This window comes from Chenopodium quinoa, unplaced genomic scaffold, assembly GCF_001683475.1.
Source record: "Chenopodium quinoa cultivar QQ74 unplaced genomic scaffold, ASM168347v1, whole genome shotgun sequence".
Lineage (NCBI taxonomy): Eukaryota > Viridiplantae > Streptophyta > Magnoliopsida > Caryophyllales > Amaranthaceae > Chenopodium > Chenopodium quinoa.
The window spans coordinates 2098059-2150671 of record NW_018745461.1 but is presented as its reverse complement, the minus strand read 5'-3'; the positions used below and the strand labels follow the sequence as shown (position 1 = coordinate 2150671).

At 33.8% G+C, this 52613-nt stretch overlaps 4 protein-coding genes and 1 long non-coding RNA gene across 9 annotated transcripts in view; 3 read left to right on the top strand and 2 right to left on the bottom strand.

Moving 5' to 3' along the window:
* The window catches only part of LOC110714764, a 10919-nt gene extending 3471 nt beyond the window's left edge, over nucleotides 1-7448 (top strand). The window contains exons 1-5 of one of the 5 annotated variants that reach the window (XR_002510152.1): nucleotides 1-447; nucleotides 545-589; nucleotides 775-859; nucleotides 2777-2922; nucleotides 6856-7448. The exon at nucleotides 1-447 is cut by the window's left edge and continues 694 nt beyond it. Coding sequence is in view for 4 of the 5 variants with exons in the window: in XM_021893313.1 (XP_021749005.1) it covers nucleotides 545-577 (33 nt within the window). In the remaining variant the exon portion in view is untranslated. Of the gene's footprint in view, nucleotides 448-544; nucleotides 590-774; nucleotides 860-2536; nucleotides 2680-2776; nucleotides 2923-6855 lie in introns of all 5 variants that reach the window. The other 4 variants (XM_021893313.1, XM_021893312.1, XM_021893311.1 and 1 more) reach the window with 4 other exon arrangements.
* A 16550-nt stretch (nucleotides 7449-23998) lies between these two features.
* LOC110714847 (mediator of RNA polymerase II transcription subunit 6-like) lies at nucleotides 23999-29186 on the top strand. Its single transcript, XM_021893398.1, has 6 exons — nucleotides 23999-24522; nucleotides 24995-25169; nucleotides 25379-25448; nucleotides 26659-26765; nucleotides 28327-28683; nucleotides 28892-29186. Exons 1-5 carry the CDS (start codon nucleotides 24281-24283, stop codon nucleotides 28492-28494), a joined length of 762 nt encoding a protein of 253 aa, XP_021749090.1. The 5' UTR covers nucleotides 23999-24280; the 3' UTR covers nucleotides 28495-28683; nucleotides 28892-29186.
* On the bottom strand, nucleotides 28935-30127 carry LOC110714848. The gene is made up of 3 exons (XR_002510159.1): nucleotides 29701-30127; nucleotides 29343-29616; nucleotides 28935-29020 (listed from the first exon to the last, which is right to left on the bottom strand). It is a non-coding gene; the product is annotated as an uncharacterized LOC110714848 (long non-coding RNA).
* Nucleotides 30128-42763: 12636 nt separating this feature from the next.
* Nucleotides 42764-48108, top strand: LOC110714761 (ubiquitin-conjugating enzyme E2 22-like). Its single transcript, XM_021893307.1, has 7 exons — nucleotides 42764-42910; nucleotides 44898-45012; nucleotides 45848-45992; nucleotides 46084-46161; nucleotides 46665-46777; nucleotides 46909-47012; nucleotides 47453-48108. The coding sequence occupies exons 2-7, from the start codon at nucleotides 45010-45012 to the stop codon at nucleotides 47826-47828; spliced, it is 819 nt and encodes a 272-aa protein (XP_021748999.1). The 5' UTR covers nucleotides 42764-42910; nucleotides 44898-45009; the 3' UTR covers nucleotides 47829-48108.
* A 597-nt stretch (nucleotides 48109-48705) lies between these two features.
* Nucleotides 48706-51327, bottom strand: LOC110715002 (calmodulin). The gene is made up of 2 exons (XM_021893567.1): nucleotides 51074-51327; nucleotides 48706-49365 (listed from the first exon to the last, which is right to left on the bottom strand). Exons 1-2 carry the CDS (start codon nucleotides 51147-51149, stop codon nucleotides 48992-48994), a joined length of 450 nt encoding a protein of 149 aa, XP_021749259.1. The 5' UTR covers nucleotides 51150-51327; the 3' UTR covers nucleotides 48706-48991.
* Nucleotides 51328-52613: the final 1286 nt, after the last annotated feature.

The window sequence follows — 52613 nt, the reverse complement described above, 5'->3', positions numbered from 1 at the left end:
AATTAAAATCACATAAGTTACCTATAAGACAATACTATTGCAAAAGGTTTACGTATAATCTTGTAAAAGTTACCCATAATCTTAACCCATTCAAAAGTGGAAACCTTCAAAAATTGGTCAACATCCTTGAGGAATAGTGATATGAGTCTAAAGTCCATGATTTTTACTGTACAATTGAGCAAAATTGCCGAAATTATGCTGGCTTGAAATTCGTTCATTTCATTCCAATTTGGTTTCATTTAATGAGTCATCATATTACTTTCTCCCCTTTTCCCTCATCTCCACTCATTCTACTTTTACATTTCATTTTTTTTTCTCACTCCTTTCTCTCTTTCAGTCCTTTCTCCTCCATTAAGATGCGTACTCCATTGATTTTTCATTTCATTTCATAATCTGATTTTTCCATTGAAGCATAATCTGAGTTTTCTCTCCTCCATTGAAACTGAGGTATTGTTATTGAATTTGCCCAATTTGGTTTGTTTTTGGGTATATAAAAATTATAATTCTGAATTTTTTGGGGCTAAAATGGTTGCTCCGATTTTAGATTAATGGATTCATGAATGAATGGATGCATTGAAGCGACTTTGAGGTAAGTGCCTGCTATTATTATTATTATTTTTTTTTTTTCTTTTCTTTTTTTTAAATCGTGCATTTTCAATTTCACTATGTTGGGTTTGAGTTTTTTCATTTTTTTTTTGTCCGATTGGGTGAGTTCATGAGTTGCGATATCTTTTGTTTAAAATGTTGGATTAAGGGGTTTTGGTTTTATGGCAGGATACGTCGGGTTTTTGTTTTCAGACCCATGGCTTCATAATCACTATCAGTTCACTGAAGTTGAGTTTTGGCATTGAAATCTCAGGTTTAATTTGAATCATTTTTATTATTATTTTATTATTTTTTTTGCGTGTTTTTACGGATTTAAAGTTTGTGCTATTGTTGGTTTGTTGTGGTTTTTGTTGTTTGAATGTAGTACTATACGTTTAGGAGAGATAGTGGACCTCTTACTCTCTCCGATTTGTCATCGAAATTGTCGAACCTAAGGTTGTTGGAGATAATTTAACTGAATAACAGAGACTCATTTATGAGGAGTAAGAATGATGAAGTTGATTTTGAGCTCTTTCTTAGGTTTAGTGACTGATTTATTTTGAGCTCTTTCTTAGGTTTAGAGAGATTGGGAAAATGTGATGGTGACGGTGCGAGAGAAATATGGGAGCAAGAGATATGGACACTGGAGGAGGTCAATTATAGTATGAGGAAGCAATAAACAAACCATAAAAGACTTGAGTGATAGAAAGAGTAGGGGGGAAGGGAAGTAAAAGGCGATAAGGGAAGCAAGTGATATGGAGTTTATTTTTGATAAATGTGCTTAATGAGAAGTGGTAGTATAGTTTTAGATTTACATAAAAAAAATGGATATTAATCTATTCTCACTTGAGCGAGTATGTTCTTAGATTCACAACAATCGGATAGGGTTCCTCTATGGTAGATTAATTATTCAATTATTGGTTATAATTACTCAAGGTGTGAAAGAGATATGTTTAGGTTAGCTTATGAGAAGTGCAGTAATAAACGAGCAAGAGCTCATGTAATAGTTTTTGAGAAAAAGCTTGTAAGGGCTTGAGACAAGTATTACTTGTAAATAAAATAAATTTGCCACCATTAATATAGGAAAGTGAGAGGGAGAGAATATGGGGTAAAAAAAAAAAGTAGGAGGACCTGAGGGAGAATTGGGGAGTACCTTGAGAGAACATTTTAAAAGTAAACGAGGAAGAGAGACATAACTCTTTTAGGATCCTTTTGATTTTCTCATAACCATGAAAGACGAGTGAGTAAAGGAGAGGCAAGGAGGAAATATTATAATTCCAGGAGCACGTAATTTAAACAAATAACTAAGGAAGGTATGAGTTTAGTGTTTTATGACTAATTTATAGTTGTAATAGGAGAGAGTTAGTGATGCTTGAGTTAGGAGGAGCCGAGGGAGAATTGGGAAGTACCTTAAGAGACCATTTTGAATGTAAACGAGGAAGAGAGACATAACTCTAATAGGATCCTTTTGATTTTCTCATAACCATGAAAGGCGAGTGAGTAAAGGAGGGACAAGGAGGAAATATTATAATTCCAAGAGCGCGTAATTTAATCAAATAACTAAGGCAGATATGAGCTTAGTGTGTTATGACTAATTTATAGTTGTAATAGGAGAGAGTTAGTGATGCTTGAGTTAGTTCAGATCTCTTGCTTATATAGTCAATAGTGTTGACAATTAGTGACCTGTGTTTAAATTTGGGTGAAAATTTGCATTAGTTTTATTATCTCTTGTTTAGCTGAGGTTGGGGGTACTGTTTTACAAAACGGGAATTATATATGTCAATGAATAAATGAAATGTGAAGTTTGAATCAATTTGATTGTTGTATTTGTAGGATTTTGGATAGGTATATGTAAATAACATGTAAATCCTTTAAGCAAAGTTGCTTGAATCTGTCAGCTAGCCCTGATACAACTGAGCTTTAGCAACTCTGATCTTCCCTTCCTTGACAGTAAGCTATGCTTTACGCACCTCCTTTGGCCACTGTACTAGCCATTTGGAAAAGCTCTCGATATTGAACTTTCGAGGTCAAATATGCAAACTATTCTCTACAGACTCAAATGCCTGATAACCAGCCAATTTTTTATCCTGAGAAGTATAGTTACCTTATCACATCATTGAACTCTTTTTTTAGCAAATACTAATTTTTAATTAGCTGGTTATTTATGGTTAATTTTTGATACATTGTGCAGGAAGGGAGATTTTGTTTGCAGTAATCAAGCCCAATCAATGTGTTCCTCTAATTTAAATATCGAGTGCTACAGTTTTATCCGTGTACAAGAGTAGCCGGGTACATCCTTGACACACACGAGTCTAGAAGTTTGGGTTAACATTCGAGGTAATCCTTTGCTTTGCTACTCAAAAAATGATATTTATTTTATAAACTTTAGTGTGCTCCTAAACGGCTAAACTTACTTCATGATCTTTTAAATTAAAAAAATAGGAAAAAATAACAATAAAAAAGGGTGTAAAAAACGTAGGTAATTGCAACTGACAAAATGCTAAAAATCTAACATGATAAGGACCATTGCCATTGAATCAGCACAAATTTGTAATGAGGTATAAATGCTAATTAAAATAAGATATTGGACCAAATTGGCTTGTGATTGAGGAAATGACTTTTGGGATTAAGGCTTTGATTGATTGACATGTGTACAAATGAGTGAGCTTAGTGAGATTGGCTAATATTTAAGTAAAATGCAATTGGAAATTAAATATCTTACCATGATCAACTTGCAAATCTGTTGTTACTTGTTACCAATATGCCAATCATGCTGCTATAATGTGTAGTTCTTACTGGTTTTATTTTTATTTATTTTTTTTTTTTTTATTGATTCTAACCTTTGCTAGGGCGCCTAAGAAACCCTATTCACCAAGTGCTTGGTGAAATTGCAAAACTCCTAAAAAGAAAGGTTGAGTCTAATTAGAGACAAATTTGTCAAGGATGAGGTGGATGGTGATATTTTGGTAGAAAGTAGATGTCCCCTATGTTACTCGGACTCGGGTACCCATGTCTGACACGGGTATGTGTCCAAGTATCCGACTCGGCTATTTTGTGAAAAAATTCTATGATTTTGAACTAAAATGAAGTGTCCAATTGCCATACCCATGTCCGAGTGTCGAGGGTCCGACACTGGTACTTGAGGTAAAACGAAGAGTCCGAGTAACATAGGATGTCCCTGTTCTTGTTTTTTGGAATTCTCTTGAGACATATCTTCTTGTTGTCAACGATTTGGTTAGCTTTTCTGTTTCCCCTTTACTCATGTTTTTTTGAATCGATTTTGCTAATAATTTCGCATAAATTGTGTGGAAATTTGAGTGTCTGAATTTGATCATTGCAATTCTAATAATTTTTCTTTTAAAGCATTGTGATCTTTAGTTTTTGAGCTGGTTGATATTGTTAAGCTCAACTGTGATATAGATGTTGCATACTACTGTAGTATCATTTTGCTCAACCCGTGTAAAATCTACCTTGAAACTTGTCTGTCTTAAGCGTAGAAACACTTCCAATTTTGATATACTTCTTGTGTTGAGTTAAGGTATGGTACTAATAATTAATGTGTGCTGTTGTTTGAGCCCTATCTTGACGCCGATCTTTCTCCAACTATAAATTTGTTTAGTTCAGGTCAGTTGATATGCCTTATCTATGTCGTCCATCCATCCAAGATATTTTTTAAATTCACATATACTTCGTATATATTTGTCCAACCAATTTGGTCAAAGCATATAATTTTAGGAGCTATGAAAATTCCAAGAGAATATTATGTTGGTGTTTAAAATTCTTGCTCTTTCTCAAGGGGAATGGATGTCAATATATGGTCTATGGTGTCATGTATATCATATAAAATACCAAGACTTTCTTGCTCATATACATGATGGTATTTTCTTAATTCAAATTGTGTAATGGATAAAGTTGGAAGTAGTAACACTTAGTTTATCAACGTGATTTGAATCTGTCTACAAGTATACTTTAATGTAAATGTTTCTAACTACTTTTATGAGCTTCTCTGCTTCTTGCGGCCGGCTAATTATACACTATTTGTAAGCCGGGACCTCTGAAATGGTCTTATTTCTAAGTAGCAACATCTCTATCATAGGGTTCATATGTTCTATAAATTAATGGCTTTACTGTGTTAACTGTATGGCAAATGAGCCAAACTCAGGTAATCTATCTGATGTTTGCCTGTTGCCTTTTGGCTCTTTTTTAATGTCTCCGTGCATGCTACTTTTAAGGTAACTTTAAATGAGGCCAGTGCTTTAAAACTGCTCGAATTTTGTAAGGAATACTTTTCTTTTGACAACATAACATCAATGATTTTCATTGTTTGACTTCACTCTTCAGTGTTGGTGACATTTTAGAAGCTTTTTTATAACCTGATTGTTTATCTATTATAGTACTATATCAAGTATGTGATGTGATTCACACTTGAACTATGATGACTTTTTGCTATGCATCTACAGTGTAACTGATCAATGTATTTAAATAAGATTATTGCAGTTATCAATTAGTGATTTTGTTTGGTATTGATAGTATTGGGGCAATGACTGTAGTATGTTATGTTAATATTTGCAAATTAGTTTTTGCACCATTCGATAGTGTTGAGCAATTATGTTGGGATTTATGCATTGTCCACATGACTGTTGAATCTAGCATGAACTTTCATATGCTTTTAGAGGCAAATGTGAAGTGATATCTGTTATGTTTTGCAAAGCCATTTCAAAAGTGCTATCTGCATTATCCAAATGACTTGAATCAAGCATGAACTTTCATATGTTATAAACTTTGCAAGCTTATAAAAGGAGAGGGAAAGAGATAAAAAGATCACTTTTAAGAGACCATATCAAGAGTGTGCTTGGGGTAAGGAGTATAAAACCCTTCAAAAGAGTTACTAAAGAAGGTCAATGGTGGGTTTTGGGAAAATCGTTCAAACCGTAAAAATAGAGTTATAGGGAGGGAGAGAAAGGGGACAATAAGATTGGGAAAAATCATTCAAACCGTGAAATACAGTTTTAGGGAGGAAGAAAGAGGGGACAATAAGGTTGGGGGAAATCATTCAAACCGTAAAAATAGATTTATAGGGAGGGAGGAAGAGGAATCAATAAGGTTGGGGGGATAAGAAAGAGAATATGAGACAAGAAAGAGGGACAAATACGAGATAGAGTAATGAGCCTTTAGATTTGAAGTAATTTTTGATGGGTAATTTGAAAGCAAGGAGCCAAGGAGGCCGAATGAGATTAATGAGGCTACCAAGACGGACGAGGAGAGGAAAGCTTAGATTGAGGTTAAGGTTGCTGCTGCTAGGTTGTTGCAGAAAATGTCTGAGTAGGCATGAGAGAAGGGAAAGGCGGTGGTAGTGGTAAAATGTAGAGTAGTTTGGTTTCTAAGACAGGTGTTCGGAAGGTTGGTTATAGGGGAAACTATGGGAGTTTTACATAGAACTCTGGCTATTTCTGAGAGAAAGTGAGAGTTCTAAAAGGATTTCTAACTTTCTAAGGGTCACACGACATTTTTATTTCTATCAATAAGACTCTAAACTAATCTGCATATTCAATTGTCAGTGTATGTGCAATTGTGCACTAACATGTTTTTCATTTTCAAGCTTAGAAAAATGATATTTCTTTCTTTTAAATTAAGTGTGATTAGAAATATTGTGAGATTTGTGTTTTCCTCACCTGAAATTAGTATTTTATTTATTTATTTATTTATTTTTTGTAAATTTTTATTATATTGGTTAATACAAGTGTATATATATATATATATATATATATATATATATATATATATATATTTGTGATGATAGGTTTGGCTTGGGTATTTCTAATGATGATGGGTACTATAGATAAGTAGAAAGTGATTGATAGATTATAGTTGATATTAGTTCATAGATTATGTCAAAGATGTCATTGTTTGAGTAGCTTCTTGTATACATCAACGAAATTACATTCCTCTTATAGATTCAAGTTTATATTATTGTACATTTGTTTTATTTATTTGTTGTGGTGTCATGGTGCATGCTTATTGCATTATTGGGCAAATCAGGACTCATCTTAGTAGTCAGGCCTTAGTAATTTAAGCTTATTGAAGCAAATTTAGAGCTCTTTGAAGCAGTTTCTCTTATGGGAATTTGTGTAGGTAATGTTGGGTTTGGTTGCACTATTTAGTGTCTGAATCATAGTATTGTGGTGCTTGTACATTATGCACCTAGGTTCATTATATTAGACTTTAGTTTTGGTCCAATTACTAAATTGGTGTTCCTTTACTTTTGTGCAGGTTGATACATGTGGTAAATAAAAAAAAAAATCTCTTAATATTACGTTCAGAATGATCCTCTTTTGTATGAACTTCAGGTATGAACACCCCTACTTTTAGAAGCAAAAACTACTTGTGGGTCTCTTTTGTATGAACTTCAGGTATGATACAAGATAATTGCACTTCAGCTCTTCAAGGTTAGGATGTTATTTTTATCTTGTTATCATTGGTGATTAACTCTGTTCTCTATGCTTACTATTTTATCTAGATGATATGGGATAAAATGGGCAAGCCAAAAACAACTATGATAAAATGTTACTTGAGGTTGAACAAGAATGCATAGAAGTAGACACGAGAAAAGTTGATGCAGCTAACTGCTCTACATCTGGCTATATATTGATGATTCAGAGGCAAAACTTGCAGCCATATATTATGACATATGTAATAGTTTTTGTAATTAATTTGTAAACTAGGTAGGATTAGTAACCTTTACTCCTTTTAAGAATACTTGATTAGGTTTCTAATTTTATAATTCCCTGTGCGATTCCTATGACTTGTATTGTGTCTAAGATACATTTTTTTTCAAAGCAGTTTGCATGCTACTTTTGTCAGTATGATAATTGAGCAAATGTCAATTATAATAACCCTATTAGATTGTGATAAACACAATTCAATTTGTATACTGAAATATTGCTAAAAATAATACAACTTTTGGTCCATTCTTTTCTAATAATACAACATTTTGATTATTTTGTAATAATACAACCTTTAGGGGTGTTTATTTTAATCAAGATAAAATTGAATTTACACTGAGTTTTGAAGTGGGAGAAAGGGAGGGGATATTCCACCCTTCTTCGTCCCCACCATCAAAAACTCATCCCCTCTCTTTTCCTAACCTCGAAGTCTTTTTTTTTCAATACATGTTTATTTACCAAAATCTAAGAATAACCATTGCACGTGATAATCTTTACTAAGTAATTACTAAGAAAAACTCATCCCCTCTCTTTTCCTAACCTCGAAGTATAAGCAATATTAGTTCGTGATTTTAAGACCAAACAATACTAACTCCGCAAAATATTAAATCTCTTCAAAAAAAAATAATAAAACAATATTATAAATGACAACACCATGTGCTAACTAAAGCAGTGTTAGTTTGTAAACTTAGCAATAATTACAACAAGTTTTAAGCATATTAATCAAAAGCCTACAAACAATTGCCGCACACTCTGTTAATCACACCAATCATGTTAATAAAAGAAAATACTAGGAAATATATGTATTAAATAATACTTAATATAAATGAATAAAAATAAAGACCACACTTAATTATATCTAATTAAGCCAATAATTACAGCAACAAAATAAACGCTGAACTATCGCGCGCAACAGGCAACTAGTCTAAGAAAAGTTTACCAATAAAAATGTAGGATATTGACAATGTAATATAAAAATAATTAATTACATCACCTTCAAAAAAAAAATTACATCACAAATTCAGAAAATACAACTTCTATTCTTTCGTTTAAAACTTTGAATAATAGGAGGCTCTACCTGTTTAATGGGTTAGGGGTCCATTTAACGCCCTGGTCAGCCCTTTTATAAAGGGTTTTTACCCATCCAAGATTTAAATGGGGCGGGTTTTGAACTATTAAATAATGAGCTTTTAAAGGGTTGGGTCTAATTTAAAAAGGGCTGAAATTGGGTAACTTTTAGGAAGCTTTTTTTTATCCACGCTTTTTTAGGAATTTCGGAGGTTTCAAGGCCGGTGGAGAAAAGTTTTGAGGCCCTATGGGATATATCTTAGGGTCATATAATGCCATTTGGAACCTTATATGACCATTATAAAATGTCATAAATTCCGTGGTATGCTTGAGCTCACGAAATCGGTGAAAGTTGTGAACGGGTAAATTGACCGTTTTAAGAAAAATTGGATGGTTACGCCCACCCAACTGGACTTCCGGAGAGGGTTAGGGACCATAGTAAACATCTAGGCAATTTTTCTTTCCGGGCGAAAAAAAGGTTAAAAAATTCCAAAATTGAAGGCTATTATCCACGTTTTTTAGGAATTTCGGAGGTTACGAGGCCCGCTGGCGAATAGTTTTGAGGCCCTAGGGGATATATCTATCTTAGGGTCATATAATGACGTTTGGAACCATATATAACCATTATATAATGTCATAAATGTCTGTGGTAGGATTGAGCTCACGAAATTGATGAAAGTTGTGAACGGGTAAATTAACTGTTTTAAGACAAATTGGATGGTTCCACCCACCCAACTAGACTTCCGGAGGGTGTTAGGGACCATGGTAAACGTTTCGGAAATTTTCCTTTCTGGGCGAAAAAGGTCAAAAAATTTCAAAATTGTTAGGCACCACCCTTTTTAGGAATTTCGTCAGAGGTTACGGATCCGTTGGAGAAAAGTCTTGAGGCCCTAGGGGATACGTCTTGGGGTCATATAATGGAGTTTGGAACTATATATGACCATTATATGTTGTAATACATGTCCGTGGTAGGCTTGTGTTTACGAAATTGGTGCAAGTTGCGAACGAGTAAATTGACCATTTAAAGGCATATTGGATAGTTGCACCCACCCAAATAGACTCACGGGGTGTATTAAGGGGTCCATGGTAAGCATCTTGACAATTTTTGTTTCCGGGTCAAAATAAGTGGAAAATTGTCCAAAATTGAAGGCTATAATACATTATTTCGGATCAATTTTTGACATTTTTTTAATAAATGAACTGAATGTGTTGGAGAACTCTTGAGGTTATAAAGAGATTTGAAACCATAAGACACAAATAAAGATGTCCATAAAGTACCAAGAATGAGTTTTGACTTCCTTAGGTGACTCGAGTTTGGGAACGGATAACCCCAGAAATTTTAATTTTTTGGTTAGGGGTTACTTGAGTTTTTCAGTCAGGGGTTACTTGAATTACACGGTCAGGGGTTACTTAAGGGATTCAGACAGGGTTTCACTCGGTTAAGGGTTACTCACTCAGAGGTTACTCGAGTTTCTCGATGAGGCCGCACACAAATAATTGTGGCTCGAGTATTCCCTCATCGAGAAACTCGAGTAACCCCGCCAACTTGAGTAACCCCTGGCCAAAAAACTCGAGTAAACCATGACCGAGAAATTCAAGTAATCCCGATAACTCAAGTAATCCTGACCGAGAAACTCAAGTAACTCCGGAAAACTCAAGTAACCCCTGACCGGGAAACTCGGGTAATAACCTTGACCGAGAAACTCAAGTAATCCCTGCGGCACGGTACAACAGGCTGTATATAAAAATTTGTGTTATTAATTAGCCTTTAAATTTAAGAAATTCATTATGGTATATAAATTCTACTACTTCATAATTTTTTTATAACTTAAATGAGAGTCCTTCAAAAACAAATGAATTATGTACAAATATAAGTAAAACTAATTTGTTGCTTTTCAAAAAAAAAAAAAAGTAAAACTAATTTGTTTCAATAAAAAAATAATTTAAAATTAGAAGCTAAGAGATCTGTTTTATATATAACATGTCTGTTTTCTTTTAACATGGAAAGCGAGCTCAATAAAAAAGTTAGAACCTAAGCAAGTCTCTCTTGTTTCAATATGAAAAGCAACTTTAATTAGAAAAAGTTGGAACCTAAGAGACCTAATTTATATACAACTGTTGGTCAGTTTAACATGGTATTAAAAGCCAATGAAACATTAAGGTTGTTACAAGTTCAAATGTCATCATCCACCCCTCTTTTTAATGTGGAATATTAAGCGTTGTATATGGTCATGGTGGGGCTCATGATGCATCACACTTCTACGGGCTATCTTGGGCTTCCTCGAACCCTTAGTTTAAGCTTTTATTAGAGATGGTCCTCTAACAATTGTACCACCTTTTTATTTAAAAGCTAGTGCAACTAATTGTTGTTTGAGTTATGACAATTGCAATGCAATTAATTAGAAAGAAGTTATTACCGAGCTACTATACCTAGAGAGCTATTGTTCTCTTGGTGAGGACACATGAGAACAAGGCCGAGTTGTGTTAACATTGGGGGGCGTGTATCACCAGGAAACTTGTACTGGTGGTGGCGTGCAATAGATTTTGTTCTGCGTGCTGCGCCACATTTGTATTATTGAGATCTTCAATTAAGTAAGACCCTGTTCTCTTCACCTTAATTTTGTTGAACTGAAATTATTTTTACTGAACTGAAATTATTTTTACTGAACTTTAATTATTTTTACTGAACTTAAATTATTTTTGCTGAACTAAAATTATTTTTACTGATTTTCTATTATAATTCTTCTTTAAGAAAACTGAATTTTACTGAATTAAACTTATTGTTACTGAACTGAAATTATTTTTACTGAACTGAAATTAATTTTACTGAATTGAACTTATTTTTACTGAACTGAAATTAATTTTACTGAACTGAACTTATTTTTACTGAACTGAAATTATTTTTACTTAATATTATTTTTTTAAGGTGAATAGAACAGGGCCTAATTCTCCCTTTCATCTTCAATTCTTTATTAATATATTCGGAATCAACATGCATTTTTTTTCCAACAATTGTTCTCCCTTTAGTATTACCCAATTTAGGGTCATCCTTATATTTTCTTGATAAAGTAAAATTTATTTAATGTATCAGTGCTTCTAATATCCAAGCATGAACCATGTTTTCTTAAGCATGCATGTACTTCATAGAGGAATTTTAAAGGGAGGAATGTTAGGCATTTAGAAATGCATAATAAAGGGTATTCATGTAATTATGCATATGTACAAATGAATAAATATTCTGATATCATTGGATGATTAAATGGTACCATTGAATATACAGTGAGACTATATGTGCACATAATGGGATTATATATGCATTCAGTTGTACTAAATTTATGCGTAAATAGTACTACTAAGGATTCAATAGTACTATATAAATTTTCAGTGGAACAATCAGCATGTGGTCCCCCATCACGTGATACAATCCGACCAAAAAATAGGTGTGGTCCACCCACATGCCTCTCTCTTCCTATCTCTCTCATCTTTTCTCTCTCTACCATGTGTTTTTATAATATTTTAATGAATGTCATGCATTAGTAAATGCATAACTTTCCTCCATTTCTAGTTCCTCTACTTCATATATATTGCGTACACAAAAATCGGCTTTGATGATTTAAAGGACAAATGTACGTACACTAATTTAATATACAATCAGAACATTAAAAAAGATTGCCGTACTACTATTCGATCATTTTCATAAACAAATAAATGCCCTAATTATACACAACAGATTACGTATGACACTAATTAATCGACTACAATTAAGCCAAAATTGTGATGATACTCATTAGGAGAAACGTAATCTGAATTGTAGAGAATGAAGTATTTGACATTTATATGATGCTCAGATCAATAAAATAATGATTGATGTTCGTTCCAAGTATTTCATTGTATGTTATAAACTCTCAAATAATAAACTTTATCACATATTCGCTAGCTCTATTTGGATCTTGGAAGAAATACAACAAAAATAACAAGCTACTACTAATCTACTATAGCAAGTTGAAAGTCTTATTTCCTCCTATTAATCCAATTTGCATTGATTTGATCTAATGAACAAATTTAATCCCAAACAAGAAAAATGTGCCAAGTTAATCTAGATTATTGTTTATGCCAAAAATTGCCTTAATTAATAAGGCGACGCAAGGTTGATACGTCGACGACTAGAATTTATCCCGACCCTTATCTTTCTATATTTTTTCCAAAAATGACCTACATACTCTATATTTTTCGGATCTAGCTTAGTACAGGATTAGCTAAATCTACTGAACTCATAATGGATCTGTCATTGACGTGTCTATGCGGAATGCCGTACAACCCCTATCCACATATACTTGCATTGTCAAGTATTAAAGCATATACACATGTCACATACAATTACCTCGTTTAAGTGGTGTGCCTGTAATTTGTACCCATGCATAGAAAAATTGCAAATAGTTTTTTTTTTTTTTTTTTTTTTTTTTTTTTTTGCTGTTTAATGATCCACAAGGACGGTGGTGAGAATCGAATATCAATCGATTCCTTTATCTCCTGGATCTAACCACTTGGACTATTCCTCACTCTCGCCTTTTGATTTGTTAAATATCAATAGATTGAGCTACATGTTGCGAATATTATTACTAAAAGCCTACCAATTAATTAATCAGAAATAACTAGAGTAGATATATAGTTGTCAATAGCTTAAAAACAAAGACTATATCACTAGCTCACTACTATTACTGCTGCTACATTTTCAATCAAAACTATTGGAACATTTTGTAAGAACAAGTTGAATTGGGAGGTCCACGTAGAGTATAGCGGAATACAACTCAATCAAAGTCAAAAATTGAAGCCACAACTATAATTTTTATTCTATTCGTTTCTAAATAAGTGCATCACTTCCTTATAACTTATATTATAGTGCATTATCATAATTCAAAACGAGTGATGTACGTGGAAGCTAAGGCAACCAAATCTAACAAGTACCAAACTTGCACAAATCAAACACCTAAAAAAAAATTGCACACATTTGCAATTATTACGAGTATCTTTATTATTATTACACTCTTCAACTAACCCTTTCACATTTGCATAATTGACACCCTATAAAAACCTCCCTTCACCCCTCAATTTCTCCACACTTCAACAAAATACAAATTACTTAAACTATATTTCCTAAAATAAATTTTTTTTTTACAAAAAAAAACTCAAAATTTCAAAATTCTTACAATGGCAAACACAAAAACACAAGCCTTTCTTTTCCTTGCATTAGCCCTAGTAATCCTAGGCACAACAACCTTACCAAAAGCCAATGCCACCCTAATCATCAACGGAATACACGTGAAGGCGCTAGCACTAAATGGAACTCTTCATTGTTCGCGCACTTTACTCGATCCCTGCAACAACTGCGCGCCCTTGGCCAATCTCAATATTGACATCACCATCAACGACAAAACAATTGCTACTACCAAAACCGACCGTAACGGCTTTTGTAAGGTCAATATTGCCGTAGGTAGTATCATAAACAGCGTAAATGATATCTCTAAAATTAGGGCCGTTGTTAGCCTTCCCATTCGCGGTTGCTCCGTTTGGGCTAATGTTAATACCGGCAGACTCGTCAGTAACGTTGCCCTTGGTGCTCGCAAGATCGTCAATGATGTACCTTGTCTTGTTTTTAACCCGGGTTTTTTAAGGGGTGGGCTTTAATTAAGCCAAATTGCATCAAAAAATAAACCTATGCCATAGTTTTTTTGGTAGATTAAACTTGGTATTGGTTTATTAAGTATGTACTTGATTACGTTCTTCATGGTTTAAAATAAAGTATCTTCTTCCTTGGTTAGTTGTTACTAGCTAATGATGTATAAGGAAGAGATAGTTCTATTTGCATTGTAATTTTACAACTTTGTAATTTCAGCACTTTTGTTTAAGGGTTGTTTTTAAATTTTAATGATAATGGTCTTCTAGATATATTCTAAAAGACTGCTATTGTATCATCACTGGTCGTTACTTCGTATATATTTATAAATAATAATGGTTTTTATTTTACGTTATATTTTTGTATGTAATTTGTCATGCATTGAAATAAATTACTCCAAATAAAAATGTCATTTACCTTTGCACAATAGGAAGGTAACTAAAGTATACTCCGTATTAAAAAGGTAGTGAAATATAGTTTTTTTTTTTTTTTTTTTTTTTTGACAATAGTGAAATATAGTTGATTATTGGTGTATAGAAAAAGCAAAATAAATCGAGTTTGGATCATATACTCGCCAACCATGAACCATTCATAAGATTCCTTAATTAATATAAGGCCTCATTCATTCTAGATACTTTCACAAATTAAAGCTTTACTATGAAGTTGTAACTTGTAAACAACTAACCAAAATCAATCATCATCGATTATCAATCAATCAATAACTTATATACTAAAAGACACACCAACAATGACACATGTTATCTCCTGGTGTGTCCTTAGTGAGTTTGTTTTTTATAAAATTCTATTAAAAAAACAAAATCTTATACAAAAATAATTCCCTTATCTTATACTCCCTCTATTTTTAAATACTTGCTCCATTTCTCTTGGACACGCATGCCGATGTTAATATTTGATCACTTATATCTTTAATTACCAATAATTATAAATTCTAACAATTGAAAATTAATAATCTATTCATTGAGATGATTCCAACAAGTACCCACAAGACTATATTTTTTCTTATGTATAAATCACAAACATTAGTCAAAGTAGGGCAAATGAATAGTGTAAAAAATAGAAATGGAGCAAGTATTTTAAAACGGAGAGAGTACAATATAATAACTTAAAAAAATAAAAAAAAATTGACATATCTTTAGGACAAATATTTATAGCTATAAATAAATATTCATAACATAATTTGCAATACATTCTAAAAAAAAAGGAAAATACTCGTATTTTTTTACCTAAAAATATTTGTCTCTATAGTCATTGATTAGACACCATAATTTTATTTTATTTTTTATTTCTACTACATTTAAATTTTAATATTCAAATCTATTAAAATACTAATATATTAATATGTTAATATGAAAATAGCTCCAAATTAAACATATGCGAAACTATTTAAGTAACAAACCACTATTTTGTAAAATTTAACTATAGTAAATTGTTATTATTAATATTTTCTTCCTCATTCTCAATCTTTTTCCTTCTTCCAAGGCTTCTTATAGAAAATATAAATTCTCCAAAATAATTTATTTTACAAATCTTCCTATTAACTAATAATAAAAATTATAAATAATTTATTGTGTCAAGAAGGGTTATCCTATATACATGTGTAGTGTTCAAGAAGTGGGAAGGGAGGATGAGAAGAAAAAGAGTATTCCAATAGTTGAGGAATTTCCAGATGTGTTTCCTGATGAGATACCAGGTATGCCGCCAGTAAGGGATGTTGAGTTCACCATAGAATTGCTACCAGGGACTGGACCTATCTCAGCTCGAAGGCCCCATATAGGATGGCTCCAGCTGAGATGAAGGAATTGAAAACTCAGTTAGATGACTTGTTGGATAAGGGATATATTCGACCTAGTTCTTCTCCATGGGGTGCTCCAGTGTTGTTTGTGAAAAAGAAGGATGGAAGTTTGAGGTTGTGCATAGACTATCGGGAGTTGAATAATGTGACAGTCAAGAATAAGTATCCTTTGCCTAGAATTGATGATTTGTTTGATCAGTTGAAAGGGGCTGGAATATTTTTCAAGATAGATTTGAGGTCAGGGTACCATCAATTGAGAATTGCAGAGCAGGACATTCCCAAGAGTGCTTTCAGGACACGTTATGGCCATTATGAGTTCACAGTTATGCCATTTGGGTTAACTAATGCACCTGCAGTTTTCATGGATTTGATGAACCGAATCTTTAGGCCATATTTGGATAAGTTTGTGGTGGTTTTCATTGATGATATTTTGATCTACTCCAAGAATAGGGAGGAGCATGAAGATCATTTGAGGAAAGTATTGTCGATCCTGAGGGAGCACCAATTGTATGCTAAGCTGTCGAAGTGTGAGTTTTGGTTAGAAAAGGTAGCCTTTTTGGGGCATGTGATTTCTAGGGAAGGAATTTCAGTAGATCCCTCGAAGATTAATGCAGTGAGTGAATGGCCAACACCTAAGAATGTGTCAGATGTTCGAAGTTTCTTGGGATTGACAGGCTATTATCGAAGATTTGTGAAGGATTTTTCGAGGATTGCGAGGCCCATGACGAATTTAATGAAGAAGGAATGTAAGTTTGTTTGGACCCAGGAGTGTGAGCAAGCGTTTCAGACCTTGAAAGACAAGTTAACCTCAGCACCAGTATTGGCTTTGCCAGATGAAAGTGGGCAATATGAGGTGTATAGTGATGCATCGAAGTTTGGACTGGGTTGTGTTTTAATGTAGAATCGGAGGGTCATTGCATATGCTTCGAGACAATTGAAACTACATGAGGTGAACTATCCAACCCATGACCTGGAGTTAGCTGCGATTGTGTTTGCTTTGAAAATTTGGAGACATTATCTATATGGTGCAACTTGTAAAATGTTCACAGATCATCAGAGTCTAAAGTACATTTACACTCAGCAGTATTTGAACTTGAGACAGAGACGATGGTTGGAATTTATGAAAGATTATAGTGTGAATATCCAATATCATGAGGGGAAAGCTAATGTGGTAGCTGATGCTTTAAGTAGGAAAACCAGTCATTTGATGAATTTGATGATTTTACCAGACCAGTTGTGTGTAGAATTTCAGAAGATGAATTTGGAAGTGGTGGAGCATGGAGAGGTCAGTAAGATGTTAAATGCCTTGGCGGTGAAACCTTCTATTTATGATGAGATTAGAGAAAGTCAGTTGGGGGAATCGAAGTTGAAGGCAATAAAAGAGAAGATTGAGGGAGGACAGGTTTTGGACTTTACTATTACTGATGATGGAAGTATTCGATTTAAAGGGAGATGGTGTATTCCACAACATCGTGGGGACATCAAGCAAAGACTGATGGAGGAGGCCCATAGCTCTCCTTATTCGATGCATCCTGGAGGGGATAAGTTGTATAAGGATATGAAGAAGGTCTTTTGGTGGCCAAACATGAAGAAAGAAGTAGCAGAGTTTGTGGCAAAATGCTTAACATGCCAGAAAGTGAAGATAGAGCATCGAAGGCCACAAGGAATGGTCCAATCCTTGGAAGTACCAAAGTGGAAGTGGGATTCGATCGCCATGGATTTTGTGGGGGCATTACCAAGGACCAGGGCAGGGAATGACACTATTTGGGTCATTGTGGATCGATTGACTAAGTCCGCAACCTTTATACCTATGAAAAACACTTGGTCTATGGATCAGTTGGGAAGGGCATATGTGAAGTTTGTGGTGAAGTATCATGGAGTGCCTACAGATATCATTTCAGATCGTGATTCGAGATTCTTGTCTAACTTTTGGAAAAGTTTGCAAAAGGCCATGGGAACAAAGCTATTGATGAGTACAGCTTTTCACCCTGCAACTGATGGTCAGATTGAAAGGACCATACAGACCTTGGAGGACATGTTGAGAGCATGTGTATTTGAGTATCAAGGTTCATGGGAAGACCACTTAGACTTGATTGAGTTTTCATATAATAATAGTCATCATGCAAGCATTGGAATGACGCCATTTGAGGCCTTGTATGGAAGGAAATGTAGGAGCCCAGTTTGTTGGAGTGACATAAGTGAAACGGTTGTGCTTGGGCCTGAGATGATTGAGGAAACTGTTAAGCAGGTGAAGTTAATCCAGGAGAAAATCAAAGTAGCCCAAGATAGACAGAAAAGTTATGCTGATGAGAAGCGTAGAGATGTAGAATTCCAAGTAGGAGAGAAGGTGTTGCTAAAGATATCTCCTATGAAGGGGGTAATGAGATTTGGGAAGAGGGGGAAGTTGAGCCCAAAGTACATTGGGCCATATGAGATTCTTCAGAAGGTTGGGAAAGTATCATATAAGTTGGACTTACCCAACGAGTTGGAAAGGGTGCACAATGTTTTTCATGTAAGTCAAATTCGCAAGTACATTCCTGATGTTGCACATGTGCTAGAACCAGAGACAATTGAGCTAGATGAGAGTTTGACCTATGAAGAAAGACCAATGAAAATTTTAGATAGTAAAGTTAGAAGCACCAGAAACAAGGATGTGAAGATTGTCAAGGTTTTATGGTCGAACCATAAGGTTGGGGAAGCAACTTGGAAGGCTGAGGCAGAAATGCGTAAAAAGTACCCTAACCTTTTCATGGTGAGTGGTTAAGTTACGGGGACGTAACTTCCTTTTAAGGGGGGTAGAAAACAATAGAGTTTCGCGCTTTCCTTGATGTCTTTATTAAGTGAATCTTTTGAGTCAAGTCCTTAGGTTGTGCATGAACTTACTAAATTTTAACTAATTTGGAGTATTAATTCGAGTTATTAAATAATTTTAAGTTTCGGGACGAAACTTCTTTTAAGGGGGGTAGACTGTAATACCCCTAATTTTTGAAAATATTTTCTTAATTAGTAATTTCTTTAATTAATTGAAATAATTAAAATTTCTAAATTATGATCTTGGTCGGTCCGTATTTTTATTAATTAACGTTGTACGCCGTTTTAATTTTATTTTCCGGATTTTATCTTAATAATACTTAACAACTTTAGCTTAATTATTATCTCATGAATTACAACAAATCTTAGTTTTGATATTATCTATATATTTTAACTTGATTTAATTATCAAATCTAATTATTTTATTTATTTAAGAATGATTTTCGTTATATATATATATGTAAAAAAAAAAAAAAAGAAGGGCCGTGAGTTATGAAGAAGCCATACTCATCATTATTATTTTTTTTAAAATCTCTTAATTTACCATTTTTTTTTTACTTAAATCTCTTAATTTATCTTTCTTAACCATATTAGCATTTATCTTACTTCCATCCCTAATCCTTTCCATTGTATTTTCCCACATGAATTAACCTAGACTAAGTTTCACTCATATTCATTTGACAAACTTACATTTATCATGTTCCCATGTTAATCTCAAACTTCCTTTAACTCTATCTTACTACCCCTTAAACACTATAAATAGACCCTCAACATTTCACAAATTCCTCACACCAAAAATCAGAAATCCTCTTCTCTACTCTCTATCTCATCACCCCTTCTTCTTACTCTATCTAGCTTAAATAAACTCTGCAACCCATAACCAAGTTGTTGCCACCGAACAACCACCTCATCCGCCACCAACGACCACCCAACTATACTAATAGCACTATTTTGATAAAGGTTAATATTTAGGTAGTTCATGCACAATAGAATGGTGTTTTTGGTTTTGTGTTATTTTGTTAACCTTATATTAATTTAGGTTATTTTATTTGTGTAGGAGGAGTCTCCCGATCGTGGTCAAGTTTAGTAGTCGTACCTTTTTTTTGTTCTCGTGATCAAGGTACGTATAGGTGGCTAGGTCCTTGATACAATTTTGAATGCGTGTTTTGTATAATGTTTGTTTTAATGATTGTTTGAATAAATGTTGCGTATGAATATTTAAGTTAACAATTTTCATGACAAGTTAAAGTATATAATTTTATGATTTGAAGGTTTGATCTCTAAATGTTGATCGTTTTAATGAAAGTTGTTTGATTTATAAATCACTTGGTTTAATTAATTTGTAGCTCATTGTGAGCCTGAGTATTTGATATTTTAATTGTCCCTCTACCCGGGACTGGTTAAGTAAGACCATGAGCTTTGTATGATCTGGTCTTTCCTCAAGTATAGTATAACTTGCTTGGGGGGTGTGCACACTTACGTGGGGAAAATTGGTTTAGAAATATATCAAAAATTGAGAAGTTTATAAATTGGAAATCTATTGGTTTGGAAAGTTTTTATTGATGGATATTACTACCCTTGGAAGGTTTAATTATTTTTGGAAAGTTTTATTTTGAAAAGTGACTCGTGACAGGTTTAAATTTATATGGTTATTTCGAAAGCATGTTTGCCTAATAAAAGTATTTACATGCCTTGCATTTATACGTACTTAGCGTTTTTGCTAATCTGTTTTCCTTTTTGTTTTGGTTCGCCCTGTTTACCATTTTGGTAAGCAGTCTTGATTTCAGGTGTGAAGTTGTTCGTACGCATGCTAGAGTCGGGATTGGGATCACATAGATAGGAATTAATTTTATTTATGTATGGACAAGTTTTTTATTAGATTATTTTGAAACAGTTATTATAATTATTCATATTATTAATAAAAGTTAGTTATTTTTCTGCTGCAGTTTGAGTAATTAAATAAGCCTTACGTTTTCACGTGGCGGTAATACGCCCAAGTCTATCTCTACGGTATTTATATACGTATAAATATAGTATTTACGTAGAGGGAGATTTGGGGGTGTTACAATTAAATCAAGCCTATACCACGAACATTTATGACAACAAATGATGATCATATATGGTTCCAAACGGAATTATATATATGTCCCCAAGATGTATCCCCTAAAATTTAAAGGCTATTCAACCCTGGGCCTCAAAACCTCCCAAATTTCTCAAAATGCGTAGATATTAGCCTTTATTTTTGGAATATTTTAGACTTTTTTCGCTAGGAAATAATAATTGCCGAAATGTTTCCCACGGTCCCTACTACCCTTTGAGAGTCCAATTGGGTGGGTGAAACCATCCAACTTGCCTTTAAACGGCCTATTTACCGGTTTATAACTTGCACTGATTTCATTAATAAATCAAGCATACCACGAACATTTATGACACACATATAATGATCATATATGGTTCCAAACGTCATTATATGACCCCAAGATGTATTCCCTAAAATCTAAAGGTTTTTCGACACCGTGTCCTGAAACCTCCAAAATTTCTCAAAAAGCGTGGATATAATGTCTTCAATTTTGGAATTTTTTGACTTTTTAATAAAAATTGCCGAAATGTTTACCATGGTCCCTAATATCCTCCGGGAGTCCAATTGGGTTGGTGGAACCATCCAATTTTTTTGTCTTTAAACGACCAATTTACATGTTTACAACTTGTACGAATTTCATCAACTCAAGCATACTACGAACATTTATGACAACATATAATGATCATATATGGTTCCAAACGGCATAATATGACCCCGAGATGTATCCCCTAAAATATCAAGACTTTTCTACACTGGGCCCGAAACCTCCAAAATTATTCATAAAACGTGGATATTAGCCTTCAATTTTGGAATTTTTTGACTTTTTTTTTCCTAAAAATAAAAATTACCGAAATGTTTACCATGGTCCCTAATACATTCCGGGAGTCCAATTGGGTGTGTGAAACCATCCAATTTGATGTTAAACGGTCAATTTACTGGTTTACAACTTGCACCGATTTCAATAATTCAAGCCTACCACGAACATATATTTATGACAACAAATAATGATCATATATGGTTCCAAACGGTATTATATGACCCCGAGATGTATCTCCTAAATTATCAAGACTTTTCGACACCGGGCTCCGAAACCTACAAAATTTCTCAAAAAGCGTGGATACTAGCCTTCAATTTTAAAATTTTTTGACTTTCTTTTGCCCGGAAATAAAAATTGCCAAAAAGGTTACCATGGTCCTTAATACCCTACGGGAATCTAATTGGGTGTGTGGAACCATCCAATTTGCTATTAAACGGCTAATTTACTAGTTTACAATGCAACTTGCACCGATTTATCGGTTTACAACGACCAATTTAATTAACTTGCACCGAACTCGACTTGAACCGAAATTGACCTGAACCCGTTTTTACTCGTCAAAACCCGAATTTAACCCGAAATGTTACTAACCTAACCTGAATTCAGCTCGACCCGTTCCTAACCCGACCCAAATTTAACCTAACCTATTACAAACCCGACTTGTCTTTGACCTGACCCAAATTCAACCAGACTTGTTATTGACTCGACCCAAATTTTACCAGACCTATTACTTACCCGACCCAAAAATTCAAGCCGATCTATTACTAACCCAACTCGAAATTAACACGACTTGTTATTGACCCGACCTAAATTCAACCCAAATTGTTCCGACCCGATTTCAAATCACCTTAAATGCAATTTAGACCACCTCATTATTGTTGATCAAAGCATTTTGTCTAGGGTGACCAAGTCGATCCAGACCAGCAAAAGAAAGGAGCATCATCATCAAATTTAAGAGTTAAATATAGTATATATTTGTTGTATGGTCAAAGGAGATAATTATCTTCCTAAATTATAGACTATAGTTTCCTAGTATATTGTCATATATATATAATAGTCAAAGGAAATAATCAGCTTGATAAAAATTAATTATCTATTTATGTGACTTGGAAATGACCCGACCTGATTGTAACCTGCAAATTATTGACTTGAACATAACCCAACTTGAATCCGAGAATGACCCGACTTGAAAATGACCCAACCTGATTATAGCCCGCAAATTATTGACTTGAATCGAACCCGACTTGAACCCGAGAATGACTCGACTTGAAAATAACCCGACCTGATTATAACCCGCAAATTATTGACTTGAACCGAACCTGACTCAAACCCGAGAATTACCCTAATCTGTTTTAACCCATGAAAACCCGAAACCCAACCTATTGTTCACCCGACCCGAATGTAACCCGACCTAAACCCGACGTAACCCGACTCAAGCATGACCCAACCCAAATCCGACCCGCATAGGTTATTGAATTAATCCGAATTGACCCGAGCTAAGTTGACCCGACCCGCTCTTACAATCTAAACCCGACCCGTTTAACCGAATTGACAGCTCTTCATTTAAGACTCTCAACTAAATATCATTAATATTATTTCTGTAGAGCTTAGTCATATTTTAGAAGAGGATGCTAGGGGTGTAGCATTCCCAGGCTTCATTCCTCCATAGTAGTCTTTTGTTTTAGCTTTTTATATTTATTTTCTTTGTACTTGGACTTGCTCCTCATTTGAGAAAAAAAAAAAAAAAAAACCTACCTCCTTTTAAAATTAGGTTTTCACATACATCTTCTAAATCTACTACTAGTAATAACATTTTGGAAAGGTTTACCTTCTAATAAAGAATTTACTCCTACAATTCAAGGTTTTTACTGTTGTTTAAGAAAACTATGCCCAATTCAATCAATTTATTATATTTTACTAATTGTTTTGTTGAATGAAAATATAACCAACTATACTTTTCTAAAGGCAATTAGTAATATAATTTAAGTATAACTAATTATACTTTTTTGTAAGAGTAATTTAATACTCTCTCTGTCCCCGAAAGAACAAACCCTTTGGGTTGATTTCGCAAGTATATTAAGAAAGTTAAATAAAAAGAAGTAAAAGTATATTGGAAAGATAAATTTAAATGGGGTTTGTTAGAAAGTACAGAGAGAAAGTATTAAAAGTGCATGAAATAACAAAATTTTACATGAAGAAACTAATTTTGCACAAACATTGTTGTAAATTAGTGGGTATTCTAATTCAAAAGAGTCGATCATTTTGGTACTAAAATTAGACCAAAGAGTTGTACTTTTAGGAACAAAGGGAGTAATAATTTAATTGAAGTTAAAAAAAAGTATAATTAATTACTTAAATTAAATTACTAACTGCCTTTAAAAAGTATATTCGGTATATTTAAGGAATCGCCTGAACCACAAATTAGTTCGGGTAACACTGGCTACTCAATCGAGAAAGAGTAGTCATTCACTCATTCGGGCTAACCACGTATACCCAAAGGCCAAATTAAACAATCCGACCAGTAACTTCACCCCACTTTCAGCTGCTACTCTAGCAATTTCATCACTCAACTCAAAAAGACCTGAATTTGATAATCCCTATTTATAATCATCCAATTCAAATTCAATCGAATTCAAGTAATTTAACTTCCAAATCCAATTAATTCCGCTAATACAACAATTTCTTACTTCTTTCAAACCCAGAAAACTCAACAATGGCAGCAACACCAATGCCGGGAAACCCTAATTTGGACGGAAATCCGCCGCCATTGCCGCCGCCTCCGGGAACTGACATGACCGGAATTTGCTTTAGAGATCAATTATGGCTTAACACTTATCCTCTCGATCGTAATCTTGTTTTCGATTACTTCGCTTTGTCCCCCTTTTATGATCACACTTGCAATAATGAGCAATTGAGGATGAATTCTGTTCATCCCCTTGATCTCTCTCATCTTTCGTAAGTAAACCCGTAATTTCTTCCCTCTTTTATTTCAAAATTATTCTTTTAGGGTTTTATTTTCTTAATTTTATTTGTTAATTGTCAAATTCATTGATACAAATTTAACAAATGTGGTATAGTTTGATTTGATAAACGTGTTTGATTTAATGGGGGTGTTTGTAATTGCAATATTGTGTAGTAAAGAATGAATTTTTGTGTGTTTACTGTTTATTACATCAAGGTAGTGTTTTTGTGGCAAAATTTATGATTATTGGCTAACTGCTAATATAAAGTCATGTTCTTGCATAATTGATGTACTCTATCTGTCCGGACCGTCTCGCTTTAATAGGACACATATGTTGAGTTTATGTTTGCTGCACTGATTTAATTAGGCTGAAGTGAACAGAGGTTAAGTTGGTAGGTTTTCTATTTCTGTTGCAAGGTAGTTTCTTGTGGGTAACTTTAAACATTGAGTATGATTTTGATACAGGAAGATGACAGGGATTGAGTATATGCTGTATGAAGTTGTAGAACCTAATCTGTTTGTCATTCGTATGCAAAAGAGGGATAGTCCTGAGAAAGTTACGCCGATGTTGACGTACTATGTATTGGATGGTTCTATCTATCAAGCTCCGCAGCTTTGCAGTGTTTTCTCTGCAAGAATTGTAAGATTTCACTTTAGTAGTCCTCTTCAAGTGATAATACGTGTAATACCCAAAATCCCGCTAGCTGTTATAGTTAAATGTGCTTATTGTTCCCTTTACAGTCCTAGTGGTGAAATTAAATAATTTTGCTTAAAGTAAAGCTCATTTCGCGGGAGTTTAAAATTTTTTTGGAGATTCTTTGCTCATTTTAAGTGTACTTGGATGGGCAGGGGCGTGCTTTGTATTACATACAGAAAGGATTCTCAACTGCTGCTTCCAAGTTGGAGAAGATTGGACATGGTAATTTTTAATGCCTTTGGTTTCAGCATTTACAGGAGGCTCATAAATCATAATTTGACTTGCATTATTTTGGTGAACATTGTTATGCTGGTTATGTTCTTTAGTACTCAATTACTCATGACTATAAGTTCTGGGATTCCTGGGAATTCTTCTTCTTTCACGACCTTTGGAAATCAGCGTTGCTATATTCAAAACTGTCGTGATCTTGAGGGGTTTTCATCTCGGTTTGAGAAGATAAGAGAAGGTGATTTCTAGGAATGAACAACTCTTGGAAACTTTGGATAGATCCTTAGTAACTGGTAATTTCCCAGACAAAGTGTGGATCAGCCTATTGAAATCTACATTAAATCTGTTATCCACTTGGAAATAGTCTTAGATGCTGAAATACTTTAGCTTTCTGGACCTCTTTTAGAGTCACTGGATGTCAAATTATTAGTCCTGCAAACCATTCTCATTGCTAGATGTCAAAATACTTATGTGATAGTAGTCTTATACTCTTATAACTTGGAAAATGTTGTAAAGCCTGGTCGTTATTTTCCACCACCTCTGTCTGTCTCTGCCTCTTGTCACTAAGAAAACAATAAAGTTGAGAAGTGTAGCAGAAGATAATAGCTTGAAAGGGTATATAAAACTATAAACTAGGAACTGAGTGTAAATCTCAGTATTTCTGCGCATATGCTGGCAAACTGCTGGCCAAAGATTAGATATAAGGAGAGCAAACAACAAGCAACAGTTTAGTGGAACTGGACTGGGGGAACCTGTACTGACTATGATAAAATGATCCAACTATGCAACATGACCTGAGAAGTTGAACTCGCTCTATGACTATATTGACTACAACAAGAATCTTCTCATCTATATTCACTTCTGGAGAAATCTTGATTTCCCTTTTACACCGTTTTGGAATTGAAAATTCAGGATGCTTCCTTGTTTGGAGCACAAGCTTCATGCATAGAGCTTATAATAAGCCTAGAGAACTTTCTATTATGGCTTTTACCATGCTGGACCTGTGTAGAATTCTTTGAGTCTAGGATGGAAGTTTCCTGTGCATTTTGGCATTTTTGCCTCACCTTATTTCGGGTTTGTTGCTGATTATTGATCTGTACCACTCATAGTAATTAGTCCTGGATTTTATATCTAATTTTGTAAGATACCTGGAAAGCTCTAAAACTTGTTAACATGATTGATTTTCTTATGCTTGTTCCAACAGACAGTGAAAGTGATGACGCAAATGATGATACAACAGCTACTAAAGAGACTATTGATCTCAGAGAACTAAAGAGAGTAGATCATATCCTTGCTTCCTTGCAGCGTAAGGTAAGCTGAACTTTTTGAGCTTTACCGTGTCTAAGCCTTCATACATGAAACATAGCTATTTAGTAAGGATGATACCAATGTCTTTCTATTCTAGGACTCTATTTAGACAAATTCCTATATAAGACTGTCATTACAAGTCTTACTGCCCTTGGACAGCTCTGTACCTCTCAATAATCAATTCCTCTGTTGGCTTGTTGCAATAAACCACCCTATATTTTACTTGTCCTGGATTTTTTTTGCTTTTTTTAGCTTCTCATGGATGGAAAATATTATCTCAGATAAAGGACAGTTAATATGCTGAGTGTCTTTGACAGAATGAGGAGTATGTCGTGACTTGTGATTAGTGAAGGCTTCATCTGTGCATATCATTCCTTCCCTAGACCCCTCCAGCGGCAGGATTCATTCTGCTTGTTTTGTTTTTGGGTTGTTCATAAGCTGTCATATGTGGATCAGATCAATGATTATTTAACTGAGGTTGTTTGTTATGAAAATGTTGAGTAGCCCAATTTGGGACAGCTGGTTTTGTTTTGGGACTGAGTGGAACTTTGGGAAAACAATGGCCAACATAATCTACTTTCCCCTGCCTGCCCCTGCCCCTCCCCTCCCCTCCTCCTTTGCTTCCTGCCCTCCCCTCCTCCTCCTCCTCCTCCTCCTCCTCCTCCTCCTTTGCTTCCTGCCCTCCCCTCCTCCTGCTTCTTTGCTTCCTGCCCTCCCCTCCTCCTGCTTCTTTGCTTCCTGCCCTCCCCTCCTGCTTCTTTGCTTCCTGCCCTCCCCTCCTGCTTCTTTGCTTCCTGCCCTCCTCTCCTCCTGCTTCTTTGCTTCCATTGCCTTCTGAGGTAATTTCCTTGGCCCGTCTGACCTCCGCAGCTCTTGTTGTGGATTGATGGCCATGTCCTAAAAAGAGGAGGCCAAAGAGAGGGGCGAATCCTCTCCTCCACCACCTTCTGCTGATAAGCTTGTGGCACTCTCCACCTTCACATCATCCTCTACTCCTCCACCCCTCGCTGAAGGTGGAGAATGCCAAAAGCTTGTCGGCAGGGAGTTGTGGAGGAGAGGATGATGTGAAGATCGAAGATACCACAAGCTCGTCAGTGGGGGGTGTTGGATGCGAGAATTCACCGCACATTTTGGTCTACTCTTTTGAGAGCATGACCATCAATCCATAACAAGAGCTACGGAGGTCAATTAGGCCAAGAAATTTATCTCAGTAGGCAATGGGAGACAAAGAAGCAGGAGGAGGGCAGCGGAACAAGGGAAGTAGATTATGTTGGTCTTGTTTTGGGAAAGTAGATTATGTTGGTCATTGTTTTTCCAAATTTCACATAGCTTCTGGATTTCTTGAGCAAAAAGTTCCACTCAGTTAGAAACTCATCTTACCTTTATATAGAATCATTTTCTACTTGGAATATATTTTTTTGGGTCAATCTACTTGGGATTTGGTACTGAAGATTTTCAGTGCTTTATTTAAGAGTTGCTCTATTATTTGAGATTAGTACTATTTAAGTATGTAGTACTGCAAAGTACTTGTATATACTAAGCAGCGTTTCTTCTGAATATGCAGCTACAACCAGCCCCTCCACCACCACCATTTCCAGAGGGCTATACTCCATCTCAGCCTACAGAAACGGAACAAGGCTCAGAAACCCAGGAAGGGACAGAACAACAGCAACCTCCGCCTGTTGATCCCATCATTGACCAAGGGCCAGCTAAAAGAACGAAATATGATTGATCTTTCCTTGCCAATTTTATGCAAATGTCATGTGAAATAGCAAAATGGTGGTTTTGACAGGGTTGATATTTCCTGTAAATTGGAATATGTATGGAATTTGAGTGAAATGTCTCCCTTCTTTGATGATCATCTATCGTGCTATACTGCTATTGGAAGGTTCATCTCAATATATTCACTTCCCAGCATGAGGTAATTGACAAACTAGAAATGCTCATCTTAAATATCCTGCTTATTCTCATGGTCAATTTCTTTGATGCTTAATAATATAAACTGAAAATTGACCTTACAATACTGCATTTCTATGAATATGACTACCCGATAATTTGTGATTTAAGTATTTAAGCTTGTACAACCTCCACTTCTCTTTTCTCCATAAAATCATGCTTTTCTTTTGCAGCTTCACAGGCTTCTTCTGTCTTCTCTTGTTTCTTCTGTGCTTCCCCATTTTGCACACCATCTTTAGCCTTACTTGTCTGGACCAACAGCTCTTTCACCCAGTTAAGCAGCTTCTCACTCACCGCCTCATCTGCTTGTTTCATTCATTCATCAATGATTTGGATACACAAAGGAGAGTTTGACAGTAAATTATGTTCCATTTGACTTTGGTGGCCAAATTTCTGATCATAAACACATTGTATTGATCTGTAATACTGGTTATAACGTGTCTAGATTATCTTAAAGAATATTTTTTAGTTTACTGTCGATTTATTATTTTTTAAGATGCTTTCAAGGCCATGCATTAATAATTATAGTTGACAGTATTTGACCACAAAAGTCAAATGGTAGCCTTATATATTTTATAATCGACATGTTATTAGACCATTTGAAAATAAAGTGTGACAACATACCTAGTCTTGGCACAGTGTGGCCTTGAGGGTGCCTTATAATGAGAGGATCTTGAAAAGCCGCGGCAAGATCCTCAGAGGGAAGTTTCAACCAGTCCTTTTCCCCAATAAAATGAACTGATTTAGCCTTGTTGGGTTCTTTGTAAGCAACCTCACAGATGCTTGGAATCCTAAACTTCGATCCAGAAACCGATATGAAGAACTTGAAGGGTGGATGATCCTTCAACACCTTCCCTTGTGATTGGTATCCGATCAAAAGGGCTGATAATGTTGCTCCCTGATACATTAATTTGATGAAAATTCATAGATATGATAAAGCATACTTCATACTAGTAGTTTTCATTTAATTCGAAGATGTTACCTGAGAGAAGCCAAGGAGACCGTCAAAGGGTCCATTGGTGGTGATGTAGTTGCATAAATATGAGATGCAGTCTTCCAAGTTAGTATATTCTGTGAATTCCTTAAAAGAGAAAAATGTCAATCAGTAAAACTGTTGGGTACTTGGGTCTAGTAGCAAACAGCCAAACACCCACATAGAACCGAAAGTGGTTGTGCCGAGCCTTAACACAACTGTTGCACGGCCCGACGCAAGTCACGCAACACCTTGTGCCACCCTGGATCAATTGCTGTGTTTTTCCGTTCGGCAAATTGTGAGGAAATGAAATTGAAATCATAATTGTCAATTTCTTTCTTTTTCCTACCAATTTGCATGCAATTGATTAAACTAAACACTGTACTGCATTTCTTTTCCTTTCGTATCTTTTACATAATCGTTGTGACTTTAAAAATATAACCTTTTTATCTCCAAGAGAATCAAAGAAAACTATCGAGAATTCGACATACAAGAAGAAAATCATGAAGGCTTTGCTAATTGCTACTCTAAGGGCCTGTTCTTATACGTTTATTTTCAGTTCACTTCAGCTCCTAATTTCCTTCTCTTATAAAATATTCAATTCATTTCATTTCAGCTCAGCTCAGCTCAGTCAATGAGAACAGACCCTAACTCACCCGGATCATCTATCATCGATCCACTCAATTTAGCCAAAAACAAGCTATGTATTCCATTAATTGATACCAAATCACCAATAACCAAGGCTTTATCATAACTAAATCAATCTAAGTCTAATAAAGACAAAGAATTTAAGATCAAACCCCACTAACACTAATCATATCCGTCTTAATTCTTAACAATGACATCCACCGAATTCTTCCATCTATTAACTTTGATTAAATTGGAATTAATTTATTTTCAGTTGGATTATTAATTTTTTTAAGGTTGGACCACCAATATTATTTAAGTTGGTGAGAAATACGCATAATAAGAAGATACATCATACAAGCATGTATATATATAAATGTATGTACCTTATTGAATTGGAACCATTCATAATAAGGAGGTGGAAAGAATCCCTCTATTTCTGACTTCCCACCAGCAGGATATAGTCCATCTGGAAAATCCTGTCACATTTTTGTTTTTATTCATTTTATTAGTTCATTTTAAGACATCTTATGTTTGATACATCCATAATTGTATATAATAATCCATAATTTTGCCTCAATTGCTTCACTCATTGGTTTTAATCTACATATCTAAACAATAAAACACGATTTGCTTACAAGTATTAGTTATCAATATACGCGGTTAAAAGTGGAAGTTTTTTGTTACAATTTTTTATTTTTTAAATGATAGACACAGAAAAAGTACGAGTACTATGTATATTTGTTTTTTTTAACTTGAGTTCATGGTGTGACTATACTACGTTAATCGTCTATTTATAGGTGAGTATTAAAATGCATAACACTAATCACCAAAACATGGTTTATTGAGATTTGGATAATTTCAAACTTTCATTTAAATTATGCAATCAAAACTAATGGAATATTGTTTGGTGAAAAAATTAATGGAATATAAAACTACAGTGTAATTAGTTGCAGATCTGAGTTGTACTAATAAAAACAAAAATAAATGTTGATCGAGGTGAGTGAAGTGTGTGTTTTTTCCCAATTATTATGAACAAGTTGTTGAAAACTTTGATTGACAAGCAAAATAAGGTTGGATCCAGTTGATCATGACTAAATAATATAGTGAAGTCATGTCAAGGGACACCATTTTCCTTAATCACCTTTTTACATGGGCAATTAAGTCCATTAAAATTGTTGTTTGGCTACAAATTATCAATCTAATTAGGGTGTTTGATTTATTTTGTCTGAAATTATATTATCTGAACTTATAACATCTGTCGAATTGAAGCTACTCGTATAGTCATATATGTTTTTTTGGTGTTTAGAGAGTCATATATGTGAGTGTATCAAAACTTCTAATAGACAAAAGACTTGAAACAAAAAAAAAGGTCTTATTAATAAAGTGATTGTAAATTTGTAGAAAACTCAATTAATTATCATTACAAGTTAAATTAACACCACAAAAATTTTGTAAAAAAATTTTCTTACCAACTCAAGGACTATTGCATGTACATGTTAAAACCTCATAATATATACTTCGTATTATATATTATAGTTACTTTCTTTATGATAAATTTGTACTAATTTCAGATAATTAACAGAAAAAAAAAATTACCAAATTAAAATTAGCAAAAATTGAAGGATCCCATTTGCTGATTTGCTTCTTTAAGAAACTTCCACTTGTTCTGAATCCATGAAGACAAAGAATCCTCATCTTCTTATTATCTTCACTACTTATTTCCATTTTTCTTTGAATTTTCTTACTTCACTCGAAGAAAGCACAAAAAGATTAATTTAGTTTATTGGAGGAAAATTGCATAGGTTAGTTAGTTATATATATTGTGTACCTGCCACCGGAATTTATAAAGGGCCAACTACCTCTTTTACAAGAGTTAGCTTATATATGGTTTTTCTCCTTCCACGTGAATTTCTCCTAACTTGCTCTTTGGCCAAGCAATTAATCTACCCTCTTGTGTTATTATTTTAAAATTGCCTCATTCTATGTTTATACAACCTCGAAAAATTCAAATTTGTATAATCTCGGAAACTTGTGCTAGCATCATCATCACCCTGAACTGCTCCAACAAACCTATTTCCTCTTAAATCATTCTTGTAATGGATTAATATTCTGAGCATTCACCTTTCGGCACCTCTGAAGACTGTGTCCTGGAATCTTACAAAAATCACAGTAGTAGTTGACTTTCCTGTTCTGGTCATTATAAGAATTCTGCCTCTTATTGCCAAAATTCCCATTATAGGTCTATTGTCTGTTCTTGTCAAAATTGTTATAACTCTCATTATATTTTCTCCTATTAACAGCAAAGGCCATAGGCTCTGAGTCTAAACTGCTTTTATTCAACTGTTTATGCTTTTCTTCCTACATCAAGAGTCTGTATGCATGAGAAATAGTGGGCAATGATTGCTGCAGCAACAAACTCCCTCTCAAAACCTTATACCCATCATTCAGCTTCATCAAGAACACAATCAACCTACTATCTTGCTGAGATTTACAATTAGTACAAGAACATGTAGGAAGAGGATCTAACTCATCAAATTGATCCCACAAACGCTTAATCTTGGTGTAAAAAGTTGAAATGTCATCCATACCTTGCTCAATATGATCCATAGACTGCTGTAGAGCATACAAAACTGTGCCAGAAGAAGCACCAAACCTTTCTTCAAGATTCACCCAGATTCTCTTGATGTGTTAACATACAACACACTTCTTGCTAGATGTTGATCCAAGACACCCAAAATCCAAGAGATCATCATATTGTTGCACCTATTCCAGACCTTATAAACTTCTGAAGTCAAATCAGGTTTACTGATTGAACCATCAACAAACCCAACTTTGTTCTTTGCTAAAAGACTGATCAACATTTAACGTTTCCAATCACTATACCCAGATCCATCGAACTTTTCTGAAACCAATTTCATACCAGGATTATCAGAAGGGTGTAGATAATATGGTGAAATTGGATCTTGAGAAGGGTCTAATGCTGCCATTTGCTCAAATTATAACAAGAACAGATTGAATGTTGAACTTGAACTAGTCGAAAATTTTCTAGGAACTTGCACACAAAATTAAACGATTAAATCGAACTCAAAATATGATTATGTAGGCTCTGATACCATGTCAAAGTTTAGAACTCGGAGATTTGAAGAAATTTAGAGAACAGAATAAGAAGAAGTATTTAGGAAGAACAATGAAATAGAGAAGAACAGTAGCAAAGTTTAGCTACTTAGATCTTTGTTATTAGCTCAACAATTACAGGAAATGTGTTTGTAAGAATGTAATTGGATGAATGAGAAATAGAGTACAACAGCCTATATATACAAGTAGAGTATTACAGCTGTAACTAACTAATAACAAAGCATAACAGAATTAGTTATTCTGTTATGGTCCAGTGCTGACGTGGCTTCTTGGAACCTTGAAGTCAGTTATCTGTAGATGCTTCTAGAGCACTACACTCATCACGAAGATATATTTATCATTTCTTGTTTCAATCATATATATGATTAGAATGAAGTATAAAAAAAAAATTAACTTGTGGTATTTTGTGTATAATGTCATATGATTCATATCGAAGTTGCTTTGATTTGAATGCTTGACCTAGTAAGTCAAAATTCTTGTCATCACCTATAATATTTAATTGATTGAGCTAAGAAACTAATTTAAGACCAAGTTTTACAGCATATTAGTTTCTAATTTTTACTCATGATTGTCTCTCTTGACTGCGTATTCTGTACTTAATAGTGCCAGTACACTACTAGAAAGATTTTATTCATTTCGGTATTCATTATGTGGCTTAAATCACGATTTATCGACCTATTCATACCTTTATCGTCCTATCCATTATGTGGCTTAAATCACGATTTATCGGCCTATTCGTACCTTTTTCATTATTAATTAAAATGTTATGCAATAGTCGATTGTCTCTATATCATATTGCGGTAAGCTATATAATCCTAAGTTATTGGGCCATTGTTTACTAATTATTACCCCAATCTATCTATATATCTATCTTCTATATATTATACTAAAAGACAAGCGCCTCAATGTGATGATGACAAATGTCACTCTCTCATTGGCTTATCTTAAGTATTAAATATATCTATATAATTACTGTTTACATATTCAAGCATAGTTATTTTTGTTAAATTTCAAACAATAAAAGCAAGTATCTATACATGCATAAGATTTTCATGATTTCCTAACATAAATATTGATTTAATTTTTTTATAATAGATATATACTTTCCAATACTACAAATAATCCATAAAGACTTTCCAATCTTTATTTATAGTCAAGTTAAAGAAAAATAACTATAGTCAAGTTAAAGAATAATAACTAATTTGAAGCAATATGATTAAAGTGGCATAATTAAGGAAACAAAAATTTTGTATTTTGAAAGGCTAATATTGTTTTTTTTTTTTATGAAAATTAAATAAAATCGATAAGAATTTAGTTTGACGTCAATTATGAAATCAATACAAAAATTTTAAAAAATCAGATGTACAATAAAATATTATACAATGACCATTTGTTTTTCTTGCATAAAAAAAAATTAAAAAACTGAACCAATAACCAATCAAAACAAGAAGAATAAAAGTTAAATTGAATTAGACATTTTACGGAAAAGGGATAGATATAAAATGTATTATAACTGTTACTCGTGTTTTAAATTGTAATATTCATATTAAAAATGCTATTACTTATGAATTTTTTTTAGAAAAACTAACATTTTGATTTAAGAATCGTGCATTGCTCATGTACTATACTAGATATACAGCAATCATGTGCAATATACTTATGTTGTTTTATACATAATAATACTTTTAACTATAATAGTATGTGTATATAATATAATATTTTTTATAATATAAAAAAGTATATGTATATAATATAATATTTTATAACACGTATCCTCCATACCAAGTGTTTGGTTGTTGGTGTAGTGGTGATTGAGACTACACTTGGTAGGGAAGACCTGTGTTCGCTCCCCTGCAACAACAATCGGAAGGGGAGTGGAACCTAATAGCCTAGAAAAGATCCTCAAATCTGGATTAGCCCAAAGGGTGAACCGGATAGAACACCCAAAACTCAATGCATATATGACGGGAATTAACTTATCCTTTATCTATTTTATACAAAACTCCAAAGTCTAAATTTTTTTTCAAAATATAATAATATTTGTAAATTTTTGTTAATATGAAAGATATAAACCTATCAAAATGTATATATAGTTAAATTGTTTAATAACTTATATCGAATGCGTAGTTTTATTAAAATTATTTGCATGTAATCATTAAATGTGTTGGATGTTGTGTAGCTATGCAATGTCCAAAAATTTAGTTGAGCGACTTTGATTTAGTGATTATACGGTAAAAAGATATTGACTTCGATCTTGAAACCTAATAGTCTAATAAATTCTAAAAAGAAAAATTAAAACAAAAGGAAATGAAAATAGTAAATGGCTTTAAATATTGAAATGATCATAACCTTTTAAATCAATTTAGCGAATTCAAGAGACAATTTTAAGGCTTTTAAAATTAAATGGGGGAAAATATATGTAAAAAGAACATTTTTAGATATATAAATGTCCATGCACTATTATAAGAGTTTTGTTAACCATTTTATAATTAAGGTAGGGATAAATCTTAGTAATATATACTCCGTATACTTTATTTATATAAAATTATCAGTATCCATACCTATATACGAAGTATTTGTGTTGTATTTGTTTCAAAAAAAAAAAGTATTTGTGTTGTATACTATATTTAATCAGTTGTTGGTTATATATATGATTATTATATAATATATAGTTTTTGGCACAATGCTTAACTTAGGAAAATATATGTTCTGGCAGGTCAAATATAAGGTTATTATTGTGTCTATAGATTTAATGAGTGCGACGGGTAAATAAAACATGTAAATATTAGATTGATTGTAGCTACTGATGCGGATGGTATGATAAGAAAATTTTAGTTTTTTCTCAACGGGAGATATAAATAAATTAGTCCACTTCTTATATAACTACGTGGAGTATTATTCAATAATTTTTCAATTAATAAAATAACATTATAAAAAATTAAAAGAAATTCAAATAACATAAAATACTATTCAAATAACGTTCCTTTAATTTTTTTTTTTATTGACCATTAGTAACCAAGTCCTTTAATAGTAAATGAATTACCTTTTTTTTTCCTACGGGTTTAATAGTTTGATTTATAAACCGTGCATCGCACGGGCACTATGCTAGTGGATAACTATAGGTCTAATCAATGAGTATAAATTTAAGAGATCTTTAGTTTGTGATTATTTAATTTTCGATAGCTTTACATCAAATGATTCAGATAATTCTTCTCAATTTATGTAGCAAATAATCTAGTAGTTATCTTCAAATCATATGTTTAGCTAATACAGCCAATTTAATTGATTAGATGCAAATTCCTACGTGCAATTCACAGTATAAAGAAAGAATAAATAAATTGGAGGGCCTCCTAAAATTGCTTAAATTCTAGTTTATAAAAATAACAAAATAAACATATAAAAAAGAAGAAAAAAATTGAGTAAAATTTATAGCAAAGCCACTATATAAATCGGTTGGCAATAAGGAATATACACCAAACCCGCACCATACGTACCAAAAGCTAGCTAGAACCACCTAAGATTTTTCTACTTAACACCTGTTATTATACTTGTACATAATCAACAAATTATTTCATTTGTGTTTCAATTTTATTACGTGCTATAAGCCTATAAGTAAGGTGAAGCTAGCAATAATTGATGAATAATCAACACATAAAAGCATTTAAACATATTCCCTAAAATGTATGAAGCATTGAATCAGGTGTTATATCGAGCAATAATGAAGTATGAAAAGGCAAATTTCACCCGTTCTTTAAATATCTATCATTTTACGCCTTATGGATCAATAATATAAGAACGAAAAGTCACTACTATGCATCATTGCATAAGTTTCATTACGCTTTATGGTTCAATATAAGAAAGAAAAGTCACTATGTATGATCTCATAAGTTTCTTTTTAATGTGTAGTAACTTGTACAGTTCAAACATTTTGGCTCTACCCATGAATTATCCAGTAATAGGTCTTTCACAATGAGATCCACCTATACAGTAACGGTATTTAATTTTGAAAGTTAGCTAGATAGCTGACCCTGTTAGTCCGTTCTTATAAAAATGGGAGCATGCATTTTTTGCTTTTAAAAAAGGATTCCCCGCTAAATGGATAACGTTCGCTACCAATGGGAAATTTTCATTTTTGTATCTTAAATCCGATTTAGACTGACAGAAACCATAAATTTCATACCCAATAGATGAATAGATCTTTTTCATTTTATTCGTTTTAGATAGTGACAGGAGTTTTATACTATTCTATTCACCAGTACTGATCATTGATACTGGAAAAATGCTTTCTTTTGCTTTTGTTCCAGCTCATAATCGGAACGAGTCACACATACACCCTAGTACATCCCCGAAGCGCGGGGGATTTCGTTACATTTCTGATTGGTTGTCTTGTGTTTCTAATAAGTTGTTTAATAGTTGGCATGCTGAATCGTATACATAATGGGCTGGTTTAGATCAATCCTAACCGAAAGTATTTCTAGTTAATAGAATATTAAACCCAGAATGGTAAACCCAGTAACAAGATAAAATTTAAAATGTTTCGCTTTTTTTATTCATTTTATTCGACCGCGACAAGATCAATAATTCCATGGGCTTGGGCTTATGTTGCTGACATAAAAGCATCCCTTTCCATATCTTCGGATATAATCCATAAGGGTTTCCCCGTTCTTTGTCCATAAACCTTGTGAGGGTTTCGCGCAATTTCAAAAGTTCTTCCGCTTCCAGGAGAAATTCTCCCGTTTGAGCCTCATAAAAAGAGCTCGTATCAACATATGTACCGTGTAATATTAACTACAATATATAATATAAAAATAAGAATGTTAATGGCTAAAAATTCACACTAAAGATCGTGTAAAATGTAAACAAGAAAATCTTTGAAGAACAGGAATAAGATGCATTGTAATTATATATGACAATTTTAATCTTAATTTTGAATTTAGTGGCTTTATAAATTATAATCGTAGAGTTAGTTTTGCAATGATTATTAAAGACTTTTCAGGTACATTTGTTTAATGTCATTGTCACCTAAAATTGTAATATTGTAAAAATCACCTAAAATAGCTATAATAGAATAATTTCCATGCATGTTCAAGTAACTAGCTGTTTGAATTCTTAATATGTTTTGTTACATAAAAAAGGGTTGGCTTAAGGATTTGTAGGACTGAGTATTGATTAATAAGTAGCTTAGTAAAGGATAAGTGACCACATTTCTTAATTGTACTGTTATATTGGTTTCATCGATAATGATCCAATTGAGTAGTACGTACAATAATGCTTTCAGTAAAGTTAGGAAGTTTGCAAGTCGATTGATTAGCTACTTGATGTGAATCTTTAACTAGTTGGTCTAGTTCTAACTCCTAAATAGAGAGTTAGAGGAGGTGTACCATCCTTATAAAAAAAGGTTCAAGTTTTATTACAAGCAAATGTGGAGATTTACTGTAGGAGGGGAAAAAAAATAAAAAAATAACACTCACACACTACACACACTGATTTGCCATATAATTTTTGTCGTATTATTCATTGGTTTTTATTGCGACATAAAGTAATAAATGCAGAATATATATATATATATATATATATATATAATAAAAAATAATAAAAAAAATTGCCAATGCGAACAATAATTTTATGAGGAAACACTTGTTTTTTAAGTGGGCAAGAAATACAAGTTTATCAATATGATAAACAAAATTTGTTTGTCAAATGGCAAAATTGTAAATAAATCAACAACTTTTTAGTAAATAAGAGTCCCACTATTGTTGATATATTTACAAAAATGTCATGATGACTGGGCATTTATGTTGTTTTATTTACCATTTTGCCATTTGATAAATAAATTTTGTTTATCAAATTGATTAACTGGGGCTTCCTCGGCAAGGTTTACATGAAAGTCAATTATGTCGTTGAAGTACTTATAGTAACTCTGTTCATATTTACTGAACTGAGCTGAACTGAATATTTTATGAGAGAGGAGAATTAGGAGCTGAACTAAACTGAACTGATTGGAGCTAAACTGAACTGAACTGAACTAAACTGAAATGAACTGAAATTAAGTAAATGTAAACAGGTCCTTAGTCTATAAAAATAGTGTAATATCTACTTTAAATTAATTTATACATTGTGTTTATTCCAGGTAAATAAAAAAAAGAATCTATTTCATTTATCTCAATATAAGGGCTCCACATATATGATACTCCCTCCATCTTTTTATTAGAGCTCAATTTCTCATTTTTCACGGGAATTAAGGTTTTTGTAAATTCCTTAAACCATGTAATTAGAAGTACGGAGTATCAAATTACATTAAGTGCATTAAATAGTAAGGGAGAGAAAAAAGAAAAAGAGGTTAATAAATGCCAAAAGGAAGAAAAAGTACCTAGAAAGAAGAAGAAGAAGAAGAATGATGAAAGAGAACGTATGTTGGTGGACTAATAAATGCTAAAAATATTTGGCAAAAAAAAATCAATAAAAATTGAGGATAATTTGGGGATTAAATTAGAAGAAGGCCAAATTAGAAAATAACACCTGTTAAAAGACCGTATTTTGATTTTAACACCTTAACATTTCAAAGTTTTATTATAACACCTACTAAAAAATTAAAATTTTGGTTTCACCACCAGAAAACGGATTCCGTGATGGAAATTGTTAGTGGGTCCCACAAGTTAGTTCACTTTCCAAATTTCTTCCTATTCATTTCGACTATTTCCCCTTCCATTAATTACCCAACCAGTTATCCTTCATTTATACTTATTCTTTCAATCCCACTCACAATTTCCATCCTTTTCAAAAACCCCATTAAAAAAAATTTGATCTTTGAAAAATTCTGGCAAAATTCTTGATTTTTTTTAATTTTTTTGGAAATATTTTGGATACCCATTTGATTTATTGACACAAATGACAGAAGGGGGGAGGGGAAGGGGGTTTTGGGTGGGGTTTCGGGGTGGTGGAGGAAGGGGGGAGGGGTTTCGGCAATTGGGCAGGTCGCCGGCGAGGGGTGGGGTGGGTGAGGTGGCTGGAATCGAAAAGGGGAGGGGATGGGGGTTTTGGGTGGGGTTTCGGGGTGGTGGAGGAAAGGGGGAGGGGTTTCGGCAATTGGGCAGGTCGCCGGCGAGGGGTGGGGTGGGTGAGGTGGCTGGAATCGAAAAGGGGAGGGGATGGGGGTTTTGGGTGGGGTTTCGGGGTGGTGGAGGAAAGGGGGAGGGGTTTCGGCAATTGGGCAGGTCGCCGGCGAGGGGTGGGGTGGGTGAGGTGGCTGGAATCGAAAAGGGGAGGGGAAGGGGGTTTTGGGTGGGGTTTCGGGGTGGTGGAGGAAGGGGGGAGGGGTTTCGGCAATTGGGCAGGTCGCCGGCGAGGGGTGGGGTGGGTGAGGTGGCTGGAATCGAAAAATCTCGGTTGCTAAGTCCTCATTTTCTGCAACCTCTTCAGCTGATGTTGGTTCAGACTGAGGGTCAGTAGTTGGCTCCTCCATCATTCAAAATATTTGGAACTTGTGGATTTTATCAATTTTCATACAGACAATCTGGAAATAGTCGAAATGAATGGGAAGAAATTTGGAAAGTGAACTAACTTGTGGGGCCCACGCACAATTTCCGTCACGGAATCCGTTTTCTGGTGGTGAAACCAAAATTTTAATTTTTTAGTAGGTGTTATAATAAAACTTTGAAATGTTAAGGTGTTAAAATCAAAATACGGTCTTTTAACAGGTGTTATTTTCTAATTTGGCCTTAGAAGAATGATGTTGAAAAAAAAAATATATATTAAAAAGGAAAGGATTCCAACAATGGGACTTTAATTTTAATTTGCGTAAAAAGAAATAGTGGATTCTAATAAAAGGATGCAAGGAGTACTAGCATTAACTTTTTTTTTTAGGGGAATCATTATACTTTTTTTTTTTGGGTGTTCTACCCGGTTCACCCTTTGGGCCAATCCGGATTCGGGGATCAGTTCTGGGTGGTTAGGTTCCAGTCCCCTCCCGATTGTTGTTGCGGGGGATCGAACACGAGTCCTCCCTACCAAGTGTAGTCCCAATCACCACTACACCAACAACCAATTATACTTAACTTATAACACTATTTTTTATTTTTCAAGAAAAGCAGTGAGCCATTGAGAAGTTCAAAATTAAGAAACATATTAACTACGGAGTATTAGTAAAACAAAACATGTTGATATCATTAAGAAACACGAGCCCTTTCCCTAAATAATGTTGGGAAATTATCTAATTCCCAATTACAGCTACTCTTTTTTTAATTCCCATTATACTGTCCACGTCAGCTAAGAAAAACAAACCGATTTTGTTTTCTCGGTCCAGCAACAAACCGCTACTTGAAGTAGCGGTTTTAATTTTATAAACCGCTACTTCAAGTAGCAGTTTTCCTCAAAACAATGCTACTTGAAGTAGCGGTTTATGAAATTAAAACCGCTACTTCAAGTAGCGGTTTATGGGTTTGTTTTGTAAGTTTTTCTTTAAAAATAAAATATCTATAAATCAGTAATTAGTAAATACAAACCGCTACTTCAAGTAGCGGTTTTTAATGTGTAAACCGCTACTTGAAGTAGCGGTTTTTAGTAGCACGCCGCTACTTGAAGTAGCGGTTTTCTAATAAACCCGTTTTTTAAAAAATTCCCACTGAACCGGTGACGTGGACGGTATGGTGGGAATTAAAAAAAGACTAGCTGTAATTTGGGAATTAGATAATTTCCCAACATTATTTAGGGAAAGGGCTCAAGAAATACATGTTAAATTCTTATTAAAAAAAATTCCCGCTTTAACTATTTTTGACATCATTCTTTTATTTTTCTCTCTTTTTATTCTTCTTATGTTTCAAAACTAAGGGGTTGTTCTCATTGACTGAACTCAGCTGAACTAAATTGAAATGAATATTTTATAAGAGAAGGAAATTAGGAGTTGAACTGAACTAACTAAGCCCTAAATAAATAAAATACAATACAATACTTCTTTCAAAATTAATTAATGAGATTATGATTACACGTTTTTCGAGTAAAAATTGATACGTGTGTTAAACTAGTTTGTTCAAACGACGAGTTTTGAACAAGATGTTCAGAAAAGGAAATTGCCGTTGGCCCCATTTTCACTATTCACGAAATATAAAATCACCAAATTAACTTTATATTTTTATTTTTTTAAAAAAGGAGAATCTAATTCTCTAACGTCTATAAATCAGAAAACGTCTTGCACTGACATACCTATTTCAAATAATTTGTGTATTAATTAAATTATTCACATAAAAATAAATAAAATGCATTTTTTCAACGTTTATGTGGGTCCCTCATGTCTTCATCTATAAAATCATCCCCTTAATTTCTTACAATTTCTCTGATTTCTTTTTTTTTCAACAAAAAAAAGGAAAAAAAAATCGAGTCCGATTATTATTTTCAAGGAGCCTCACTCTATTTCTCTCAATCATTTTTTCTCTCTCTTAGACTGTGCACTTCAGATAAGGTGAATTTTCTCTCGATTTTCTACTCAAATTTTCAATCTTTAGACTTTGTTATTCTTTTGATTTAAGATTTTAATCTGGGTTTTTTTGTTCTTGATTGTTATGTGATTAATTGATAAATTCTTTTGATTTCTTGTAGGTTTAAGTAGTTGGGTGAATGATAGTGATTATAAAAGTTTTGGGTTTTTGTTTCTTGTTTCTTTGATTGCATTGATAGTGTTTGTTGAATTTTGATGTTACCCGTTTTTTAATTTCATCTGAATTGGTAAATTGAGTGGAAGATTGAAACTTTTTGGCGAATTAGGGTTTGAGTTGTGAAATTAAATTCAATTTAGGGTTTTTGGTATGAATTTGAATTGGGAATTCAGGGTGTATTTGGGGGTTGTGATTTGATTTCAATTGGGTGCTATTTCATGAATTGAAATGGGGTTTCTAGGTTCTTTAGCATTTTTTTCTTTTCTGGGTGCTCTTTATGCTTTATCTTTTTTTTTTTCCCTTTTTTTTTTGTGTCTCTTTCTTTTTGGAATCCAGTAAATCCAACATCTATATAGATATAAGGGGGGGAAGGGCAAAATTTTTTGTTTGTTTGTTGACTTCTTTGTTGAGATAAAGAATGTACAAATTACAAATTGTGCAAACTTGTATCATCAATATAAGGGGTAAAGGCTGTAGAAGAAGTTTTTTATATTTGCTTCTGTGATTGATTTTACGTTATAGAGGGTATTAGTTTAATGATACCATCGATATCATTTCCTGTTGGAGTGCGTAAGCGTGAATGATTGAATGAAGTTTCGGAGTCATTCAACCTTAGGGAGAGGATTTGAGAGTAGTTGATTATAGAATTTTGCTAAAAGGGAGGCAGTCATTGGAATTACATGATTGACATCTCTAATGTAGAATGTGGCTCTTTTTTAAATTACTGTTACTAGTAAAAGGATTTGATCATTACGCGGTATGTTTTAAAATGTTGCACAATTACTGTCTCTATCATTATTATTCGAGAGGAGGGAGTTTATATTTCCTTCTAGATGATACGTTACATATAGGTTAACTTTGAGGATCATTTGCAATTGGTTCAAAGTTTGACTTTTGACGATTGATTTATGCGTTTGAATGTCACTTGAAGATTTGGAGGCTAGAGAAGAACTTTAATGAGTTTAACGTACTTTATGTCAAATTTATCTTCATGAAAAGATGAAAAATCACCTGGGAAAATGGTTGTATGATAAGTGATAATAAGCATTATGGGGAGAGAGCATAAATCTTAGTAATGACTTTCATGGAAGGAGCTCATGCAGCATGCTGGTGAATAACATGTTGCTGATCATTAATGTAGGTTGAGGATTGATTGTAACTATGCTGTGAAGAGGGGAAAATCTTTTTTAGACATGTGATGTTAAAGATTGGGATTTAAACTACTTTTTGGGATGATCTAGCATGGAATAAGTGGTTGTTTTGTTCAAGGGATTTTAATTCCTAGATGCTACAGAAAGCTGCATTCTTTGTAATATACTTCGATATGCATATTTTCATATGGCTCCTTGCTTAACATATTGGTCGACATTCGCACTTACTAGGTGTCACGTCTCATTTGTTTTGGGAATTGTACTTTCTAGATAATTCTCACTCTCACCCAAGTATCATAATCATGGTCAGCCAAACAACACAATATAGCACTTTCTCAGACGTTTGTGTTAGTGTATTTATAGTCAGCAGAGAAGGTTTCAAATTTTTAGTCTATATAATTTGAACAGAGTAAAACAAGATTGTCGTAGTTAATGATGTTTACAAGAAGACCTACACTATCAGGCGTTCATGCTTGTAAGGGTTGCAACTCAAAATATAAGCAAGCAATAGTACAGTAGATTTCTAGAGGGTATTGTGTGCTTTGAAATAAAACATGCCTGGATTTTATTTTGCCGTTTATGTACGAAACATTATAGCTCTTCTATTTTTATTTGAAGATCCTAACTTGTTCTTTTTATGCAGATAATAACCCTGCTCGGAGCCCCTCGCCTCTGCAATAGTGGTTGTAGGAGCTTCAAAGAGTCAGGTGAAAGCTAAAGGTCAAAGCAACTTGTCAAATTAATAACTTGCCTATATGGTAATTTTGCCTACTATATTCTTCTTTTAATTCTTTTGCCTTGATATGACCTACGTCTAGCAGTATAGTAATATGTTTTATAAATGCACGTTATAAATAGGTTTCAGAGGAAAGGATTTGGTGTCAAGAATCTTACTTGAATTCCATTATGAATTAAATGAGATTCTTATTTTCATTGACTATATGGCTGATTAGTCAAGTACCATGTGTGCACAGTGTTTTTGAGTGGTGGTAATGAAATTAATTAACCATTTTCATTAACATTTTTTTTTTTGTATGAGAGGTGTGGTAAAACACTAGGCGTAACCATTATTCTTCATCTGTTATCTGTTATCTCTCTTAACTCTATAATAACAAAAATGTTTCCCTCAACCCCCAATTTGATACCAGTGATTTCTTTCCAAGTGTTACCAAACAACATATAATAGTGTTACATTACCATTTCTCCTTCTTATCTGTTTCCATTCATTTTCTATCCAATATCCATATCAAACATGCACTAAGTGTGATACAGTTACATTAACCTGATTTCTAGGCATTCTCTTCTCTTTCTTTTTTGTAGTTTTTGGTTTTCAACTTTACCCCTCTTTATATATATATATATATTGAAAGTACTCAAAGTAGTGTCCTTTTAGGCGTTCCGCTTTCGAGTGGTTGGGTCTTCCGATTCTGCATCTGTGTTTCTGGTGTTTATACTTGGGAGACTCTCTAATCTTGTTGCATGGAGATCCTTTAGTATATATGTGGTGTTTCACATCGATGCATTAGCTAAGTCAAATTCATAGATCTTTCACTGTGTGACCAAGGCTAATTTTCTTTCTTTTTTTAACTGTAGGCTACAAATGAAAATCTTCCGCCAAATGTGATTAAGCAGCTTGCAAAAGAGTTAAAAAATCTTGATGAAACTCCTCCGGAAGGAATCAAAGTGGGCGTCAATGATGATGATTTCACGACCATATTTGCTGATATAGATGGCCCAGGTCTGTTTTCCTATCTTTCTCTCTTAATCAGGCATGATGATTTCTATGCATATATTATGTTGTTATTGACATCTGCTCCTGAATTTCGCAGCTGGAACTCCATATGAAAATGGTGTGTTCCGCATGAAATTGATATTGTCGAGTGACTTTCCCCATACTCCTCCCAAAGGTAATTATTTCTTTTTCATTTGCTTGTACATCTTTGTCTCTTTGGTTAAATTCCCTTGTATATTTTCCTATTTTCAAATTGCTGATAGACTATTGATCAAGTACATAAATGATGATTGAGTACATAAATGATGATTTTTACATGTTATGCTTTGATATCTCCTCTGATGCTTCTACACATGAATGTGATTGTACACCCCCCCCCCCCCCCCTCTTCTCTTCCCCATGAATTGGTCAATGATATGTGGCTTTCAAGTTTGATTATGTTTGAATATGCTGTCTTTTACGTAACCAGAAACAAAATGTTAGATGTTGGGAATGTAGGAGCTCATATAGTAGGTTTTTTCCCCTCTTTAATCTATTTACTGTTTGGCCTGCTTCAATGACCAATGCTTTTATTTTATTTTTGCTGTCAGTTGGTATCTGATGTGTATTGCAATTTTTTTCGTCTAGAGAACGCATCCACTATGATTTAGAAATAATGATTCATCTTACTGATGACAGGTTATTTCCTTACCAAGATATTTCACCCTAACATCGCAAATAATGGTGAAATTTGTGTCAACACTTTGAAAAAGGATTGGAACCCAACGCTGGGATTGCGACATGTTCTTTTGGTTTGTGCTGCTGACTTTTCTTTTTTATTTTTAAATTTTGTGTTTTCATGTCATGTTTAGCCCTTGAGATCCTGTTTCTATTCTTAGTGAAATTCTCACACAATTTGTGGTAATTGTTTCCCTGAAAACAGGTTATAAGATGTTTACTTATTGAACCTTTTCCGGAATCTGCCTTAAATGAGCAAGCTGGCAAGATGCTGCTTGAAAACTACGAGGAGTATGCAAGGCTTGCTAGGTAAGCTTATATTCTTTATTATTTATTTTTCACTTTTGTTAAAAAAAAATATTTGGGATGTAATACTGTGGTTAATATATCATTACTCTCCTCATTCCTAAACTTGAGGGTTGGGAATGAGACTAAAAGTTGCAAAAGTAGTAATTTATATGGAAGCGAAAAGGAATTGAGGGGAAGTGTTGGGATAAAGAGAGAAATAGGGTTGATGGAGAGGAAACCGTAGAAAAATTATTTAAGTTGCAGTTGAAATGTCAAGGTCAAAAAGTGTGAAGAAAGTTTAGGACGGAGGGAATTATAACCGTTGTCACATTCTTTATGTGGCTAGTAAAGAATCTAATAATCATTAAGACTATTTTGAATGGTTTGGTGAAATTGTTCAACTTGGAATAACAGGACTTTTCATCTTTTTCTTATCAATCTATATTTGTTTGTTCTGGCAGATTGTACACAGGAATCCACGCCAAGCCTAAATCCAAGCCAAAGCATGGAGCAATTTCTGAGTCAACCACAGCTTTGAATGTCGACCAGAGAAACAACGCTTCAGCACAAAATGCTGATCAGAAAAGCACATTAGCAAACACTGGGGCTCCTTCACCATCCCCTCTGGCCTCATCAACGACTAGCAGTAAGGCAACGAGCTTTCAAGATCAGCCTGCAGGTTCTGCTCTGCCATTAAGTGAGAATGGAGCAGTAGGGTCTTCAACTGTGCCGCCAGCAGCTGCGGCACCTGTAGCGCAAAAGAAGGATGTTGGTTTGAAGGCCCAGGCCGAGAAAAAGAAGATTGATGCGAGAAAGAAGAGCTTGAAGAGATTATGATTTCAAATTTAGACAGTAAATTGTGACTGTCGCATATCGTTGTTTTAGGTCATTTATCTCTGACGTTACCCCTCCCCATAGGGTGTCACTTTGTCTCCATTAGAGGGTGGCACCATTGACAAGTTGCTTTGACTCATTGTAATGAATATGTATTTGTCTATTTGGGAGTTGTTTTTACTGTCATCTTGGCCCTTTTGCTCTTTGCACCTTCTAATAAGTTTCAAGAAAATTAAGTACAAATAAGTTTAAACATTACTGATTGATTGAATGTTGACGTTTTGCATTTTTTATACAGTTATTCTCAATGATTTGTATCCTTATTGTTGTTTAAAACTACGTTCTTCATCTCAAGTAATTACATGAAAGTGGTATAAAAAAAATAATTGATAAATATCCATAGAGTACAAAAGCATGATTTTTTTTCAAAAATTCCTCACAGAGGAAGATATGAGTTACTTGTTGAATCTCAAAAGTAAAATAGGATCGTTTTCGAGCAACAAATTGTTGAATAAGGTTGTTGATCATTCTAGATCGTTTTCGAGTAGCAATTATTGTCTGAAACTAAAGAAACTGCGGTTTCTTCCGATGGGACGAGCTTTGCTGTCAGGTATAGGCTCGACAATTTTTTCAGCATATACAACCTTAATTAATGAACGCCCAACTATCACAGGTATAGTCCACCACAAACGATCCAGGAATTTCAGTTAATAATAGTATATATTTTTAACAAATTGTTGGTTATAGCCATCCCAATTATTTCATGCTACGAATACAGATGAACTGGAAAATGCACATAATAACGACAATGAAACTCACTAAACAATACTCAATACTCTGTACCATCATCTAAGCTGAAGGAAAGATGAGACGACTAACATCAGAGAAAATGAGTCAAGCCATTCATCAAAATTAGTTGGTTCTCCCAAGCGAATCGGATACAATAGAAACCAGAAGAAAACATAAAGTCACCAAGAAAAGACATCATTACAGTAATGGGTAAACAAGGATCAACAGAAATCACATAACCACAACATCTCTAAAATGTCTGGTTTCCATGCATCAGAAATTACTAATGAAAAAAAAAGCTATAGGTCCCATAATAATTCACTAAGCCATTTTACAAATTTGACTTTTTCCCCCTTCTCCAACCACCAGAGAAATCCTTACTTGGCCATCATGACTTTGACGAACTCCTCGTAGTTGATTTGTCCATCACCATCGACATCAGCCTCACGGATCATCTCATCAACTTCTTCATCCGTAAGCTTCTCACCAAGGTTTGTCATCACATGGCGTAGCTCAGCAGCAGAGATGAAGCCATTCTGGTCCTTGTCGAAGACACGGAAAGCTTCTTTCAGTTCCTCCTCAGAATCGGTGTCTTTCATCTTTCTGGCCATCAAGTTGAGGAATTCTGGGAAATCGATAGTACCATTTCCATCAGCATCAACCTCATTGATCATGTCCTGAAGCTCTGCCTCAGTAGGGTTCTGACCAAGGGACCTCATCACTGTTCCGAGCTCCTTGGTGGTGATGCAGCCTGCATATTTAAAACAGGTCAGGTGACAGTAAAGAGAAGAGGTGATACATAAAGTATTCATCACCTCTAACTTATTAGTCTAAAACTAGAAAACTAAGTACAGTAACAACTTTAGTAATTAAGGATCACAATTTGACAGATCATGTTTCTTTAAGATCGCCCAGAAGGGTAAGGCAATAGATAGTGTCACACTGAGTCATCAGTGTCATCGCGACAATCTATACAAAGTGATACATCTCTGGTATAAGCTACCAGATTGATACTTCAAATCGCACAATCTAAACCAAATCGGTAAGCAAAAGCATGCAGAATTATGCAGGGACCAATGGCAAAAGCAAATCCTAGTGAGCATGCATGGATGAGAATCATACAGCACTATGGTCTGATAAAGTACCCAAGGGGTAGTTGGTGCCAAGTAACTATCAAAGGACACATCAAAGAGACAGTAATGAAGCCCAGAATAAAAGAACAAGTAAATGAAAACAAAAATTAAAGCATGGTTAAGATTGGCATCATTCATGTAAACCAGAAAATTGATTTACAAGACTAAAATAAACGGCTTAATTAATCAAAAGCATACAACCTCAAAAACACAGAACACAACACAGTCAACCATTGAGATCACAATCACATACTAACAAGATAAAACAAATACTTAAAGCGAGCAGTTGTCCATCAAGTGCAGTAAAAAACACATTCAATTTCAACAAGATTATTGATTTCGAACGTTTCAACTAACTATGATTTACATGTCAAAGAAATCGACAAAAAAATCTACTACCAACGCAAATTCATTCATTTATCATACAACAATATTTGCAACCGATACCATACCACAAGATTGGAAGCACAATCAACCAAAAGAACAAACCCACAATACCTAGTAAAATCTATCTTTGAACGGCGTCATCTACACAGAAGAACTTCACATTGACCCATTATCAATCAAAAAATCATGCATTCCATACAAACCAGGCATACCTTATACCTCCCATTTGATCAGTTCACAACCATCCACCCAAAATCAATCCCTAAAACTATAACAACAACCACCTCTATAAATGTGGTCAAGACGAGCTTTGAGGCAGTTTGGATGTACAAAACATCACTGAATAATCAACAAGTCACAATTTTTATTATCCTGTTTTGCAAAATTCCATCAAATTCCAAAACAAATCTACTCAAAAATTCATCTTTTCGATAAATCACGACGAATCTCTCCGTCGAAACAGTACGCAACCTTACCATACCTTCGATACAATAAACCCTAACATGACGAATAAATTCAACACTTTATTCACTGTTTCAAAAAATCCAACAAATAAACCTTTTGTTTCTTTCCCTAAACGAAGTAACCAACAAAATCAACAATATTCAACGCATTTTCATCAAATTATCCAAAAAAATCATAATAATTTCATCAACTTAATCAATTTGCAATTCCTTTCTCATATTCATCATTTCAAATTGAAAAATCACCTTTATCTACAAAAATCAAATCAATTAAACACATAAAACAACAGATCTTCAACATTATTCTCATAATCAATCAACAAAATAACAAATTCTTCAAGTCAAAAACGCCGAAAATCATATCAATCCAACACAAAAACGACGAAAAGCAAACCAAAAAAAAAAAAACCAAAAAATTCCAAAAACAATAGGAAAAATCAGATCTAGTAAACGAAGAAGAAGAAGAAGAACAAACCATCGCCGTCTTTGTCAAACAAGCTAAAAGCTTCCTTAAACTCGGCGATCTGTTCGTCGGTGAGTTGTTCCGCCATTTTTTTCTCTCTCTAAAAAACTTCTCCTCTTTCTCTCTAAAAACAAAAACTTGTTTTTTCTCTCTCCAAAAAATGAATATCTATCTCAACTTTAGGAAAACCGTAAGAAACTAAAAATAAAGGTAAATATAAATATTTATATTTATATTTATTTTTAGGGTATCACAAATAAATTTTTTATTTTTTTTAGTTTATTAATTGTCTTAATATAAGCCAGTCTTCTTCGTTTATATAGGAAGAGAGGGGATTAAGGTAGTGGGCCACCTTATTTCCTTTGATTAATTTGCTTATTATAGTATAAAAATAATTAATCTACATTTAACATATATTTATTGATATTTTTACTAAATTTGTCATTAATATTTTTTTTGTTGGTGTTAATGAATAATTGAATATGAGAAAAGTGGGGCATCTTCTTGCATGTAGTCCCCCTCCCCTTGTCTTTCGGTTTCGCGTTTGATTTTTGAGGTTTGCATGATTTGTCAAGTCAAGTCTTCCCTTTAAGGGGTGACTTGTAGATATTACCTCGGTTTTATTTTAATTGCAATAAAGTATGATTTATTTTCGCTTGAATTAAAACGAAAATCATATGAAATGAGAGTGGATTTTGCAAGGAGGGGGGGGGGGAGTGGATGAAAAATATTATTGTATCATGTATTGTAATATTGTGATTTTGTGAATAGTGAATTAAAAAGTTTAACTTATTAATCATTCTTGAATGGAGAGTGTTATTAATTTGATGCAATCTGGATGGAATGACAAAATGTTACAATTAATTGTGGACGTAGAACATAAAAACCATTTTGACGAATAAATTTTCTCAAGTTGTCATTATTTATTTTCCGTTTATTGCATTCACTTTTATTTTGGAAACAAGAATCTAATAAAGGAGTACATCAAAGAGAAAACTAACGAAGTAAAACGTACTACTACCTGCGTTACATATTATTTGCAACGATTTGACATAAAATAGAGAGGAAAAATGTTTAATCGTTGAACATAATATGTAACGGAGGTAGTATATGAAAATTTTGAATATTATAACACGCACATCTTCTCGTTCATTCTCTAAAATATAAGACTATAAGAGCATTAGATATAAAAGAGACTTTTATTTTGAAAATATTCGAGACCAAGTAACCCATGCTAATTGAGTAATACTAGGTAACCCATATTGACCGGCTAGGCTAGTAGTTGTAGTAGACTATTCGATATGGCAAGCCACAAATAAGAATTAGTGCACTTAAGGCTTGTTCACATTTGCTAGAATTAGTGCACTTAAGGCTTGTTCACATTTACTGAACTAAGCTGATTGAAGCTAAACTGAACTGAACTGAATAAAGCTTAAAAAACTTATTTTAAGAGATAAGGAAATTAGAAGCTGAAGTGAATCAAACTGATTGGAGCTGAAATGAAGAGAACTGAACTAACCCTTAAATTAGATATGGCAAATGCTAACCAACG

What these genes read in the sequence shown, in the direction of transcription:
- LOC110714847 (XM_021893398.1), top strand. Translation starts at nt 24,281, where the DNA reads ATGGCAGCAACACCAATGCCGGGAAACCCTAATTTGGACGGAAATCCG. An exon ending in GTGTTTTCTCTGCAAGAATT is followed by an intron (nt 25,170 to 25,378) that starts GTAAGATTTCAC and finishes TTGGATGGGCAG; the next exon opens with GGGCGTGCTTTGTATTACAT. An exon ending in GTTGGAGAAGATTGGACATG is followed by an intron (nt 25,449 to 26,658) that starts GTAATTTTTAAT and finishes TTGTTCCAACAG; the next exon opens with ACAGTGAAAGTGATGACGCA.
- LOC110715002 (XM_021893567.1), bottom strand. Translation starts at nt 51,149, where the DNA reads ATGGCGGAACAACTCACCGACGAACAGATCGCCGAGTTTAAGGAAGCT. An exon ending in GTTTGACAAAGACGGCGATG is followed by an intron (nt 49,366 to 51,073) that starts GTTTGTTCTTCT and finishes TTAAATATGCAG; the next exon opens with GCTGCATCACCACCAAGGAG.
- LOC110714761 (XM_021893307.1), top strand. An exon ending in TGCTGATATAGATGGCCCAG is followed by an intron (nt 45,993 to 46,083) that starts GTCTGTTTTCCT and finishes TGAATTTCGCAG; the next exon opens with CTGGAACTCCATATGAAAAT. An exon ending in TCCCCATACTCCTCCCAAAG is followed by an intron (nt 46,162 to 46,664) that starts GTAATTATTTCT and finishes TACTGATGACAG; the next exon opens with GTTATTTCCTTACCAAGATA.